The 61,450-nt window shown below is 54.8% G+C and overlaps 3 protein-coding genes and 1 long non-coding RNA gene across 6 annotated transcripts; 2 read left to right on the forward strand and 2 right to left on the reverse strand.

Moving 5' to 3' along the window:
• The first annotated feature begins 19,490 nt into the window (after positions 1-19,490).
• MFAP4 (microfibril associated protein 4) lies at positions 19,491-22,729 on the forward strand. Its single transcript, XM_025864304.2, has 6 exons — positions 19,491-19,562; positions 19,896-19,974; positions 20,242-20,396; positions 20,867-20,963; positions 21,052-21,234; positions 21,635-22,729. The coding sequence occupies exons 1-6, from the start codon at positions 19,557-19,559 to the stop codon at positions 21,880-21,882; spliced, it is 768 nt and encodes a 255-aa protein (XP_025720089.1). The 5' UTR covers positions 19,491-19,556; the 3' UTR covers positions 21,883-22,729.
• Positions 22,730-22,830: 101 nt separating this feature from the next.
• Positions 22,831-28,375, reverse strand: MAPK7 (mitogen-activated protein kinase 7). The gene is made up of 7 exons (XM_025864320.2): positions 27,791-28,375; positions 27,260-27,496; positions 26,423-26,588; positions 24,748-25,826; positions 23,968-24,641; positions 23,443-23,576; positions 22,831-23,310 (listed from the first exon to the last, which is right to left on the reverse strand). The coding sequence occupies exons 2-7, from the start codon at positions 27,489-27,491 to the stop codon at positions 23,157-23,159; spliced, it is 2,439 nt and encodes an 812-aa protein (XP_025720105.2). The 5' UTR covers positions 27,492-27,496; positions 27,791-28,375; the 3' UTR covers positions 22,831-23,156.
• A 15,935-nt stretch (positions 28,376-44,310) lies between these two features.
• Positions 44,311-46,960, reverse strand: LOC141370708 (uncharacterized). Its single transcript, XR_012374976.1, has 3 exons — positions 45,783-46,960; positions 44,786-45,024; positions 44,311-44,446 (listed from the first exon to the last, which is right to left on the reverse strand). It is a non-coding gene; the product is annotated as an uncharacterized lncRNA (long non-coding RNA).
• A 106-nt stretch (positions 46,961-47,066) lies between these two features.
• Positions 47,067-60,667, forward strand: B9D1 (B9 domain containing 1). Of its 3 annotated transcripts, none has more exons than XM_025864336.2 (7): positions 47,067-47,260; positions 48,877-48,945; positions 51,014-51,125; positions 55,043-55,139; positions 56,207-56,269; positions 59,973-60,040; positions 60,352-60,667. In XM_025864336.2, exons 1-7 carry the CDS (start codon positions 47,198-47,200, stop codon positions 60,492-60,494), a joined length of 615 nt encoding a protein of 204 aa, XP_025720121.1. In that variant the 5' UTR covers positions 47,067-47,197; the 3' UTR covers positions 60,495-60,667. The 3 variants fall into 3 exon arrangements, with proteins under 3 accessions (XP_025720121.1, XP_025720122.1, XP_073737895.1); XM_025864337.2 differs by having other exon boundaries at positions 60,281-60,423; XM_073881794.1 differs by lacking the exons at positions 59,973-60,040; positions 60,352-60,667 and adding an exon at positions 59,015-59,961.
• The last annotated feature ends 783 nt before the right edge of the window (positions 60,668-61,450 follow it).

Consider the following 61,450-nt stretch of genomic DNA (forward strand, 5'->3'; position numbering starts at 1 on the left):
AGCAGAGCCCAGGGGCTGGCTGCGGTCCAGACCTCTGCGTATAGACCTCCCTGGCCAGGTGGCCTAAACCTTCCTTCAGCTGGACCACCCCAGCAAGGTTGTAGGGGACGCTGGGTAGCACCCAGGCTTTGGCATCAAACAGGCCTCAGTTCAAATGCGGGTTCCACCCAGCTCCCTAGGCCAAGTCACTCCCCTCACTCAAGCTCAGTTTCCCGGCAGTAAAACTGAAGATACTAACCATTCCTGTGCAGGGTTATTGCAGAGAGCCAAACATGCTATTGGTGCTCAATAAATGCTAGCTGTTAATCGGCCTTGGAAGCAAGCCTGGGGGCTCACCGCGCTGCGTCCACATCTCCCCAGGTGCCATCCTCCCCTGCTTTTGGACAATGAGTCTGCGGGCAAAAGGGCAGGAGTTCTCCGCCCTGATCAGACAACCCAGGCCGCTCCATCCCAACTGATGTCCCCGTGCTAGAGAGGAGGGATGCGGTCAGCTGAGAGGCCTGAGCAGATCTGGGAGTGATCCACAGAGCCCAGGCCACAGGCCACCCACAGTGGCCACTGGGAACAGATGACTGGCTGAGAAGCCCCCTCCCTCCCTGCCTCTCACCAATCCACCCTCCACCCCAGCCAGCCCAGGGTATATAAAGAATGGACATAAAAATTTAGTCCTTCCCAGGACCAGGGAGCCTGCTGGGCTGCTAGAAATGTGCAGGAAGATCAGGAGATATGCTTCTTCCTATTCCTGTGCAAAATACAAGAAACCGTGGACATCAGCGACTGTGAAAGAACAAAAATTCAACTAAGTAGATTGAAATATCTAATTAACTTTATTCAACAATTCCCTCATAACAAACAGAAGGGTAGTCCAAGGAGTTGCACAAACTGGAAGGCTTTTTATAGGTGGTAATGGCTGGGACAGGATGTTATTACAAAAGATTGTTTCAGGCAAGATCACCTTCTCTTAGAGGAAGTCAGGGGGTCTTTTTTTTTTTAATTTTATTTATTTATTTATTTGACAGAGAGAGACACAGCGAGAGAGGGAACACAAGCAGGGGGAGTGGGAGAGGGAGAAGCAGGCTTCCCGCTGAGCAGGAAGCCCGATGCGCGGCTCGATTCCACGACCCTGGGGATCTTGACCTGAGCCGAAGGCAGACGCTTAACGACTGAGCCACCCAGGAGCCCCAGGCGCCCCAGGCAGGGGGTCTTCTCAAGCAGATTACCTCACTAGTGCTGACCAGAAAATTCCAGACGGATTGGTTTAAAATTCTACTCCTGGGAGAGGTGGAAACTGCAATTAGGTTAGGTATTCTTGGTGGGGCTTAACACAGTGACGCCATTTTGGCTCTGTGGTTTCTTTTTAACAATATACAAAAGAGACTCTGAAAGGTAGAGAAAAGAAAACAGACAGGCTGGGAAACTCGGAAACCAAGGAATGACACAGACGTGCATGCCCTGGGTTTTCTTTTTGTCTCATTGTCACAGACTAGGGGGCTGGAGGAGCGGGTGATCTAGAAATGGCAGTGGGTGCAAGTAAAAAAAAAAAAAAGGCCCCCCCAAAACCCTGTTTCTCTAGCCAAAGCCCCAGGAAAGGGACAGCTTGGCAAGACAGGAAACTTCTAAATTCTTTTTTTTTTTTTTAAGATTTTATGTATTTATTTAAGAGAGAGAGAGTGAAAGAGAGCACAACACGGGGGAGGGGCAGAGGGAGAAGCAGACTCCCTGCTCAGCAGGGAGCCCACCACGGGACTCAATCCCGGGATTCTGAGATCAGGACCTGAGCCAAAGGCAGACACTTAACCAACTGAGCCCCCCCAGGCACCTCGAGACAGGAAACTTTTAGACAATAAATACTACAGCCAGACAACACAGAAAAGATGCTGCCCCCAGACCAGCAGTGTCTGGGCGGGGACCCCAGACATCCCACCTCACCTGGTTGGTGTCAGAGAAGGCCAAGTAGGAAGGCTTGATTTTCCTCCCAGCGAGGAACAAGCGCTCCCCCTGACCACGAAGTGTTAGTATAGGCCACGTGGGGAGCCAAACCTCTGACCCACCAAGCAGTCACAGGGAACCCCTGCTGGGGTGTCAACCAGGCAGAAAGAGAAACCTGGACTTCCACCTTCACCTGGCATACTGAGACAGTGCCCCTCTTTCCCTGCCAGAGGGGTGTCAGAGAAAGCTAGCTAAGATAGGTTTAAATAGGACCCAGTGTCTCATAACATCATCAGAAAATTTCCAGGTTTCATTCGAAAATCACTCATCATACTGATGCAGACTGGCTGGGTCTGAGGACCCAGAGGGGGTCTGCAGGACCAGCCAAGAGGGTCCTTAGCTTTGCACAGGCTAGAAAGCGAACATAAGCCAAGAGAAAATAAGAACAGAATCTATTAAAGTTGTAGAGAGAGTGTAGATACAGACAGAGAGTCTGGGAGACTCAGAAAGAAGAGTGAGTCTTTCTATTGAGGATGGTCGTCTGGGGCACGTGTCCTCTCAGTCAGTAATCCAGGAACAAAGATAAGTTTTTAGGTGTTCTCCATAAGCCACCTCTTGATGAGTCATCTGTCTTGGAAAACCTTCATGACAACTTTGCCGGGGAATCCCTTTGATGTTATCTATTGTGCTGTAAGTCTCCAAAGAAATCATTAATTCCTTGACCTTTACAACAAGGACATACATTATCTGTTCTGTAAGGCCTCTATAAGGTGGGGGTGCAGGTCCTAGCGAGAATAGGAGCAGGAAAAGGAGCAAAATTAAAAACAGCTTTTTTTTTTTTTTTATGGGGTCCCTTCAGTTTCTCTGTCTCAATACCAAGAGCCAGGAAGATCTCACGGTGAATGAAAAGACCAATCAATAGAGACCAACAGCAAAATGACAGAGATATTAGAACGACCCAACAAAGATTTTTTTTAAAGATTTTATTTATTCATGAGAGACAGAGAGAGAGACAGAGAGAGAGAGAGAGAGGCAGAGGGAGAAGCAGGCTCTCAAGGAGCAGGTAGCCCGATGCGGGACTCGATCCCAGGACCCTGGGATCACGACCTGAGCCGAAGGCAGACGCTTAACCATCTGAGCTACCCAGGTGCCCCCAACAAAGATTTTAAAGCAGCCATGACAAAATGCTTCAACAAGCAATTACGAACACACTTGAAACAAATGAAAACATAGAAAGCTTCACCAAAATAAGTAAATAAATAAATAAAAGCTATAAAGAAGAATCAGATGGAAATCTTAGAACTGAAAAATACAATAACTGAAATATAAAGCTCAGTGAATGGGCTCCACAGCAGAATGGAGCGGACAGAGAGAACCAGTGAACTGGAAGATAAAACAACAGAAATTACCCAATCTGACAACCCAAAGGAAACAAAAAGATGGGGAAAAAAACGAACAGAATCAGGGACCTGTGTAACTATAACAAAAGGTCTAATGTTTGTGTCACAGGAGTCCTAGGAGAGGAGAAGGAAGGAAGGGCAGTAAAGGTACTCAAAGAAATAATGGCTGAAAACTTCCCAAACTGGACAAAAGACAGAAACCTACAGATTAAAGAAGATGAGCAAACCCCAAACAAGGTAAACCTCCCCCAAAAATTCAAGGCAAGACACTTCATCATTAAACTTCTGAAAACTAAGGAAAAAGAAAAATGTTTAAAGCAGTCAGAGAAAAACAACACACATCTATAGGGAAAAACAATTCAAATGGCAGCAAATTTCTCTTCAAAAGCCATGCAGGCAAGAAGGAAGCAGCATAGTATTTTTCAGGAAGGAAAAGATCTCAAGGCCCATGTGGTTTCCCTAGAGAATTCTACCACAAAAAAAAAAAAAAAAAGAGATAGAGAGAAAGAGAAAGAATTCTACCACACACTTTTAAAGAAGAATTAACATGAATTTTATACATCTCCCAGAAAAATGGAAGGAGGAGGAACCATTTCCCAGTTCATTTATAAAGCTAGTCATGCCTGGAATGCCTGGGTGGCTCAGTCGGTTAAGTGTCTGCCTTCAGCTCGGGTCATGATCCCAGCGTTCTGGGATCGAGTCCCACATCAGGCTCCCTGCTCAGGGAGCCTGTTTCTCCCTCTGCCCACCACTCCCTCTGCTTGTGCTCTCTCTCTCTCTGAAAAATAAATAAAATCTTAAAAATAAAATAAAATAAAGCTAGTAATGTTCTATACCAAAACCAAAAACAGTTCTAAAAAAAATAAGTATCCAGACCAATATGCCTCATGAACAGATGCAAAATCCATTAACAAAATATTAGCAAATACAATTCAGCAATATATAAAAAGAATTAATCACCATAACAAAGTGGAATTTATTCTAGGGATGAAAGATCAGGTCAGTATTGGAAAACCAATCCATATAATCCATCATATGAACAGTCATATAATCATATTAATTGGTGCAGAAAAAAGCATTTGACAAAATTCAACACCCAGTGAAAGTTTGGGTTAAAAAAAAAAAGCTCTCAGAAAAATAGGCATGCAGGGACAATCCCTCCACTTGACAAAGAGTATCTACAAAAAAATCCTGCAGCTAAAACAATACATAGTGGTGAAAGACTGAATGCTTCCCCCCTAAGATCAAAAACTAGGCAAGAATGTCTGCTCTTACTACTCTCACTCAACGTAGTACTGGAAGTTCTAGCCAGTGCAACGAGGCAAGAAAAGGAAACTTAAAGGCATACAGTTAGGAAAAGACAAAATAAACCTGTCCCTATTTGCAGATGATATGATTGTATATGTAGAAAATCCCAAGGGATCCACCAAAAAAAAAAAAAAAAAAAGCCAAAACCTCCTAGAAGGAATAAGTGAGTTCAGCAAGGTCAAAGGATATAAGAAAAACATACAAAAATCAATTCTATTTCTATAGAATTAGCAATGAACACATGAAAATTAAAAATACAATAGTTTTACAGTATTTGAATATTTACAATCACTTAAAAAAGTACTTAAGTGTAAATCTAACAAACCACATGCAGGATTTGTATGCTGAAAACTAAATAACTCCAACAAAAGAAATCAAAGATCTAAATAAATGGAGAGACACACCATGTTCGTGGATTGGAAGACTCAACATAGTAAAGATGTTGATCAGTTCTCCCCAGATTGATATCCAGGTTTAATGCAATTCCTATAAAAATCCCAGCAAGACATTTTTGTACATACAGATAAGATTATTCTAAAATTCATGGAATTTTATATGGAAAGGCAGAGGGATTGCAATAGTGAAAACAATTTTTGAAAAGGAAAAAATAAAGTAAGATAAATTAGTTTACCCAATTTTAAGACTTACTGTATAGCCACAGTAATCAAGACTGTGTTGTATGGGCAGAGGAACAGACATAGACATCAACAGAACAAACTAGAAAGGCCAGAAATAGAATCACACAAACCCAACTGATTTTTCATAAAGGGATAAAAATAATACAATGGAGGAAAGATAGTCTTTTCAATAAATGATGCTGGTGCGACTGGATATCTATAGGCAAAAAAAAAAAAAAAAAAGAACTTTAAGTTAAACATCACACCTGATACAAAAATTAACTCAAAATGTATCATCAGCCTAAATGTAAAATTATAAAACTTCTAGGAAAAAAATAGGAGAAAAATCTTTGGGACCCAGAACTAGGCAAAAGGTTGTGAGACATGACACCAAAAGCATTACCCATAAAGGTAAAATTTGATAAATTCAATTTAATCAAAGTGTAAAGTGTTCATTCTATGAAAGACTGACTCTGTTAAGAGGATGAAAATACCAGTGACTGAGTTGGGAGAAGTTATTTGCAAGTCACATATCTGACAAAGGACTATCATCTAGAATAGATGAGGATTTCTCAAAACTTGGCAGTGAAAAAGCGAACCACCCAATCACAACATGGGCAAAAGACATGAACAAACATTTCACTGGAAAGGACAGACAGATGGCAAAGAAGCACATGAAAAGATCAACATTATTAACCACCAGGGAAATGCAAATTAAAATCCCAATGAGATATGGTTATATATCTATGAGAATGGTTAAAATAAAAGGTAATGGTGATATCAAATGTTGGCAAGGATGTGGAGAACCTGGATCACCCACATGTTTGCTTTGCTGGTAGGAATGTAAAATGATACAGCCGTTCTGGAAACCAGTTTGAGCTTCTTAAAAAACTAAACATGCAACTACCATATGACCCCAGCAACTGTGTTCCTGGGGTTTTATCCCAGAGAAATAAAGAATTATGTTCTGGGTGCCTGGGTAGCTCAGTCGGTTAAGCATCTGACTCTTGATTTCAGCTCAGGTCATGATCTCAGGGTCATAAGCTTGAGGCCTGCGTAGGGCTCTGAGCTCCACCAGGGAGATTCTCTCTCTCCCTCTTCCTCTGCCCCTCCCCCTGCTTGTGCTCTCTCTCTCTCTCTCTCTAAAATAAATAAGTAAATCTTAAAAAAAAAAATCATGTTCACACAAAGACCTGTACACAGATGTTTATAGCAGCTCTACTCATAATAACCCCAAACTGGAAACAACTCAGATGGCCTTCAACAGCCAAATGATTACATGAAGTGGTAGACCCAGGCCACAGAATACTACTTATCCCTAAAAGGGAATGAAATATTGATACATGAAATGACTTAGATGGATGTTACACGTTGAATGAAAAAAGCCAACTCCAACAGGTGATGTGTTGTATGATTCCATTTATATGACATTCTTGAAGTGACAAAATTATAGAAACAAAGAACACTTGGTGGTTGCCAGGGGCTTAAGGAGGCAGTGGGGGAGGAAGGAAGTGGGTGTCACTACAAGAGGCAACAGGAGGGATCCCGCAGTGGTGGAAATGCCCTGCATCTTGAATGCATCCATGTCAATATCCTGTTTGTGATACTGAACTATAATCTGACAAGATGCTATCATTGGGGGAAACTAGGTACAAAAACACATGAGAGCTCTCTGTATTATTTCATACAACTGCCTGTGAATCTACAATTACCTCAAAATAAAAAATCTAACTTAAAAATAAATAAATAAAATAAAATACAAAGTTTAAAAAAAGGTGTCCTGCTTAAAACTTCCCCAACAGCTTTATGTTGCCCTCAGGATAGTCTGAACGTCTTGCTGTCCACGGCTGCCACAGCCCTACGTGGCCTGCCCAAATCACAGTTTTCTCCCTGCCATCCCCTCCTCCACTCCCCTCGCTCACTCCACTCCAGGCACCCATGCCTCCTCCATGCCTCTCAACCACAGCAAGCTCAGTCCAGGCCTCCGAGCGGCTCCCTCAGTCTGGAATGCCACTCCCCTCCTCTGTCTTGGCCACTCTTTCTCATCCTTCAAGTCCCTGCTTAGATTTCCCTCACCTTCCTCAACCTCCAGACGGATCGGGTCCATTTCTCTCCCGGCACGCAGCCCCTTGGGGACCACACGCTAGACTCTATGTTCTCACACCACTTGGTGATGATTCAGAGCCTGCATGTATGGCTGGTCACAGTGCCTGTGTTGGTGGAACACCAGGACAATGTCCCAGAAAGAGCCACTGTATGTTGGGGTGCCTTCATTTGGGGCACCAGACCATGCGCTGAATTAGTCAGTAAGCCAGATTAACCCCAGGCGGACTCTCCCGCAGCACCACTGGGGGTGCGAGCTGGTACAACCACTGTGGAGAGTGTGGTTCCCAAAGCTAAACACCCGCTACCTGTGGTCCAGCCTCCGCACCAGGGCAAATATCCAAGGAGGGCGAGGGCTTGTGTCCACAGGAGACCAAGACACGGAAATTCACAGCAGTGTTATTCGTGATAACCCAAACTGGAAACAACCCAAACGCCCACCAACAGGAGAACGGGTCAATAAATTAGGACATATTCATGCAGTGAAATAGTATAAAGCATCAGGTTCTCCAACATGTTGGTCTCAGGACCCCTTTGCACGTGTAGTAATTATCGAGGACCACAAAGAGCTTTCATTTCTGGGCGTTACAGCCACTGACACTGACCACGTTAGAAATTAAAACTGACAGGGGCGCCTGGGTGGCTCAGTCGTTAAGCATCTGCCTTCAGCTCAGGTCCTGATCTCAGGGTCCTGGGATCGAGCCCCACATCAGGCTCCCTGCTCCGCGGGAAGCCTGCTTCTCCCTCTCCCACTCCCCCTGCTTGTGTTCCCTCTCTCGCAGTCTCTCTCTCTGTCAAAAAATAAATAAAATCTTAAAAAAAAGAAATTAAAACTAACTTTAAAAAAATACATTTTTCAACTAGTTGAAAAATAATAACATATCCGTCATGTATTTACATCAATAACATATTTTTATAAAAAATAACCGTATTTCCCGACACACACACACACACACACACACACACACACATACACACACACACAAAAAAATAATTAGTGATAAGAACGCCGTGGCTGCTTAATCTGCGGATAGATCTGCTTAATTTGCATATCTGCAAATCTCTGTTATCTGCTTAATCAAAAGCACTTCTTCATTCAGTTCACTGAGATACCATACAGATACCATTGTGCAGCCTCTGGAAAACTCTGCCGTACGCTCCTGAGAAAACCAGAGTGAAAGAGCAAATGACATTTTAGATTTATTTATTTATTTGCGAGAGAGAGGGACAGAGCGCGAGAGCCGGGCAGGAGGGTAGGTGGGGAGAGAGAATCCCAAGCAGACTCCGCACTGAGCATGGAGCCCAACATGGGGCTTGATCTCATGACCCTGAGATCATGACCTGAACAGAAACCAAGAGTCAGACGCTTAACCGACGCCACCCGGGCGTCCTGCAAATGACATTTTAGTATTATTGTGAAAATCATTTTGATCTCTGATGCCCTGAACGGGTCTCGGAGACCCCCAGGGGGGCCCCAGATGAAACTTTGAGAACCACTACATATACCCACAACAACAACAGGACTCCCCTGTGTTGAGGTGTCTGGGTGGCTCAGTTGGCTGGGCGCCTGCCTTCAGCTCAAGTCATGATCCCAGGGTCCTGGGATCGAGTCCCGCATTGGGCTCCCTGCTCAGCGGGGAGTCTGCTTCTCCCTCTCCCTTTTCTTCCCCCCCACCACCACTTGTGCTCTCTCTCTTTCAAATAAATAAATAAAGTCTTTTTTAAAAAAAATCTCCTGTGTTGAGCAAAAGAAACCAGACACCGAAGAATATATACTGAATTATTCCATCTACAGTAAGTTCAAGAAGGAGCAAAACTAAGGTAAGTTGAGAGGAGGTAGAATAGAGGCTACCTCTATTCTCAGGTTGGGGTGGGCATGCAGACTTGGAGGGGCAGGGGGGAGCCTCCTGGGGGCTGGAGATATTCTCTCTCTTGACCTAGGGGCGGTGACACAGCTGTTTACCTATGTAAGGATTCATCAAGCTGCACGCTTAAATTGGTGCTTCCTGCCCCCTTTCCTGTAAATTGTTATACGTCAGTAGAAAAGAAAAATGATGACATCAGGCCAATACACCTTGCACTTGGCTTCAGCTGTATTAGAAATGCCAGGATGTGGGGCGCCTGGGTGGCTCAGTTGTTAAACGTCTGCCTTTGGCTCAGGTCCTGATCTCAGGGTCCTGGGATCGAGCCCCACATGGGGCTCCCTGCTCCGCGGGAGGCCTGCTTCTCCCTCTCCCACTCCCCCTGCTTGTGTTCCCTCTCTCGCTGTGTGTCTCTGTCAAATAAATAAATAAAATCAAGAAAGAAAGAAAGAAAGAGAGAGAGAGAGAGAGAGAAAGAAAAAGAAAGAAAGAAAGAAAGAAAGAAAGAAAAAGAAAGAAAGAAAGAAAGAAAGAAAGAAAGAAAGAAAGAAAGAAAGAAAGAAAGAAAGAAAGAAAGAAAGAAAGAGAAAAGAAAGGAAAGGAAGGAAGGAAGGAAGGAAGAAGGAAGGAAGGAAGGAAGGAAGGAAGGAAGGAAGGGAAAGAAAGAAATGAAAGAGAGAAAGAAATGCCCGGATGTGACTGCCCTTCAGCTTGTAAGAGCCAAGATCACCCCTGTCCAGCCAGGGCAGACCTGGGAGGTCTCAAGACACCCAGCTGTCAATGCCACCACTGCATCAGGGAGCCCCAGTCCCTGGGGGGCACACAGGTGGCCTGGAAGACACACACCCCTTCCCCCCCACTCTCAGCCTGGCCCTGGGCAGGGGTGCCTGCTGTGTCTGGAAGGTGGGGGAAGGCATTTGGTTTTTTCTCATCCTGGTGAGTCTCTTGGGACCTAGAGTCTTCCTTCCCTTATACTCCTCACCACCCAGCCAGCTATACAAGCAAGGGGCTCTGGGGCTCTGGGGCTGTACCCCCAGCGGAGGTCTTGTCCCTTGGTATACCCCCATTGCTACAAGAGGGGCATTTTGTCAGGGCTCCGTAGTGTGAACGAAGGAGGATGTGGATGTGCAGGACTGTTCGTTTCGTTTCGGTCTCCCGAAACTCTCAGCATTGTAAGCACCAGGGTGAGGCCTGTACCTTTCGGGGCTGTAACCTGCGGTCCAGCACAGTGACTGCCATGCAACACGTGCTCCGTAAAGACCCGAGCACGGGAGGAATGAAGGGATAAATGCGCAAAAGATCTCCAGGAAGAGGCTCTCGAATGTGTATAGGGCACTTCCCAGTTTACGAAGCAACATCACTTTGGTCCCAGCCCTGCAGCCCTCCTATGGCTATGAGCTGACACCCGGCATCAGCTCGCCTTCTTTCCCACTCCCCTCTGCAAGGCCCCTGGACTCCCCGTCCCTTCCCTGACACCCCCTCCAGGGCTCTGCTTCTTCTTTCTCCTGGAGATCCCAGAACCCAGGCTTCTTTCCTTCGAAAGGTGCTGGCATCTGGACAGAGCGCTGCCCCCACCCCCACCATCAGCACCTCAAGGTGGCTCCCTGGTGTTTGCCAGGTGCCAAGTGCCAGGGGCCAGCAGGGCCAGCTCCTGTCCTGGGGGAGCTGATGGGCAGGCAGGCACAGGAAGCAAGGCCACAGAAGCCAGGACCTGGCTGACCAGCTATCAGGGAGGGACACCACGGGGCAGGCACCACAGAAAATGCCGTGTGTCGTGCCAGCCACCTGGTCCCCTAAGAAGCCTCCCTCACCCTCCATGGGCTATGAGTCCTTGTCCTCCTTCCTACCTGGATCTCCCTCTGTCGCGTGTGGGCCGCTCTGCTCCCGCATGTGTCCTAAGAACCTGATGTTCTGTCCCATGGGGTCACAGGTCCCTTGGAGCTCCCAGGAACATGGGAAAAGAACGAGCTTCAGGTTCTAACCCTGGTCCTGCTATCTCTCTGAGCCTCGGTTTTTTCATTTATAAAAGGGAGAAAATTGTGCCTACAGTAAGAAATTATTTAAAAGATGAAGTGTGTCGGGGCACCTGGGTGGCTCAGATGGTTAAGCGTCTGCCTTCGGCTCAGGTCGTGATCCCAGGGTCCTGGGATCGAGTCCCGCATCGGGCTCCCTGCTAGGCGGGGAGCTTGCTTCTCCCTCTGCCTCTGCCTCTCTTTCTCTCTCTCTCTCTCTGACTCTCATGAATAAATAAATTAAAAAAAAAAACATTTAAAAAAATAAAAGATGAAGTGTGTCAATAATCCAGGAGTTTCAACCGGGTGGGTTTATGTCTCACATGTATTTCCTCTTCTTTCAAAACCCACTGAAAATACAGTAGGGAAATGAAAAGAGTTATAATACTCAAGTAGCCCTGCTCTGCCCATTTCTGTATTTTGTTTGTTTGTTGTGTAAAAACAAAACAAATTATCTCCAACTGGGGCGCCTGGGTGGCTCAGTTGGTTAAGCGTCGGCCTCCGGCTCGGGTCATGATCCCAGGGTCCTGGGATTGAGCCCCACATCGGGCTCCCTGCTCAGCAGGGAGTCTGCTTCTCCCTCTCTTGCTCCCCCTGCTTGTGAGCTCTCTCTCTCTGACAAATAAATAAATAAACTCTTTTAAAAATTAAAAAAAAAATTGATCTCCAACAGGTTGTGCTAGTTGGGTTCTCGGTTCTGTGGAGCAGGACACACTTCTGACCCATTGACCACAGCAAGACCCAGCCCCGCCTGGGTCCACAGAGCTCCTTAACAGGTTCCAGAGCCTTCTCCCAAATTGGAATAAATTGGAATAAACCAGCAGCAGGTGTTTGAAGAAAGCCACAAACTCATGAGACAGTGACCAAATCAAACAAACAAATAGAGAAAATAGAGACAGTGCAGGAAACAGAAGAAAACTTCACAGTTATAATTTGTAGCCTCAGAAGTAAGAGAAGATATGCATTCATAAAACAAAACGAAATGAAAACAAAACCATTTCAGGCTATTAAAAAGGCTATTGACTGGACAATAAGAAAACAAACAACTTGATTTAAAAACAGGCAAAAGATCTGAACAGACGCCTCACCAAAGAAGACATGTAGGTGGCAAATAAGCATATGAGAAGATGCTCCACGTCATATGTCATCGGGGAATTGCAAATTAAAACAACAACACTACACACCTATTAGAGGGCAAAAGTCCAAAACACTGACACCACCAAATGCTGGCAAGGATGTGGAGCAACAGGAACTCTCATTCATGGCTGGTGGGAGTGCAAGGTGGTGCAACCACTTGGGAAGACAGTTCATCAGTTTCTTACATAACTAAGCATACTCTTATCATATGATCCAGCAATCACACTCCTTGGTTTTTGCCCAAATATAGCAGCTTTATTCACAGTTGCCAAAACCTGGATGCAACCGAGATGTCCTTCAGCAGGTAAATGGATAAACTGGGGTACCTCCGGATCACGGGCTATTATTCAGTGCTAAAAAGGAATGAGCTATCAAGCCATAAAAGACATGGAGAAACCTTAAATGCATATCACTAAGTGAAAGAAGCTTCTCTGGGAAGGCTACATACTATATGATTCCAATTATATGATATTATGGAAAAGGGAAAACTATGGAGACAAAAGAAAGATCTGTGGTTGCCGGGGCGGGGGTCAGGGCTACGAATCAGTAGGGCACAGAGGATTCTTAGGGCAGTAAACTATTCTACATGATACTTTAACGGGGGGATGCCGTTATACATCCATCCAAACCCATAGACTGTACAACACCGAATGGGGCACCGGGGTGGCTCAGTCGGTCGGGCAGCCGGCTCTTGGTTTCGGCTGGAGTCATGATCTCGGGGTCCTGGGATCAAGCCTGGTGTCGGTCGGGCTCCGTGCTTGGCAGAGAGTCTGCTTGAGGATTCTCTCTCTCCCTCTTCCTGTGCCCCTCCCTCCACTGATATGCAGTCTCTCTCTCTCAAATAAATAATCCTAAAAAAAAAAAAAAAAAGAATGTACAACACCGAGAGGGAATCCTAATATAAACTATGGACTTTTGGTGATGATGATGTGTCAATGTAGGTCCATCCATTGTCATAAATGTCCCACTCTGCTAGGGGATGTTGATTGCCGGGGAGGGGGTATACGGGAAACCTCTGTACCTTCCTCTCAGTTTGCTGTGAGCTTAAAAGTCCTCCAAAAAAACAAAGACTAGGGCCATCTGGGTGGCTCAGTCAGTTAAGCATCAGGGTCCTGGGATCAAGCCCCACGTCATGATCAGGACCCCTGGGATGGAGCAGGGAGCCTGCTTCTCCCTCTCCCTCTGCCCCTCTCCTTGCTTGTGCTCTCTCTCTCTGTCAAATAAATAAGATCTTTGAAAAAATAAAAATTAAAAAATAATAAAAAATAAAGGCTATTTTTTTTAAAGGCACAATTGTTGAACTGTACACTTACAACGGGCAGATTTTATGATATGTAAATTATACCTCCCAATAAACCCTTAAAACAAGAAGGAACTGGAAAATAAAAGTAATGTGAAAGCTAATTTTTTAGTCAATGGGAATGTTGGACCTGAAGGGTGTGTTCCAGAAATCAGAATTAAAAACACAGAGATGGAAAATGTCGGGCAAAAAATAAGAACAAATAAGGATTGACTTGGGAGATCCAGCATCCAACTAATAAAATTATCAGAAAGAGAACAGAGGGGTGCCTGGCTGACTCAGTCTGTGGAGCATGAGACTTTTGATCTCGGTGTCATAAGTATATGTATAATGTTGCGTGTAGAGACTGGTTAAAAATAAAATCTTTAAAGGTTAAAAAAGAGAGAGAGAGAGAGAACAGAGAAAATGGAGAAGAAAGCAGTTAAAGAAGGGGTAATAGGGCCGCACATTCTCAGAATGAGGACACAGCCTTCAGTGTGGAAGGGCCCCCAAGCGGCCACACAGTGAACCGGAAAAGACCCACCCCCAGAAACACCAGGGTGGGGACTGCTGTTTTGCAATAAAGGACTTTTCAGCGCTCTTTTTTTCCAACTCTGTGCATGCATTCATTTATTTAAAAAAAAGCAAAAAAACAAAAACAACCTTTTATCTGTATGCTTTGCCTGTTTGCCTGGGATGCGGCATGCACATCGCTCACACATTAAAATAAAACCAAGTACCCAAGTTACATAAATCCCAGGTGGTAAACAGGAGACGGAAGATCGAGTCTCAACATACCCTAACGCCAAAGGCCTCAGGGTCAGCTTCAAACTTCAATACCCTCCCCTTCTCCAGCCTGCTGAGCTCCATCCACTGAACTTGCCCCAAACTACCCAAAAAAGTGGGGACAGACACCAAATCCCTCCTCATTTCACCCTTTACAAGGAAGGGAAATATGGGGAGTGAGGGACGTGTCCCCCACCACGAAAGCTCATGCTGGACCGTGGACCCCGAGCCAGCCACCACCCCTTCTCACCATGACCTTCTTCTCGGCCCCCTCCCCCCTTTCTTTGTCACTACTTGTCATCATTTCACTTATTTGTCACTATTTTCCCCTCTCTAGCTCCAGAAGAGCTGAGGATGTGTCTGCTCCCTGCTGCCTATAATGGGGGCTAAAGGGTGCCCGATGTGTCCTAGTAGGTGCTCAAGGGACACATCCTGGTCCGGCTGGTAGCCCCGAGGGCCCCGCCCTCTTCCCAACAGCCCCCCACCTGCCCCCTGCTGCAGCAGCAGCCTGTTTCAGCCAGCATCTCTCCTAGCAAACAGCTTCATCCTTCTGGGAGCCCCCTCACTTGGGTTGGAGGCCACCCGTTCTCCCCTCCTTGAGTTCCCTTTGAAAACTCTCCTCCTCAGCGGTTTCTGGCTCAGCTGAAGGCGGGGTGAGGAGCAGAGGGGCAGTTAGGAAAGGTCAATGGGGGGCGCCTGGGGGGCTCAGATGGTCAAGCATCTGCCTTCGGCTCGGGTCATGATCCCAGGGTCCTGGGATTGAGCCCCACATCTGGCTCCTGGCTCAGCAGGGAGTCTGTTTCTCCCTCTGCCTCTCCCCCTGCTCGCGCTCTCTCTCTCTCTCTCTATCTCTGTGGGGGGATGATGCTGGGCCAGCACCTGCAGAGACAGCGGGGAGGTCTTGTCTTCAGCTGCTGTCTAAGACATTCCACGGGCTGCTGGGCTTTTAGGATGAAACCAAAGTAAGAGCTTGGGGCAATCAGGGTCCTGGCAAGAAACAAAGGCAGACTCGGCTGTTTTGTCTCCTTTGTAAGGAATTTAATGAAGGGACTACTTACTTGGGTGTGGGCATTAAGGAAGCCAGCATGGGATGCTGGAGCACCCTGGGACTAGCAATGGGGGAGGGGGGCTTACCATCCCAGGCTGCAGGGTGAGGGGAGGAAATGGAGGTATAGGGGCCAGTGAAGGGGGTTAGGGCAGCAGCTGTAATTGGAGGCGGACACAGCCATTGCTGAAACTGCAGTCCTGGGAATGACAGGAGCCAGGGAGAAACATCCCACCCTCTCTCTTCAGGCTGGTGCCTCGCATCGGCCAAATCCAGCCAGAAGCCAGGGGCCATGGGAATGCGCATCGCCACAAGAGCAAGACAGAGAAAGATGGGGTAGAGAGGCAAATGCCAAGTGGGCAGGCAAGTGACCCAAGCCAAGGCCAGTGGGACGGGTGCTCCCCACCTCCGGGAACCTGGCTCTCAAGCAAAGACATGGCCTGTCCGGTGAGCAGCATCACCCTGACTGTCCCCACTACGAGACCCCCACGGAGGACCTGCCTCCCAGAGGCTCGGGGCAGCCTCCGCTCCCACCCGCCCCCCAGTCAAGCTAGTTCTCCACAACTCCCAGGCCCTGCAAGCCTCCCAACAGAGTTGGTCAGAGTTGGCGTCTGCTGGCAGTGAAAAGGCCCTAATATAAACATCTTCACCCCTGAGAGGGGGGATCTTTTTCAATCAGATCATGGGCGGAGAAAAGCAATTGCCCAGAGTGCAGATCAAAGCTGAGGGCTTTACAGCCCGAGCCTGAGCCAATATGACTCAGCACTGTGCTTGCAAAGTCACCACCAACCAGCCAGAGAACCTAGAAGCCAGACGCCTCTGGGGTCACCACCACCCCAAGAGTGAGTTCTGCATTCTCCTGCCTCTTATATCAGTTATCTCCCAAAATGAAGCCCAGGGTAATGCATTGGATTGGCTACTCCAAGGTCACGTGTCTTCAACAGACCGGCAAGCAAGCCTGGGAGAGCAAGCACCTGCCTTCCAGTTGGGCGGGGGGAACCCCCAAACACGGGAAGGTTCCCACCACGGGCAGCCAACAAATATGTCCACTGACCAATGCATGTAGTTTTTCAGTATGTCACAGTATTTCCTTCAGACAGCATCTTCAAAGAGGTGTTCCTGACTCTTGGGCTGTGTCACCAAACCTCTTTCTTTCCCTGAAGAGTTAAACCAAATCTCAAGAACACCCAGCGAACAGACTGCTTGTTTTGCCACACCTACATACATTCCTGTGTCGTTAGAGGAAAAAAAAAAAAAAGAAAAGCAACTGATAGGAAGAATCTGATTGATCCCTCGTTGCTTTATTCTCTCTTGTGTTCCTACATTTGTTTATTAGTTGTATTCTACACGTTTTATTATTTGTTCTGATGACGGATTTTTTTTCGTCATTTTCCTATTCGTAGTCGGTGCTAAAATTAGCAGGCATTTGCTGAAAGGAGAGATGTATCAGGATTAGATTCAGCTGTGTGGAACAGGGGACAACCAACAGAGGCTTAAGCTAGATAAAAGTTTCTTTCTCTTCCACGTAAGTGAGGCCTAGGGAAGGGCAGTCCAGAGCTTGGCCTTGGACGCACTCCACGAGGTTCTGAGGGACCCAGCTCCTCCCTGAGCACCCTCCGCCATCTCTTTTTCTTTGAGTAATCTCTACCCCGAACGTGGAGCTCAAACTCACGACCCCGAGATCAAGAGTCAGATGCTCTACCAACTGAGCCAGCCAGGCGCACCCACCTTCTACCATCTCTTGAGGGGGGCCTCTTCCTCACTCTACAAGGTGGCGGCTGGAGCTCCAGCCATCATGCCCAGCAACCGGACAACCCAGCAGGAAGAAGACAGACTAGCTCCCCACCTTTACAAAACTTCTCGTTTGCAGCTTCTTGGCCAAAATTCAGACATGTGGCCCCACCAACGGAGGCTGGACCATCACAGCCGCACCACTTAGGACTGAGGGAAATTGGATATCGCAATGCCGGCAACTACCTCTTCCACAGACAAGGATAAAAATCACATGGAAGACAATCCATTCGTGTAAGGAACCATCGCGAGGTTTCTGAGGATGAGACGGTTCATATTTTTCAGTGACCGATCGTAGGCATAGTTGTGTGTTGTAGGTTATGTAGTCCTTCATCCTCACCCCAGCCCTTTGGGGGAGATACTGTGACTATCCGCATTTTGCAGAGGGGGAAACTGAGGCACGAAGAGGCGCGAGAACTTGTCCGAGGCCCCCCACCTAGCGGGTGGCACAGCCTGGATTTGAGCTCTGGCAACCTGGCTCCAGAATCCCCAGGACGTGCCACAACTATGGAGACAAGACAACTGTTACCGTCAATTAGAGAACCAAGTCACGAAAGCTGCCTGGGCTCACGCGAGGGGCTTACTGACTTAGGGGTGACGTCAGCCAGAGCCACTTTCTTTCTTACTTTGTGCCTCTGGACACTTCGTTTGCTCATCCATTCCACAGAGGGGCTGGCTCAATGTTACATTTGCAACCAAGTGTCTAATGCCTGTGTTTGCGACTCCTCAGGGGCAGAAACTGGATCCCCGGCAGCCAGGACAAAGTAGGCGCTCAAAAGACATTCGATCTGTGAATCAGTGCGCGTGCCAGGCTCCAGGACGTGCGCGAAGTGTGCAGGAATGACGCTGACCCTGCCCATTTGCACTCACAGCCAAGCAGAGATGACCAATAGGTGGGCCCCCCAGGGAACAACTGAGCAGGCAAAGGCGGGGCGGGGGGTTGCTGGGGGGGGGGGGCGCTCCATGGTGAGAAATCTGGTGTGGCTAGATTGTACTTTATGAGTCACAAGCAGTCTGGGATAAGGTCCCTAGGGCGGGCCTAAGCCAGGCTTAAAATTCCTCTCAAGTCCAAGGTGAGAAGCTGAGCCTCAGCCCCGAGGCCGCGGAGAGCCACCCGAGACTTTAAGCAGGTGATGACAGGGCAGCCGTCTAGAAAGATTGTTCCGGCAGCCTGTGCAGAGGATGGATGGAGGGGGAGAGAAGAGAAGCAGGGACATCCACGAAGGGGTTGGGGACAATGAGCACCCTGAGAAGGTTCTAAGGAGGCCTGGAAGCTAAGTGAGGAGAGAAGCAGACGGGCCTCAGAGCAGGTTGGGAGGCCGACAGGAGGGCACCCTGGCTCGGTGGGGGCAGGAGGAAAGAGGTGGGCTTTCAGGGCTGAGAAAATGGGACACTACTTAAGAGGGGTCTAGTGGGGAGTCTGAGGGAGAGGTTGAGAGAAGGAAGGGGGGGTGGGGTGAGGTGAAGAGAAGGGAGAGAGACCCCCCCCCCAGCTCCTGGTATGCGAGCCAGACACATCACCGGGGGAACTCTGCGGGAGGGGAAAGGAGGGGGCCCGAGGGGCCAGAGCAAGGGGGGCTGGAAGGGGGCTGGAGAGGGGCCCTGGCTTGAGCTGGGGCAGACAGCAGTTGGACGCCTGCAGGCTGTGCTCACGGCTCAGAAATGTCCCAGCTCTGCCAGGAGCCTGCCTGGCCCCCGCTGCCCCTATCCCCCTCCAGCCCCAGACAGGCTCCCACATCAGGAGCTCGGAGGCGGCCTCCCCAGCCTTCTGCTCCCCCAGAATGGGCCTCCCCCTCCCCAGAACCCAGGCATATGCACACCCTCCCCACCGCTCCTGAGCCTTCCCCCAAAGGCTGATGAAACACAGGCCAGGGGAGGAGAAAATAAAGACATCGTGGGGGGGGGGCGGGGAGGGAGGAGGGCGTGAGGAAGCAGAGGCTGGGCTGGGGGTGCCAGGGGGTCCACAGGTCCAGGGGGCGGGTGGTAGAGGGGCTCTAGGGAGCCGTGTGACTCAGCAGGGAGTGAACGTCCCCAGTGCTCTGCCCCTGACAGGCCTAATGAGACGCAGGTGGTCCCCTGGCCCGGGCCCCACCTCCCCCTGGCCCCCCTGACTTGTGGAAGCAGATGCCGGTTCAGTGCCGGGGGGGAGGGGAGAGGGGGGCTCTGCAGCGACAGGGGGCGGGGCCAGGGCGGCTGGCCAGGGCCCAGCACATAACTCTGGGCGGGTGCAGTCTGGGGCGCCGTCTGGGGTAGCAGACACCCTGCCGCTGTGAGCTCAACTGGCAGCATGAAGGTACTGGGCCTGGGGCTGGGGGACTCGCGGCACCGGGGCCCTGAGCCCAACTCCACAAAGGGGACCCTTACCGGAGACGGGGTGGGGGGGGCGGGGGGTGCTGTGAACTCCCAAGCTGTGAGGGCCCCGAGCCTGTCCCGGACAGTGGGGTTTCTCAGACGCGGAAAGAGGGTCCAGAGGGCAGAGAAGGGGTGCCCGGCAGGGGTGGTTTGCACGAGGGACAAGTGCAGCGATGTGCAGCGGAACGCAAGGGGGCTCGGGGGCTCTGGGGCTCTGGGGCCGGCCGGGGGGCGGGGTGGGGTGCGGTGAGGTGACCCTGTTGTCCTGTCCCAGGCCCTCCTGGCCCTGCCGCTGCTGCTGCTTCTCTCCACGCCCCCCTGCGCCCCCCAGGTCTCCGGGATCCGGGGAGATGGTAAGCCTGGCCGACAGGCTGGGGGAGGAGAGGTTCCTCTGAGCCCTCGTTTCTGGGAGGCAGGCTTCAGGGCTGAGCCCCCGCAGGATGCCATCCCTGCCTCCTCTCTACCACGGGGCAGGCAGGTGGCAACGACGCTGGAGCAGCCCCCCTGGAGGAAATCTCCTGAGTTCTTGGGACCCCAGGGAGGGAGGCAGACGGCAGGGCGCTGAGGGGGCCGGTCGCGCCTTGGTGCCGCCCCCTCACCGCCCCCGCCCCCGCCCCCAGCTCTGGAGAAGTCTTGCCTTCAGCAGCCCCTGGACTGCGATGACATCTATGCCCAGGGCTACCAGGCCGACGGCGTGTACCTCATCTACCCCTCGGGCCCCAGTGTGCCCGTGCCCGTGTTCTGTGACATGAGCACCGAGGGCGGCAAGTGGACGGTGAGTGGGCGGACGCAACGGAGGCCCGGTTCTGGTCCCCGCTGTGGGACCGAGCTCCACCTCCGGGCACTTCGGTTTCTCCATCTCTAAACCGGGGCTCGCGACACCCACAGCAGAGTTTGGGAGCTGCCACCACGGCTGCGCTCTAGGTGCCCAAGGCAGGTTAGTGCCTGCACCCTCACAGTAACCCTGGGGGACAGGTACGCTTTCCAGCGGACCCGGAACCCGGGGAGGGGAAGTAATTCGCCCAAGGTCACACAGCCCGCCCCAGTACCCTAGCACCGCTGTCCCTCCACCTTTCCCTGGCGCCCAGGAGCTGCTCACTGAGGGGCCTGGGGCCGGCGTGGGCCTTGTTCTAGGCGCCAGCTCAGTCTTTCAACAAAACCCCCTCAGCATCACAGGGTCCACGCCGGGGTGAGGCTCCCGCCCCCTGGACTCTTGACCACCCAGGCCTATTCTCTCTGCTCCAGGTTTTCCAGAAGAGATTCAATGGCTCAGTGAGTTTCTTCCGGGGCTGGAACGACTACAAGCTGGGCTTCGGCCGCGCCGACGGGGAGTACTGGCTGGGTAAGGAGGGGCCGGGGGCGGCCCGAGGCCCGGGGGCTGCCCCAGGCCCCGGGCCCTGCTGACCAGCTGCCCCTCCCCCACCCCCCAGGGCTGCAGAACCTGCACCTCCTGACGCTGAAACAGAAGTACGAGCTGCGAGTGGACCTGGAGGACTTTGAGAACAACACGGCCTCCGCCAAGTACGCTGAATTCTCCATCTCGCCCAACGCGGTCAGTGCAGAGGAGGATGGCTACACCCTCTACGTGGCAGGCTTCGAGGACGGCGGGGCAGGTATCCCCGGCTGCGGGCCTAACGAGGGGCCGTCGGGGGAGAAGGCAGGGCTGGCACTGCCCGCTGGGCCCCCCCCTCCCCCGCCGACCCCCTCCAGGCCCCTCCCTCCCCCTTGCGGCCTGGAGGGGCCGTGCTGGCTCCCACCCAGCTCGGGCCTGGGCCCCCAGAGAAGCTGTGTCCGCTCACTCCGGGCAGCCCTGCGAGGAGCGGCTGCTTCTCTTCATGCACAAGCTCAGCTACCCGACGGCCAGCTCAGGCAGGGCGCCCCATCCCGCCAGGCTGTCACGTGATGTTGCTCACGGCACCACCCCGCCCCCCTGCCTGTCACCCCCCGGTCCCTGCCAGCTCGGGGGCCCGGCTCCCCGCCTCAGCAGCCCCATCCCTCCTCCCCTCTTGCCAGGCGACTCCCTGTCCTACCACAGTGGCCAGAAGTTCTCCACCTTCGACCGGGACCAGGACCTCTTTGTGCAGAACTGCGCGGCCCTCTCGTCGGGGGCCTTCTGGTTCCGCAGCTGCCACTTCGCCAACCTCAACGGCTTCTACCTGGGTGGCTCCCACCTCTCCTACGCGAATGGCATCAACTGGGCCCAGTGGAAGGGCTTCTACTACTCCCTCAAGCGCACCGAGATGAAAATCCGCCGGGCCTGAGGGGCTGGCCCCCATCAGGCCCCAAGCCGGCCCTGGCCGCTCCGGGTCTCCATGAGTGCTCCCTCTGCACCCCGGCCCTACCCGCCCCTGCCCGTTGCTCTCTAAGCACCTGCTTCCCGCAGGGGGCCTTGTGGCTCTAGCCTCAGCAGGTCCCGTCACACCCAGGGTGTCCACCTCAAAGCCAGGCCTCTGTTGCCCTCACCCACGGCTATGCGGCCTGCAGCTTTCCCAGCCTCCCCTGAAAGGCGCAGCTGTCCGGCCCGGCCCTGACTGGGCTCCCCGGGACTGACTCTCCTTGCCTCCGCCCTCCCCGCAAGGCGGAGAGCCGGGAGCCGCTCTCCGAGACTCTGGGCTTGTGTTCCACCTCAGCCGGCTTCCTTGCTGTGGACTCCTCCGTCTGGAGCCCCCCCGCCCCTAGCGTGCTAAACTGGGTTGGCAGAGTCTGACCAATACCCACGGCGTGTGCCAGGCCACAGGCCAGTAACCACCCCCCGCCCCCGCCGCCGCCGCCGCCACGCCCTCAGCCTCCCCCCCCACCGACTCATTCCCTGGTGGTGAGCACAACGGACCCCCAGCCCCACCTCACGGTCCTCCTCCGCTGCCCCCTCCCAGCTGCCCCAGGCCCCCAAAGCTCAATGCCCAAACCGTATTTCGCACAGCTGCATGCTACTCTAAAACAGCCCCAACCGAGGTAGGCATAGCTATGCAGTGCCCCCACCCGCCCCAGGGCTGAGGTCTGACCATGTGGGGGGTGCAGAGGACAACCTCTGTGGGGCTGGAAGGAGGTGGGGAGCGAAGAGCTCAATAAAACCTCAGGATCTGAACAAAGCTGGCTTTGGCTATTGTGTGTGCAAGTGTGTTTGCTTGACCCCCAAATGTGAGGACCCGGCTCCTCCTTGCTCCCCTTATGACAACACCCTGCCCTCAACTCCAAAAAGACAACTAGTGTTAGGCACTAAAGGAAACCTTGTATTTCACAGGCCTCATCTGGATGGCAAAAAGATCGTGTCACAATATTAATATAATAATAATAATAATAATAAAAAATACAATACTGAAAAGGATCGCTCAGGGAGTAGAGATCTCCTGATCCTGCCATGGCTTGGCGGTGGCTCAGGTGACTGCTTAAGGCTGCAGAGTGTGTCTGAGATGAACCTGCAGAATCATCGAAGCTGAGCTTTCCCCTGCTGGGCCCAGGGCTCCAGCCCTTGGAAATGTTCCTGTGAGTCTTGTAGCTGGGTCTGCCCCTGGCAGCAAGGCACAGGCTGTGGGCCTCAGGGCTCCTGGAGGTCCGGCAGGTCAGCCAGCAGCATCGGGGAGTCCATCTGGATCTCACGCTGCAGGGACTCAATGTCGGCAGGGTTCATGCCGTGGCCCTCCAGCCAGTCAGCAAGCAGGGAAGCCGAGAGGGAGGCTGAGTCGGCCTGGCTGCAGGGAGAGTGGAGGGGGAGAGGCACTGTTAGCCTAGGCTGGCTCCTTGCCCATCCCACAGGCAAGCTCCTGCCGCACCTGGAAACCCTACCCACAGGCCCATTCCAGAAGCTTGGTCCAGCAGCTTACCCATCCTGTGGCCCGTCAGCCACGCCCATGTCAAAAGACTGGTTTAGGAACTCCTCCAGGTCGAAGCCAACACCATAGCCGGCCCCACTGCCCTTTGGAGTGCCCGAGAAGACCGGGGGCAGGGGGTCCTCCACCTGCAACGGATGATGGCAGGTTACAAGCCAGGCACTACCAAGAGCGGACAGAGCTCTACAAGTCTATCCCGATGCTACCAGTGACTCTGCTGGAGAGCGTGAGTGACAGCACCAGCCCGGCCAATCACTGGGCGCTGGTCGAGGGCCTGTCCCCAGCCCACGCACTTCCTAGGAAGCATCTTATTTGTCTCCCACCGACCTGGTCGTTGGCACTGTGCTCCTTCTAAGAGCAAGAGAACAAGTTCAGAGATAAAGGCCCACCTGCCACTCCGTTCTCATGGAACAGAGAGACACCACAGCCTCTCCCATCCCCCATCCGTGCCAAAGAGCACAGACTTCCCAAACCCCGTTTTCCCAGGGCCCCGATCCAGGTGTCCTCACAGCCTCTCACCTGTGACTTGGACAGCTGCTGAGTCACCAGGTTCACGTCGGGTGATTCTGAGGTGGAGGGTTGAGGGGCCCCTCCGGGGTCCGGAGGGGGTGGGCCAGAGGGGAAGTAAGGCAGAACACCGACAGCACTGGGGCCAGGCACCCCGGGGAGTGGCACAAGTGACTGGGGGGCCAGGAGGCTAGAGGTGGTGGTCTGGAGTGGAGGAGGGCCAGGGACGGGCCCAGGAGGGCTGGCTGGGTGGGGAGTGGGGCCAGGGGGTGGGCAGGCAGGCTGCGGTGCAGGACCAGGGGTGGAGCCTACAGGTTGTGCTGGGGGGCCAGCAGGAGGACTGCTGGGCTGGGCTGGGCTGGGCGTTGGGACCGGGGCATGGGCTGGGGCTGGGGTTGGGGCTGGCGCTGGGGCTGGCGTGGGAGCCGGGGGCCGGGCCATGCGAGTCCAGCGCTCCAGCAGGCTGCGATCATTGTCACTGAGCACCAGCCCAGCCAGGGGATCGGTGGAAGGGCCCCCAGAGGTCCCGGCCCCCCGCTCCTTGCGCTCTCGCTCCTGCCGCCGCTTCTCCCGCTCCTTGGCTCGCTCCTGCCGCCTCCGCCGCTTCTCCTCCCGCTCCCGCTGGCGCTCCTGGGCGGTCACTGGCTTCCGAGGCTCAGGAGCTTCCAGAGGAGCGCTGGGGCCATCTGCAGAGAAGTTGGCAGGAGGAAGGTAAGAGTCTGTGGTCTGTCCAAGCTGGGAGTACCCCTCTGCAACCCCACTCCCTGGCCAGCCACTGCCTCCGCAAGGGACCTCTGAGCCGGCTCCGCAAGGACTTGAGCAGGGCAGCTTTGAGGGCCGCCTTGGTGTTGTCTGAGATGGCGCCCTCCTTCTTTGGAGGGGCTGGTTCACTGGCTGGCAGGGGCGGCTGCAGGGTCAGGTCAATGGTGTCGGGTGCAGGGCCGGGACACGGTGGTGGAGCTGGCGGAGGTGACTCCATGGCACAGTCCCCACTGGGAGCCCAGGGACTGGGCATCTCAACGTCAGGGCAGCCAGGCTCACTGGCCACGGGCTGCAGGGAAGGCTGGAAGCGGATCTGCTGGCGGATGCCCTCACGCCGTGCGTGGAAGTCTTCAATCTCAGCCACTATGGCCTCTTTAATGCGCTCCCGAGTGAGCGCTTCACGGTCAAAGGCAAAATCAAAAGGCGGGGCACAGTCAGGCTCATCGTCAGGGTCGTGGTACTTGGCCAGGAAGGGGTGGCGAAGGGCAGCAGCTGCGGAGATGCGGGCGCTGGGCTCGAAACGCAACATGCGCCCCAGCAGGGACAGGGCCTGGCGGTCAGCACCTGGGTACACTGTCTCCCAGGGCACAGGCTGACGGGGTGGCAGGCTCTGGATGTAGGCCCGCACCCTCTCCGCCCCCACAGCCTGGATCACAGCCGGCGATGGGGTGCCCAGCACCATCATGATCAGCTGCAGTTGGTGTACATAGTTTTTGCCTGGGAAGAGTTGGCGCCGGGCCAGCATCTCACCGAAGATGCAGCCCACAGACCACAGGTCGATGGCCTGCGTGTACTCATGCAGCGAGAGCATGAGCTCAGGAGCACGGTACCAGCGTGTGGCCACGTACTCAGTCATGAAGTACTGGTGCTCAGCAGGCGAGGTGCACAGGCCACGGGCCATGCCAAAGTCACCAATCTTGAGCTCACAATTCTCATTCACCAACAGGTTGGAGGGCTTGAGGTCGCGATGAATGACCTGAGCCGAGTGCATGTACTTGAGGCCCCGGAGCAGCTGGTACAGGAAGTAGCGCACGTGCTCCAGAGTGAGTGGCTGGGAGGAGTGGATGATCTGGTGCAGGTCGCTCTCCATCAGGTCCAGGACCACATAGCTAGAGGGGACAAGAAAGACAGGCATGGCTACCTCGCCCACACGCCAGTCTCAGTGCACGCTCCCAGCTCAACAGGTAATGGCCTCGTCTTTGCATTCCACACAGGCCAATGGCAGGGTATGAAGATTCTAGATTTTCTCCGTTTCCATGAACTTAAGTGAAGTCACTTTTCTCTCTAGATCTAGTTTCCCCATCAAAGAAAAGATGGGGCTGGACTAAACCAGGGCTGGCCAACAGATTTAGTTTTAGGGCCCCCTCCATTGTTTGGCATGGCTGCCTGAAAGACTCGGAAAACTGTGAAAGCTTGCCCGTTTTTTGTAAGAAAGTGTTCTATGATTGACCAGGGATATCTGCTATGAGAGCAGAAGAGTGCGGTTATTGTATGAACGTCCTCCATGGGCCATCCTACACACGAAGATTCTATAAAGCAGCAGCATCTGCCTCTTCTCAAGCAACCAGTTGTCCCCGGCAAAGCCCTAAGGGACAAGGGTCTGGAATCACAGGAATTTTCCCAGCCTGCCTTACATTAGGTTTCAGCTGCCCTTCACAAACTTCAGGTCCCACCTCTGCCTTCCTTTCCCATCCCTGCTCCTTACACAGATTTGAACTCGCCATAGGGCACAGTGGGCCTCAAGATGTCCTTGATGGCAATGATGTTGTCATGCTTGAAGTGTTTGAGGATCTTCAGCTCCCTGAGGGTCCGCTTGGCATTGGTGACCACATCAAAAGCGTTAGGGATCTTCTTAATGGCCACCTGCTGGCCTGGGGAGCAGGGAAAAGGCAGATACCATGAGGCACCTCAGAGCTGCAGATTGGCAAAAAGCCCCTTTCGACATCTCTCTTCCAGAATGCAGTTACCATACACTGAATAACCACCACCACATGGCAAGGACCTACTACGTGCCAAGCCCTGTACTAAGCACTTTACGGACGTGTTTCAGATTTTCCCTTCACGCCTACCCTGAGGCAGATACCAACCATTCAAAGTTGGGAAATGACAAAACCCGGGCTCAGCAACTTGCTGGAGGCTGCACAGCTAGTTAGTGGTAGAGTGCTGACCCTAAAGCCTGTGCTCATTCTACCTCCCTACCCTCTCTCTCTATCTCAGACCTCGCCCATCCCACCACCCATTCCTTGCACCAGGCTCTGGCTCCAGAACACACTTCTCCTTTAGAAACCAAAGATAGGATCTCCGTTCTGGTCTAACTGGGACTGTCATTTTTCTAAAGAAATAAGCACCACCACCATGGCCATTTCAGAGAACTGTGCCCAACGCAGAGCCTGGCACCCAGACGGCACCTAACCAGTATCTGTTGCCTTGAACCAGATTTTAGATCCCAGCTTTCCTTCCTGGCTGCTTGAGAGGGGGCAGGTTTCTCACTCTCCGGGACCGGCCTCCACATCTGCAAGCGGTGCACGACAGGGAGGCTCACCAGTGAGACGGCGGCGCGCAGAGGACACCACGCCATAGGTCCCGTTGCCTATGGTCTCGATGATCTCGTACTCGTCCCCCACGTCAAAGGTCACGTCGAAGGAGCGGGCTTTGAGCAGGGCCAGGTTCTTGGCCGCTACACAGGCAGCGGTGTTGGTGGGTTCCGCCTTCACCGACCCGGGGGGCTCCGCAGAGCCGTCCTCGCCTTCTTCCTCCTTCAGGGGTTCAGCCATGGCGTCTGTGTGGAGACGCTGGTGAGAAGGGGCCCGCCTCCCCCGCCAAGCCTCAGTTTCCCCTCTGTGAGGCTGGGGAACAGGACCAGGGAATTTCCAAGTTCCCTAAGCCGATGGGGGCCGGATAGGGGGCGAAAGAGAGCGGCTGGTACGTAGCAGTCTTCCCGCACCCGGACCTGGAACCCAGAGCTCAGGTCCAGGGTGGAACGCAGGGTGGGAGGTGTGGGGAGGCGCCGCCAGGCGCGGTCCAGGAAGAAAGGGAGGGGCGGGGCACTTCGCTTTTCTCGGTCAACACTCACCGAATGGCGCCTCACTCCGACGCCTCCTCCGGGCCTTCGGAGGTCGCCGGCGCTCCCCGCCTCCCCGGGCTCCCGTCCCCAGGGGAGGGGCACTCCAAGCGTCGCTCGCTCACTTGTTCAAGGCCGCCGCCACCACCTCAGCGTCGCGCTCTACCCCGCCGGTTCCCCCGCCCCGCCTCCCAAGACCACGCTCCTTCCAGCCTCTGGCCAATCGCTGGGCGGTCTCTGCGGAGGTTCCCACCCCTTCGACTTGCTGCGTCCAATCCGAGACCACCTGCAGAGGAAGCCGCGCCTCCGCGCGCGCGCGCGCTTCCGCGCGCGCGCCGCTTTCCAGCTCGCCCGCGGGAGCCGCCCAAAGGGCGCTCCGAGCTCTGCAGGCTCTCCGCCCCGCGCAGTCTTCTGACGCATGCGCGCTAGCTGTCCCAGGCGCCGCGCGAATGGAAGGCAACGCCCCCGTGCGTGCTTGCGCATCGCCATCCACGGGTTTGACTGCAGCTGGTCCCGGGAGTTTGGAGGGGCTCAGGTGCGTGGATCTGTTACCTTGTCGGCTGGCTCATGAAATCCCCCTCCTTCAGGCCCCTGTTCTCCTGTCAGTCCCCATCGCCCGAGGAATTAATGCACCACCCCCTTATTTTCCCGATCGGTCCCGGGAGCCCGGCTCTGGTAATACGCCACCCCAAGTAGACGGATCCGAGGCGTCCAACCACAGAGACCCTGAACCTCCGCGATTCTAGAGCGTCCGGCCTGAAGCCGCCACTGACTTCCGGTGGCTGGTCCTCCGCACAGCTTCCGGCGTCCCTGGGCCTCTGCTCGGGTTTTCCAGGCCTCCGGCGTGTTCCCTCCACTTGGTGGCTCTGTCCCAGTGCAGAGCCCCGTAGTCCATTCATAGAGCAAATATTTATCGAGCACCATCCCTTAAAAAGCCCAGTGCTGAGGAGGCAGCGGTGACACGGGGAGGCAGTAAGAACCTGGTGGGGAGGAAAGGTTTTCAGCAGGGAGCTCGAGGTCGTGCCGGTAAGGAAGAGCGTTTGCCGTTGGGACTCCAAAGGTGGCAGTTTTCACCAAGTGACAAGAGAAGGAAGGGCTCTGGAGCAGGGGAAACGAGTAGGCAAAGGTACGGAGACCGAGGAGGGGAACGCAGGCTCTGCAAGTTCTTCCTTTGCCCTGGAATAATGACCGGTGGATGGAACCCAGTAGACTCTGAGCGCCAGATCGAGGGTCCGTCTATTCCTTACATCACAAGCTAGGGGCTGAAAAGCGGATCCAGACCAGAAATGAATTTTGGCAAGCCCACACACTTTTTAAAAAATTTTGTTTAAAAAAAATAAAAATTTTGTGTATGTTTTGTTTTGTGTATTTTGTTGTGTTTTGGTTTACTTTTCGCATGCAGAAAGTTAGACCTAAGTGTATATATAGTTCATCAGTTTTCGCAAATTCAACACCAGTTGTACTGAATTCGGATAAATTATCAGCTGCCCAGAAGCTCCTTCTCTGTTCTAATGGTGACAGTTTCTTTTTGGTAACCCTTTCCCATACTTTTTGGGGCGGGCACTGAGTTTTTAGAGGTTTATTGGGATCATACGTTAAAACGGAAACGTAGATACTGCATTTTTAAACACTCAAGGAGAAACATTTATTAGGTCAGCCTCTGGAAAAAAGGCTGTCTAATATTTAGACATACAAAAATCATATGGGTCTCCTCAGTTAAGGCTGAACTATAAATTCGTTTCTGATTTTTTTCCACAGCCGAGCAAAAAGCCAAATAATCTGTTACATGATTTGTATTGAATATTAAACCATATTTGGGGAAAGTGGACATTTTCTTGTCACTGAGGTCTGAAAATATTTCTTTGATGGCCTTTCTTTATGGGATACAGCAGACAATCTTCCCTAATTGACGTACATGCAGTATAAGGCCCAGGGTGACCCTCGGCGCAAGTAGAGGGCCTACAAAAGCAAGACACAAACACATCTTTTCAGGGACCGAGTGCGCAGCTGCGTGATGGTCCTCTATGATCCAGGAAACAAAATCTCACAAAAGACTCTTCAACTCTGTTTACTTTAATTCTCTATAAATAGTTCAGCTAGGCTGGTATACAGGTTATAGGCTATTCAACATTCTCTGACAAAAACTGATTCTCATCTACTTTTCAATCCGCTATGAGCTGCTTGGCTTCTACCCCCACTCAGCCCTGACTCTGTCCTGGAAAAGTCATCAATTATCTAACTATAGTCAAGTCCAGCAGACATTCTTCAGTCCTTGCCTTACTGTGCTCTGTGGCAGCCAACACGACGGACCATTTCTTTAAGAGAAAATCATTTCAGGGGCGCCTGGGTGGCTCGGTCAGTTAAGCAGCTGCCTTCAGCTCAGGTCAGGATCCCAGGGTCCCAGGATCTGACCCTGAGGCAGGCTCCCTGCTTGGCAGGGAGTCTTTCGTTTTCTCCCTCTCCCTTTGCCCCTCCCCTCCCTCTTGTGCTTACTTGCTCCCTCTCTCTCAAATAAATAGAATCTTAGAAAAAAGAAAAAATCATTTCGTTTGGCTCAAAACTCATTATAAGAAGGTTTAAGTGAAAAATCTTGGTCCTAACTCCGGGTGGTTACTTTTATTGTCTCTACACAGTCAACGTGAGCAAATCCAAATAACACATTCTTGTCCAAAGCCTCCTTAATATATACAAGGTAGCAAGTTATATACACTTTTCCTGAAGACCAATAAGTCTCAATAACCAGAGAGATCCCTCATTCTTTTTCTTTTGTAAAAGCTGATCTGAGATAAAATCCATGGACCATAAAACTTCAAAGTCTACAATTTAGTGGTTTTTAGTATGTCCATATGAGTTGTGCAAGCACAGCCTAGTTTTGGAACATTTTCCTCACCCCAAAGAGAGCCTCATTAGTAGTCACTCCTCATTTCCCCTCCCCCAGTCCCTGGCAACCACTAATCTACTTTCTGTCTCTCTGGATTTGCCCATTCTGGACATTCCTTGCAAATGGAATATTACGGTATGTGACCTTTAGTGTCTGATTTCTTTTACTTAGCATGTTTTCAAGGTTCATCCTTTTGCCCATATCAGAACTTCATTCCTTTCTAAGACCAAAACCATTCCATTGTATGGATAGACCACATTTGGTTCATTCTTCAGTGGATGGACATTTGGGTTGTTTCCGCTTTTTGGTGATCGTCAGCAATGATGCTGTGAATGTTCGTGTACAAGTTTTTGGGTGGACATGTTTTCATTTCTCTTGGGTCCATACTTTAGAGCGAGCTTGCTGGGTCATACTTTTATGTTTAATTTTTGGGAGAACTGCCAAACTTCTCCCCAGTGGCTGCATTCATTGAACAGTCTGACCAGCAACATTTGAGGGTTCCAATCAATTTCTCCACATCTTCACCCTCACCAACATTTGTTACTTTCCTTTTTTCTTTTTTTAAAAGATTTTATTACTTAGAGCACAGGAGCAGGGGGAGGGGCAGAGGGAGAAGCAGACCCCCCACCAAGCAGGGAGCCCGACGTGGGCCCGATCCCAGGACCCCGAGATCATGACCTGAGCCAAAGGCAGACGTCCAACCAACTGAGACACCCAGGCACTTTTTTTTTTTTTTAGAGCTATCCTAGTGGGCATGAAGTGGTATGTTATCGTGGTTTTGATTTGCATTTCCCTAATGACAAATGATGTTGAGCAGCTTTTCATGTGCTTATTGGCCGTTTGTCTTTTGGGGGAGAAATGTCTGTTCAAATCCTCTGTTTTTAATTATGTTATTTCCCTTTTTATTGTTGAGTTACAAGAGTTCTTTATATATTCTGGACCTAAGTCCCTTATCAGATATATAATTTACAAATATTCTCATTCTGCGGGTTGTCTTTTCACTTTCTGGATGGTATCATTTGAAGCACAAACGTTTTTAAAATTTGAAAGTTTTTAATGGCGATGAATTCCAATTTACCTATTTTGGTCTTTTGTCACTGGGGCTATTGATGTCATTTTTTTTACAGCTACATAGTATCCCTTTACAAATGTAATCTCTCTCTCTCTTTTTAAAGATGTTATTTATTTATTTGAGAGAGAAACAGCATGAGAGGGGAGAGGGTCAGAGGGAGAAGCAGGCTCCCCACTGAGCCAGGAGCCCGATGCGGGACTCGATCCCAGGACTCTGGGATCATGACCTGAGCTGAAGGCAGTCACTTAACCAGCTGAGCCACCCAGGCGCCCTACAAATGTAATCTCTTTAACTAGCACGCTATAGGTAAATCCATTCTGATCTTTTGCCATCACAAACAATCCTGAAATAAATTATCATGTTGCAAGTATATCTGCTGGGTGAATATCCAGAAGTCCAAGTGCCAAGTTACAGGATATTGCACTTATAATTTTAATCGTTAATGTCAAAACTCTGTCCTTGGAGATTGTACCAATTTAGACTTACCAGCAGTATGGGGGAATGACTCACAGAGAGCTTTTCTAGAGCTTGGAATTATTTACCTATGTTAAAAATAGAGATACCGGGGTGCCTGGGTGGCTCAGCCTTTAAGCATCTGCCTTCGGCTCAGGTCATGATCCCAGGGTCCTGGGATGGAGCCGACATCGGCCTCCCTGTCAGTGGGAAGCCTGCTTCTCCCTCTCCCACTCCCCCTGGTTGTGTTCCCTCTCTCGCTGTCTCTGTCTGTCAAATAAATAAAATATTAAAAAAAATAGGGAGATACCTCATAAAAATCTTGATTTCTGGTTTCTTCCGGAAAACCAGAAGATCTGTCAGCCTCAGACTTGCACTGGCTCATGGCAGTAATGGGTTGTAACTGAGCAGTACCCCACACCACTGGAAGGGCACGGGCTTTCCAGTTCACCACAGTCCCCACCATTCCGTAACGCCCGCCCCAGCACAGTCCGAGGGTCAGATGCTATTTATCATTTGACTGGCACCACTGTTTCCTGCATATATTAAAAGCAGGAAAAGAAAAGAGGCTGAGAGGATGTGGGTCAAAAAAAAGTTGTTCAAACAACCTCCAGGGGCCCCCCATTGTGGCAGTGGGGGTAGTCAGTAGTTCCAGCCAAGGTTTGGGGTGGCCTCTCATTGGGCAGGTGAAGCCCGGGGATGGAGTATAGGCATCCCTCGCTTTATTGTGCCTTGTGGATAGTGCGGGTTTTTGTTTTGTTTTGTCTTGTTTTGTGTACAAATTGGAGGTTCAAGACTTCCCCGGGGGGAGGTAACTGCAGATACGGCGGACACAGCAAGGCAGCCAAGACCTAGAAATGGAGCCTGAACATGGGCCTGAATGGCTGCAATCTCATGATAAAGCGTGAACAGATGAGGAGTTGCTTCCTAGGGACACGCAGAGAAATGGTTTCTTGGATGCAGTCTACTCCCGGAGAAGATTGTTGAGATGACAACAAAGGATTTAGAAGATTCTGCAAACTTAGCTGAGAAGGTGGTGGCGGCAGGGTTTGAGAGGGTCCACTCTAATTTTGAGAGAAGTTCTGTGGCTCTGTTGCTGTCACACAGCGTCTCATGCTACAGAGGACTCATTCGTGAAAGGAAGAGTCAAGCAACGCAGCAAATCTCATTGCTGTCTTATTTTAAGAAACTGTCACGGCCGCCCCGGCCTTTTGCAACCACCACCTTGAACCCTGACCAGTCAGCACCCATCAACGCTGAGGCAAGACCCTCCCCCAGCAAAAAGATTAGGACTCGCTGAAAGCTCAGAGGATGGTTAGCAGTTATCAGCAATAAAGTATATTTTATTAAGGTACGTACATTTCGGGGACATAATGCTATTGCACACTTATTAGACTATAGTGCGAGCGTAACTTTTATGTGCCTGGCGAAACCCCAAAATTCATTTGACTCCCTTTTTTAAAAAACTTTTTTTTTAAGATTTTATTTATTTATTTGAGAGACAGAATGAGATAGAGAGAGAGAGCGTGAGAGGGGGGAGGGTTCCGAGGGAGAAGCAGACTCACTGCTGAGCAGGGAGCCCGATGCGGGACTCGATCCCGGGACTCCAGGATCATGACCTAAGCCGAAGGCAGTCACTTAACCAACTGAGCCACCCAGGCGCCCGACTCCTTTTTTTTAAAAAAGATTTTATTTATTTATTTGAGAGAGAGCACGCACAAGCAGTGGGGAGGGGCAGAGGGAGAGGGAGAAGCAGGCTCCCCGCTGAGCAGGGAGCCCGACGTGGGGCTCGATCCCAGGACCCTGGGATCATGACCTGAGCAGAAGGCAGATGCTTAATGGACTGAGCCACCCAGGCGCCCCCATTTGACTGCTTTTGTCATGATATTTGCTCTATTGCAGCGATCTGATGCGGAACCCACAAATCTCCAAGTTGGGCCTATGTGCTAGTGGCCAGACCGTTGTCCCCCGTCCCTCTCTGGAAGGGGGAGGGGACTCCAGCCCCAGCCAAACGCAGCAGAGAGCCATTTTCCCCCAAAGGAAACCTGTGCTTTCAGGAAGATGGGATGGGCCCTGGGCCAGTAGAAATGGCAGATGTGCCCTGCCCATCTGCACCCCTCTACCAGCAGAGGAAGTGTAGCTGAAGTTAGAGGAACAAGGCTGGGTCTCCATCCGAAGAAACTGGGATACTGTATTACTGCCTCCCCTCCAATCCCACAGTTTGCAGATGTGCTTTGGGATCAGAAACACCCGCGTTTGACCCCTGCTCTGCCACATCACGGCCATGGTATTCTTTATTGTCCATGCGGTGTCCTGGGGTCAATGCCATGAGCATACATTCCCAACGCCCTCACAGGAGAGACCACGTGTCACCCAGCCAACCACTGTCCCCGGTGAGAAGTGCCAAGGTGGGGGATGCTCAGACACCAGGGAGCTCAGAGAGGCCTCTCGCCCAGCTGGGCAAGTCACGGATGGACGTGTGGGCGTGTCAGTGGGGACCCGAAGGCCAAGCACGTGTTGGCCAGCCAAAGCGGCCAGGAGAATGGAGGAGAGGTAGGCAGAGGCTGAACTCTGCAGGACTCAGAGGCCACGGAGGGAGCGGGGCCTGGACAGCTCTGACCTCAAGGTCCTCATCTGTAAAGTGGGGATGTTCAGACCTCTCTGGTTGGGTTGGTTTATGGATTTGAGAAATGACAGCCGGGAAAGCTCCCGGCATCCTCAGAGGTGCTAGACCAGCTGTCGTTACACACACGCACCCTCCCCTAAGCCCGGGGCCTTGTGAGCAGCATTTGCGGTGTGTAAGCATTTCTGCCCTCAACTTCCCCTTCCAGACAGTCACTGTCACAATTTACTGCTGAGAAAATGGGCTCGGCCGGGGAGAGAAAGTGACCCAAGGCCACCAAGCATGGGGCTGAGGGGGTGGAGTAAGCTGCCTCTGCATCCAGGACACCCTGTACCCAGTTCCCGGTCTTCACAGACACACCTCACTGACTAACGAGGCAGCTGTGAGTAACCTGGTTCAGCCACCCAGTGAGCGACTGGGGCATCCAGTGGGGAGAGCCCATGTGGCCAGACCTCAGCTCACACCCATGTTGACAAGGGCCAACGGAGGCTGCTCCCAAGGCCCCACTCTTCTGAGCGGAGGCAATGAGCAGTCTGCTGGGTCCCCTCCACTTTCTCCTTCCCTGCTTTCCTCGGCGAGCCCCCCTGCTCCTCATGCCACCTGTGGGACAGGGTGGCCTGAAGGTATCCCTGACAGGATGCTCCCTCCCAAGAAGGGGGCCAGTTTAGTGGATGAACCTGCAAAGGATGCTGCCCATTCTCAACGGGGGTATATCAGGCACCTGCAAAATAGGTGGGCGAGAGGAGCTGGGAGCAAGAACTCCCTCTATGGGACCCCCAGGTGGCTCAGTGGATTAAGCGCCTGCCTTCTGCTTAGGTCATAATCCCGGGGTCCTGGAATCAAGTCCCTCATGGGTCTCCTTGCCCAGCAGGGAGCCCGCTTCTCCCTCCCCTTGCTCGTGCTCTCTCTCACAAATAAATAAATAAATAAAATCTTAAAACAAACCAACAAAAAAGAACTCCATCTATGAGCCCATGGAACTCACCAGAGGTAAGGACTGAGTTGTAATCCCCTCGGGTGGCTTGAGGCAAGCCTCTCTGAAGCTCAGTCTCCCCTTCTTTGTCATGAGGGTAGCAATCTGTTCTCCCAACACTCAGGCAGGAGTCTTTCCAAGACTGAAAAATGGGGAGTTGGTCTAAATTAGACCTGAGTCCAGGCCTGATTGGAACATGGGTCCTGGTGTTAATGACAGCAGTGGCTGGAGGTGGGAAGGACTCTGAGCAGGGAGGGAGGCGCCCACAGCTGGGGAATGGGGAGGACAAGGTGGCCCATTCTCCCAGCCCTCAACCTAGAATGATCAGTTACAATTGCACCACACCGCAAGTAACAGAAAACCACCAACCCTGGCATAACCCATGACGATGTATTTTTTTTTTCATCATGAGAAATCCAAAGTACTTTGCATTACTTTTGTTAAGGTTTATTTATTTGAGAGATAGCATGTGCACGCGTATGTGCAGGAGCACGAGTTGGGGGAGGGACAGAGGGAGAGAATCTTCCAGCAGACTCCCCGCTGAACACAAAGCCTGACACGGGGCTCAATCCCACGACCATGAGATCACGACCTGAGCCGAAACTGAGTTGGACGCTCCACCGACTGAGCCACCCAGGCACCCCGAAATCCAAAGTACGTTGTCGACCTTGGTTTAGCTTGTCAGGAACTAAGGCTCTATTCACTTTGCCATCATCCTCATGACATTTTCCCTCTCCTAGCTCATGACTGCAAGACAGCTGCTGCAATCCAGCCATCACATTCATGTTCCAGACAGAATAAAGGAGGCAGAAGGACACGGTGCTACATCCGTCCCCCGTCATCACAAGAGCAAACGCCTTCCTGGTAGTCCCCAGCAGACGTGCACTTACATCTTAGAACCGTGTCATAAGCCATCCCCAGCTGCAAGGGAGGCTCAGAAATCCAGTGCGTCCATAGGCACATTGCTGCCCCACGAATCGGGGTTTGTTGGAAAGGAAGAAGTGGAGAACAGATACTGAGTAGGTAGCTCGTAGGTACGAAGGGAAAAGCCAGATCTACTGGTCACAAGGGCAGGTGGGAGGTCTAGTGCCCAAGACCAAGATAGGCCTCTTCCAGGGGCCCCTGAAGGCTGGCAGCCCAGGCGGGGGCCTAGACCCCCCCATTCGGGTTCCATAGTCTCCCCAGTGCAACCACCCTCCTCATCTCTCCAAGCCTTTGGGACTCCCATGCTCTTTCTGAAAGGTAGCAGGTGCCAAGGCCACGCACAGCCCAGAGCCTAGTGTCTCCCTGGGGACAAGCAAGGCTGGGTATGAAGCAGGTGCTGCCTGGCAGCCCAGTCCTGCCCCTCTGATCACCACCCAGCATTGCCAAGCCCCGCAGGTCACGCACGGTCACGGCGTGACACACGTGCACACTAGCAGTCAGTCCCGGTGCCCGCATGTGCGCCCCGTCCATTTAGGTTCACAGACATGCTTGTACCCACACACAGAGGGACTCACAAAACACCGAGACACTGCTACGTACACACACCGCACGGGGTACGGGGACATGCTCTTGCACGCACACTTGCATTCACACGCACAGGGGTCCGCAGAGATGCACGCGTCCACACAGGAGAAATACACACGCAGGGACACGTCTGCATGGATATGCAAGGTGTGGGACACACATGGGGGCTTGCACACGCACACGTGCACACACACACACACACACACACACACACACACACACACACCTTCCTTCCCCCACTGCTTGTACTTGGTCTATTTTGCCTCAGTACCCAGCGGCCAGGACAAACTGCCTCCACCCCATAGGTCATGGGGAAAATAGGAAGGGATGTTTCTTTTCTTTTCTTTTTTTTTAACTCAGTGAATTAACATATAGTGTATTATTGGTTTCAGACGTAGAGTTTAGTGAATAATCAGTTGCATATAACACCCAGGGCTCCTGACATCACATGCCCTCCTTAAGGCCCGTCACCCAGTTACCCCATCCCCCACACCCGCCTCCCCTCCAGCAACCCTCAGTTTGTTTCCTATGATTAAGAGTCTCTTATGGTTTGTCTCGCGCTCTGATTTCATCTTGTTTTATTTTTCCCTCCGGAAGGGACGCTTTCTGCCTGGAAGCGCATTACATGTGGGAGACTGGGGCGGCTGATGTTTAATCCAGAGAGGCAAAGGCCTGCGACGCGGGGCAGGCTTGTCAACTCCCAGACTCGGCGGACCGGGAGCGGGGCAAGGGGGCGGCCGCCAGGGGCCCAGCCCTGGGACACAGGATGTGACAGAGCTGGATCTCAGTGTGGCTGACTGTATTTGCATGCCTGCACCCCCACAGGAGAGGGACTCCCCCCAGGGCCGGCCTGCGAGCTCGTTGAGGAGAGGGCAGGAAGCCTGCCAGGAAGTTGCCATCCCTGGCTTCCAAAGGCCTGGGCAGGTGGGCTGACCTCATGGCCAGATGGCTCCAGCCTGAGGCCCTTTGTGGTTTCTGGGCACCCCTCTCCACCCCTGTTTCCACCACGGGGCTCACCCAGGCTGACCAGGGACCTGGGTGGGGTGGGGGGATATCGTCACAGCTGTCACAGTATCCGGAGTTCCGCCATTGGGGCCGCCAGCCTTTGTGGTCCCCGGGGAAGCCAGTGGCTGGGCCAACTCGCTGAGGCTGACCTTGCCCAGCCCAGAACATTCCTGACGCCTGCCTGTGATTGCCCTGGGTGTGGGATGGAGAAGTGTACCTGCTCCGTCCTCGGAAAGATCCCAGGTCTGCCAGGGAGCCTGAGCAAGGATGAATGTCATCAGGGACATCAACCTCATGGCAACTCGCCTCTCCTGATTTCCTCTCCCCCTGGTCTTCTGCCCTTCTCCAGAAAGTTCGTATCTCGGGCCTTGGCCTGGGCCACTGTCCCCTCCTCACTCTGTTCCTCCCTGAGATCTCTGCACTGACCACTTTCAACCCTGCTCCAGCCTGGCCCTCTCCCCGAGCTCCAGATCCAAAGCCAGTGCTCCCCAGATATCTCCCCACAGACATCCCACAAACCCTCCAATTCCTGTGACGAATACCACGCTCACCAGCTCCCCATCCCAAGGCTCCTCATCTCAGTACATGGCTCCTCTATCCAGGGCAGGCACCTGGAAGACACCTGTGACCCCTCCCTCTCCCTCACCTGCCCCCGATCTACCCCTCCAATCTACCACCTCCTACAGGCCCAAATCTGAAACTCCAGTCACTGACTCCATGATATGGAGCACCTACCACGTGCCAGACACCATTCCCGAATCTGGGGGTTCAGGATGTGAGACAGACATAAATCTCCGCCCTTGAGGAACTCAGATTGTGGGTGGAAGAGAGCAGCAGGATAAATCGACTCAATTACACAATGTCTTAGAAGGTCATAAGCACCATGCGGAAGGATGAAGCAGGGGAGGTAGGAAGTACTGATGGGGGCGGGGCGGGGGTTTAATTTTCAATGGAACGGTCAGGGAAGGCCGGACAGAGGTGGTGATGTTGGAGCAAGGATTTGAAGGAGGAGAGGAAATGAGCCCTGTGGAGACTGGATGGAAGAACAGTTCTGGGCAGAGGAACTGGCAAGTGCAAAGGCCCTGAGGCAGGAGTGTCCCTGGTGTGGTTGAGAAACAGGGAGGGAGCTGGAGCTAAGTGAGTCGGGGCGATGGAGTAGGAGAAGCGCCATCTTTCCTGCTCGCAGCCCAGTCCTACTATCATTGTCTCCCATTGTCCTCTCACCTTCCTCTCCTGCTCCTGTACCCTAGTCCCTCCACAGCAGCCCGAGAGATCTCTGGGAAAACACAGATCAGATCATGTCCCTAGAGGAGCTTCCTCCTCCCAGAGGACAAGCTCATCACCCAGCCCTGCACGCCCCACTCATGGAGAAGGGAAGGGAGGTGGAGGGACCAGCTTCCCCGAGGCCTGGGGCTGAGTCCAGGGGTTGGACGACAGCTCATCTGGCTTCCTGTCAGCTCACCCCCATCACCCATCTGGGATCTGCTCCCGGCCCAGTGTCCTCCATCAGATCTGCTGGGGAAAGCTGGAGGAAACGGCTGCGGGTGTGTGCAAGGCCAGGGTTCCAGGGTCGGCTGGCGTGTGGGCTGGGTCAGGGGGAGGTTGGTGGGGATCCAGGAGGGGCGAATGGCCACAGGCGAGGCTCTCTCCCAGGGACTGGGCAGGGAGCCTTCCAGAAGTGGGTGTGGACTGCCTTCGCCTGCCTGGTACCTCTACGTAGGGCTGCAGCTAAAACACGGGACACCCAGTTACCTCGCACTTTCACGTAAGCAACAATTCGCTGCTTGGTTACGGGTGTCCAAAATACTGCATACATCCCGTACTTGCCTTTGCTAAATCTGGCAGCCCTACCTGGATGGCCACATCTGCCTCCTCCCTGGCCTCCCAGCTTCCCCCTCCACCCCCGCCCAACCCCCACACCCATGGTCTCTTCCCCACATGGTGGCTGGAGACTCTAGTAAAACCCAGGCCACCTCACATCATTCTTCTTTTATTTTTTTGCACCACTTCTGAGGCCGTGGTGAGCTCTCTAAACCCATCTCCTGCCCCCAGTGCTATGCTGGTGAGGTGGCTCTTGGAAAAAAATAGAACGAAAATAAAATATAAAACATCGAAAGCCCTGGGGCGCCTGGGTGGCTCAGTCAGTTAGGTGTCCAACTCTTGATCTCAGTTCAGGTCTTGATCTTAGGGTCGTGAGTTCAAGCTCCATGTTGGGCTCCACGCTGGGTGTGGAGCCTACTTTAAAAAAAATTTTTTTTTTTGTAATCAAAAGCCCTGATTTTAGCATTTGCCGATTTCCGTGGTGTAAATACACCCTCTGTGGCTGATTTCATGCTACCAACATCACATCCCTGAAGGCAGAGTTGTGTACAATTGTCTCTTGTGAGTCGCAGCAAGTCGGCGTGAGCAGGCTCCAGCCTGCCTTTCTGTTCCACCAGCGTATTCCACCTCAGGGCCTTTGCACTGACTCTGCTTTGCCTGGAAGTGCCCACCCCCAGCCCTTTACCCTGCTTTATTTTTCCCTCCTAGCACTTATCCCTGTCTCACACCGTTGGGAACACCTGTTGAGTTGTCTGTCTCCCCTCCCCTCCCCTCCCCCACCGACCAGAAGGTCAATCCACGAGGGCAGGGGTTGCGTCTGTCTTGTTTTCAACTTCATTGTAAGCACCCAGCACAGTGCCTGGGACACAGGAGCTGCTCAGTAAATACCTACTGATTGAGACGTAACTCTCGGCTGTCATGACCTTGGTGTTGAGTTTTTATGCTGGGTGGGAGCAATTCCAACAGCCTACGTAGGAGCCTCGAGCCTCGGGTCGGAGGGGGTCATTGCCCCGAGCCAGCCAGAGGCGGACCCGGATTCTAGCCCAGCCCCCTCCCACCTGGCTGTATGATCTGGTGAGGTCCTATCCATCTCTGAGCCTCGTGGCTTTGTCCCCTGTGAGAGAGCTACTAACTTCAGCCTGCAGGGCTATTGTGGGGGGCCAGGTGGCTGAACGGATGGGAAAGCACTTGGCAGTATCTACAGCCCCTAAAACGCGGCACTGGGAACCCCATGCACCCCACCATTTCTCAAAGAGGAAAACATTGTGTAGCTATGAGCAAGGAATATCCTAGAACGGTCAGAAGTACTTATTATCAGCCTCACAGGATGTAAAAACATAACTCCCGTTCTTTTTTTTTTCTTTTTTTTTTTTTACAGGTTATGATGTGATTTTACATGTTATCAAGTAAAAACCTTGGATTTGGGGTGGGTTTTTTTGCCCCTTTCAATGCATGTAATTTCAATAGTCTGTTAAAAAGAGCCAACAAACAATATCAAATTACATTTTGTTGGGTTTATTCTGTAACCACATTTTTAAAAAAGATTTTATTTTATTTTAAAGATTTTATTCATTTATTTGACAGAGAGAGACACAGCGAGAGAGGGAACACAAGCAGGGGGAGTGGGAGAGGGAGAAGCAGGCTTCCGGCGGAGCAGGGAGCCTGATGCAGGGCTCGATCCCAGGACCCTGGGATCATGACCTGAGCAGACACTTCACTGACTCAGCCACCCAGACGCCCCTAAGAGCATTTTTTTTAAATCACAAATTTTCATCAAGTAGAGGAAGTCTCTGCTTAGATTCCTTTCCAGCATGGCATGGAGACACTTGCGTGACTTTGTCATCTGGGACATTTAAAAAAAAAAATCATCCTTCTGTTGTCCCTTTTCCCAGCCTTGGTGACTTCGGTCCATTTAAGAGTGACGCCATCCTAGATTCTCTTCGTTCTCAGCAGTTTCTCTTGCCAGGGAGCCTCTCCCACCATCTCCTGGCTCTTCTCTCCTTTCCCTTCCCTTCCCCGCCCTGCTCCCTCTGGGCTGGAGCTCCGGGGCGGGGTGGGGATGCAGGGAAGGAGTGGTGCCCAGGCCCACGAAGGGCAACCGGCACCTGCGACCCTCCCACAAGCTAGTCAGGGCACACGTATGCCACAGCAATGCCCAAAGACGAGGCATTAAACGTCACCAGCCTCCAACGGGCTTTCTTTGACCAACATAGTGTCACCTGAAAATTCACCGGACATGACAAAATTTTCCAGGTGTCTTTTTTTTCCCCCCAAGATTTATCTATTTATTTGAGAGAGAGGGAGAAGCAGACTCCTTGCTGAACAGGGAGCCCGACGCGGGGCTCAATCCCAGGACCCCAGGATCATGACCTGAGCCGAAGGCAGATGCTTAACTGACTGAGCCACCCAGGCGCCCCTTCGGCTGTCTTTAAAGCAGCAGGATTTCAGGCAACTGTGGATCCAAACGCCTATAACCGGGGCTGCTATCCTGGGGGCACGAAGCTGTCCGGCCCATCAGCAGGTGTCCAGGCAGGTTGGTTGGGCGTGTTTCGATCAATTGGGCATCTGATGGCATGGGTTCGCGCCCTCCTACAGGAGTTATTCTGTATTCTACACACCACCCCCAACCCCAACAATTGCCTGAGGCGAAGCAGTCCAAGCGCACAGCTACTGAGGGGCCCGAGCCTGGGTTAGAGCCCGGGGCTGTCTGACTCACTTCTCTACAGCTCCCCCTACTGGCTAACTCCTGAAGAAGCCACTCGAGCCGCTTCCTCCCTTCAATTTCAGCGGTTACGAGAGCATGCATGCCCCGTCCCTAGGCCAGGTTTGGAGACGCCAGGGATTCCTCCAGCCTTTCAACGGCCTCAACAGGAGAATGAGATAGTCCAGGCATTGCCCTTCTCTTACCAGTGCAGATACTGAGGCCCAGAGTAGGGCAATGACTTACCCATGGTCACACCGAAAACGGGAGACAGGCTGGAGATGGAAACTGAGGGCCCTACGCTCTATGCTGGGCTCTGCCTGAGACCCAGACTTGATTATTCTGCCGTGCTGCTGGAGGCTGGGGTCCCTGAGTCTTCCCCACACCCCCGCCCCCGCCCACTTGAATCTACACCCTCTCTCTGGCTGGAATCTGAGGGCTCAGTCCTGGCCCTTAAGGCTCCAGCCCTGCCCCCTAAAGTGTCCCCCAAAGACCTCCACTCATTCACTCGCTCATTCGACAAGGGCTCCAGTGTGCCCCCCCTCCATGGGCGCTCACGGAGTTGTCGGTGGGGTCCGGGCCAAGTCAAACCACAGCCTCTTTGTGGTGGGGCTGGGACTGAGGGGCTGAGGGGTCCAGAGAAAGCCCCTGGACCAACATGGGGTGGGGCACAGAAAAAAGGCATTTATCTGGACCTTGAGGTTGTTCAGTAAGAAGCTTTCAGGCAGCAAAGATGGAAGGGATATTCCAGGCATGAAGGAACAGCATGTGGAAAGACACCAGGGTGCGCTGAATTGTAACTTAAAAATAGTTACTTTAGGGGCACCTGGGTGGCTCAGTCAGCTGAGCGTCTGCCTTCGGCTCAGGTCGTGATCCCGGGGTCCTGGGATGGAGCCCCGCGTCGGGCTCCCTGCTCGGCGGGGAGCCTGCTTCTCCCTCTCCCGCTCCCCCTGCTTGTGCTGTTCTCTCTCGTGCTGTCTGACAAATAAATAAATAAAATCTTAAAAAACAAAACAAAACAAAAAAACCCAGACTTGGGGTTGAGTAGTGGGAACTTGGGTGCATGACAGAGATGGTGACAGGTAGTGTGTGTGTGGGGGGGGGGAGCGTCTAGCCTGCAGGGAGGAGCTCCATGTGGATGGGGCCTGACCTCTGAAGATCCTGAGTGTGGGACCAGATGGATGGGGTGGGGCACCTAAATCAGATCCAGCTGCCTTCGTCATGAGTGAGCTCCCTGTGTTGAGAGAAAAGCAAGCACAGCTGGATACCCCACCGACAACCAGGTGAGGCAATCTTCCCGGGAGGAAGATGGGGAGGGGCTGGGGAGAGGAGTTCAGAGAAGACTCCACAGAGGTGGGCTTTGAAGGCTGAATAGGAGTTCTCTGGGTGGGCAGGGAGGAGCGGATGTGCTGGACAGAGGGAAGAGCATGAAAAGGCATGAGTATTCCAAGAACTGCTTTTAATAAGAAGACTTAAAAATGTATCAAGCTGCAGACTAAATATCTGACCTACATTATCACGTCTAATCCCGATGACGACACCCTGGGTGTAACCGGGAAACAGGCTCTGAGACGTTGAGTAGCTTTCTCCAAGTCACACAGGATTACATTGCAGGCAGTCTGACTTCAAGCTGTAGGGGTGAGAGGTAGGAGCTGGGGCTGCAGAGCTTAGCAGGGTCCTGCATGAACAGTGAGGCGCCACTGTTCATAGGAAAGAGAGGAAGGCTACACGTCGGGGACCCCAGAGCGGAGCTGTGAGGCTTGTTCTCCTGAGGTGTGGGACCCAGCAAGAAGGGCCCAGCCCCGTGGCCTTGGCAGGCAAGCGTCTTCCTAGATACCTGGCACTAGTGCGAGGGGGTCCTCATCTCCCGAGAGTGGGTGTTCACGGGCACCAGCTGCTTTGGCAGGTGGGTGCGGGGGCCCGGGAGGGTGGCGGAGAGGGGCTCCAGCAGGGAGGCCCCCAGACTCACCACCCGCTGCCCTCTATAACTGGCCGCCGTCACTTCAAGGTGACCCTGGGCTCAGACCGACTGGTGCCGGACACTTGCGAGAGCATGTCCCGTGTGGCGGAGCCGCTCCCGGCCCCAACGCTTCCTCCCGCGGCAGCTCTGCTGAGCCCAAGGGTTTGACGCTGATTTCAGTAGGATGAGAGCAGAGGCCCGGGACGCGTGTGGGCAGCAGGGGGCGCTGGCCCAGGCGAGGCGGGCACCTGCGGAAGCAGTAATCCCCACAGACCCTGAGCCCCAGGGAACAGCCTGGCTCTGGTCCCCTCCCCTGGCACTCTCCTGGTCTCCTCCCCAGGCTTAAAGCTTCCCTGGGAGGGCTGTGAGGATGCAGGGCAGGATGGAGCCCTAGTAGAGGGGTGTGGGGAGGGGGTGGGGAGGGGGGGTGTCGGGGACGGCGTCCTCCCACCCTACCCGGGGCCTCCTATTCCATATCACCCAGCCACAGACATCTAATGTGCACACTTGGTTAGTGGGTCGGGCTGGGTGCAGAGGGAGAGGGAGAAGCAGACTCCCCTCTGAGCGGGAAGCCCGATGCGGGGCTCGATCCCAGGACCCCAAGATCATGACCTGAGCAGAAGGCAGATGCTTACCCGACTGAGCCACCCAGGCGCCCCTGACATAGCCAGGTTTTAAACTACTGGAAGCCCCTGGTTATTTGATAATCACAAGCATTTTGTTGACACCTGACTTTTGGGTACTACTGAGTCTCAAAAGCCACAAGGAGGAAAGAGTATGGTAAAATTTGTGGGAGAAAGCATTTTAACTGGTAAGAGGGTGTGAGGGGTGGAGGCAGGGAGTATGACCAAGTCCCTGGAGGGGCAGACAACTCCCACCCGAGCTCTGAGCTCTGTGTGTTGTCGAACTGGGGCCCCCACCCATCTGGCCTCCAGATGTGTGAACCAGAGGCCTGAACCCTGGCTGCCCACAGCCCCCCCTCCCCTATCCAGTTGTCTCTGCTCACCTTTCCGGGAGTGGTCAGTGGGTCCGGGCTGCCTTTGACTCCTCCTTCCGTCTCCTGCACAGGTGTCTGAAGGGAGCCCCCTCGTCAGCTTCCAAGCTAGCAGCTAGCTGCTGCAGGGCGTCATGACCTGGGGTCCCCGTTGGGGGCCTGGCCTCTGGGAAGTCTACACACCTGTGCATCCCTTCATTTCCTGGATCAGAGAGAAGGTCTCTAATGCCACTTTCGGAGGCCCTGCCAAGAAGCGCCCTTGGGCCTGGCCCGGGACCAGAGAGAGGAGGCACTGGGGCTCTTTAGCCTGTGAGGTCCTGGGTGTGAACCCTGATTCAGCTACTTACCTGCTGCTATGACCGTAGCCCACCCACCTCCCCTCTCTGAATCGGCTTCTTCTTTGAGTAATGGCGAGGTATTCAATTATTCATTCATCCAACACTGTTACCAGGGCTTCCAGTGTGCCAGGCAACCAGAACACAAGGTCAGCGTGGGGCCCCTGGGCTCATGGAACAGGCCGGCTGTCTAGGGGAGGGGAGGCAAGCATCAGCCCGAGACATGACAGTAATAAATGTGCAAATGCAACCCATGGTGAGTGCAAAGAGGAACAGGATCGCCGTGTTAACAGAAGCTACGACCTACTCACTCGGGGCGGCCGGGGAGTAACTTCTTTGAACATTATCCCGGCAGAGCTGTGGATTCTGGCTCACTCTTCTTCCGACGGCTTGTGGGCCTGTTGCCCCCCCCCTTCACATTAAAAAGCCGTGGCTTGGACTAAAGGTTTTTTGAGGTCCCTCCCAAATTTGTTTAATAAACTTTGGGGGGGGGGCATCCCCCTGACCCGACGCAGGCAGCTGCTGGGCCCCAGCTGGGGACTCTCCAGAACCCGGGCGGCCTGACTCGAGGCCTTCGCGCGCGAACCCCCGAAGGGCGGTGGTGGATCCACCTGCGCCCCGCGGGCCCCCCCTCCGCGCGCCCCCGCCGCCGTCCTCCGGGTAGCGCCACAGCGCCATCTCGTGGCGGAGGGCGCCTGCATCACTTGGCTTCCGGCCGGCCTGAGTCAGGGAGCGCCTCCGCGCTTCGGGGCGGGCGGGGCCGAGGCCGAGTGGACACACACTCCCCGCGGGTGTGACCGGACCGGGGCGGCGCGGCTAGATTCCACACAACAGGCCCACGCTCCGGCGTCCGGGCTCTCCGGAGAGGGTCAGGGCTGCGGAGCCCCGCCCTCCAAAGCCCCGCCCCCAGCCGCCGCCGCCGCCGCCGCCGGCTGCGCCTGCGCACTGCCGCACACACGCACTTGCCTTAGCGAAGGTCCCGTCCCAAGAAACGTGTCCCACGCGCCACGCCGTCGGTTTCCAGGGAAACCCGGCGCCTCTTAGCAAACCCGCGCGGAGCCTGGGTCGTTTCCTGGCGCCCCCAGCCTAGCCATGGCGGCCGCGAGTCCCAGCGTCTTCCTACTCATGGTCAACGGGCAGGTGGAGAGCGCCCAGGTGAGCGGCCGTGGACCTCGCCCGCCCTGCCCTCAGTCTCCCCGGGGACCCCTCCCGCGACCTCCGGGGCCGCTGCGTGGCCCCGGAGAGGCGCGTGGTTCCTCCGAGCCTCTTGTCTCCCTCGGTTAGGCGGGGGGAGGGGAACCAGCAGTTGAGAGGCTTGCCTGCGAATCCTCAGCCCCAGTATGCGCGGGTGGAAACGGGCCTCGAGAGGTTGAGCTCGTGCCGAGGACACGCTCGGCCAAGCCTGTGAGCCCGGGTTCGGATTGTGTCCAGTGGGTTGAGTCACGGGCAGGAGCCTAACGCGGGTGTAAGGGGAGGAGCCGAGACTCGACCGGGACGGGGGGCCTCGGTCCTCAAGTGCCCGCCCTCTGAACCCTCCGATTCCTGAATTTGGGCCAGAACGGAGGTGAGCTGGTGAATCGGATCCAACGATGGTGGTGGTGGTGGAAGGATCCAGGGAGGGTCTGTCCAGTCTGACAGAAGCGGACGCTACTCTCCATCTCCTACACTTCATAAGAACCGTTTGTCATATTTAGATATATACATAGATATGTTCACCATGAATTCGCTCTGTGCCAGACTTGGCGCCCAGCACTGATCATTCAACCCTCCCAGCAGCCCTGTGAAGTGGGCATTACTAGCATCCCCATTTTACAGATGGGAACACTTGCCCAAAGGGAGTTGGCAAAGCTGAGATCGGAACCCGGGTCTGCCTGCCGCCAAAACTTTGCTGCATTACCCTTCCAGGCTGTTGGAAGATGGTGTTTATTATATTATTGTGCGGATTCAGTGAGATGGTTTGGGTAAAGCTCTGGGTCTCTCTTGCCTTCCTGTTTCATCGGGATTACATCCCCATACTCCCACCCTGTCCACCTGCCCCTTGGCCTAGTGTCGACTGCCTTCCCCTCTCCTGGGCCATTTAGGGCCCTTGGCTGGGCTGGATCACGTCTCTCTGCACTGTCAGCACCCATGGCAGCCCCGCTGTGCCTCCCACTGGGTTCTGAAACCAGAACCTCCCTCTCTCCAGGCCTTGAGCTCCAGCCCTGTGTAGGCTTTATGTCCCGACAGCATCCTTTCACTTTGGCACCATTCCCTTAGAACCTCCTCTGTGCCCGCCCTTGTGCCAGGCACTGGGGACCCCAAAGCGTCATCACACTTGTCCCCTGCACACAGTCAAATGGGGTCGACAGAAATGAACAAGCCATCCAAGCTCTGATGGAGGGAAGGACCAGCGGCTGACAGAGCCAGGATGGGGGTTGCCGGCGGCGGGGGGTGCTTAAGGCATCCTGGAAGTTAGGGCGGGCTCCCCGGAAGGTAAGTTTTGAAGGACAAATAGGAGTTTGGCAGATGGAGGAATGGGAAGGGCATGCCAGACAGAAGCCAGAGCCCGGGCAAAGGCTCAAGGGTGGTAGCAGCCTGGGACTCTCCCTTGGACTCCCACATCTCGGGCCCAGCCCCTCCGCTGCACCCCATGTCCTCATTCCTGGCTGTTTCTTAGACCCCGTCCCAGGTGCCTGGTGTTCAGAATTTCTGTCGGTTGCCCTTACCTAGCCAGCGCGTCGGCCTCACCATGGGTCTCCGTGAACAGCAGCTGTGTGTGCTTCTTCCCACAGTTTCCAGAGTATGATGATCTCTACTGCAAGTACTGCTTTGTGTATGGCCAGGACTGGGCCCCCACGGCGGTAAGCTGGGCTCTCGGGCCTCCCTTACTCACAGCCTCCATGGCTGATGGGGGTTCCGAAGGTGTCCACCGTGCCCCTTCCCCTCCCAGTTCAGAACCCATGGAGAGGTAGACACTGAGCTCAGGGGGTTCCAAGCATGACTTTGTTCCTGGTAAAGCTGGAGTGGGGAATGCAGCCCCGATCAAAGCCGTGCTCGCTCACGTTCCCTGTCCTGGGAACTTGCACATGGCAGCAAAGAGGAGTGCGTGGGCAGCCCGGAAGTAGCCGGGCCCTGTGTCCCTCCCCTAGCCCGTGGGGAGGACTCTGGAGAGTCAGAAGGCAGAATAGAAGCTCTCCTTGCAAGGCTTGCCTCAGAGCGGTCTGACTCCACCAGACAGCCGGGCGAGAGTCCCAGTCTTCGTGCAGTGCACATCCCTGTGGGGCGAGACAGACCATAAGTACTAATGTTCCAGTGTGTTCTAGTAAAACGTGCCGAGGAGAAAGGAGAGTCAGGAAGGGAGGTGTGGAGGATAGAGAGAAACTGGAATCTAGGTACGGGGGCCAGGGAAGGCCTCCCTGAGAAGGTAACTTTGGGTCCAGAGCTGAAGGAAGTGAGGGAAAGAGCCGAGTGGAAGTCTGTGGAACGGGCTCTGCAGGCAGAAGGAGGAGAGGTGCACGGGCCCTGAGGCGGGAGTGTGCCTGGCGCGCTTGAGGAGCAGGGAGGAGGCTGGTGTGGCCAGTGAAGAGCGTGAGCAGGGAGGAGCGTGGCTGCGGCTGAAGCTGGGGGGGGGGGGGGGGGCAGTGTGGTGAAGATGAGGCAGGCCGTGGACGACACAGGCACAGTAAGGACCCCAGCCTCACACAGGGTGACATGGGACCCCTCCGAGGGTCTGGAACAGAGACGGTGACCCACCTTGTATTTTCCATCGCTCCCTCTGGCTGCTGTGTCCAGAGTGGATGGGGGAGCAGGGGCCAGATAGGGAGACCGCAGACTGTTACCAGAAACGGAGGAGCAGAGACAGCACGGAGACAAGGCGCAGCACTGGGGCGCTGCAATTTCCAATATATTTTGAAGGCGGAGGCAACACGGTTTCCTCTTGGACAGATGTGGAGCATGAGAGAGAGGAGTTAAGAATAACACCAGGCTTCTGAGCCCAGGCACTTGGGAGCAGAGCTGCCATTCGATGAGAAGACTGGGTAGAGCAGATCTGGGAGAACTTTCCAGAGCCCCGCCTGGCGTGGGTTGAGGTTGAGGTTCCTGCTCGATACCCGGGCGGAGGTGCAGGGTCGCCAGCGGAGGCGGGGCCCCTGTCCTCTGGAGGTCAGAGGTGAGGACCAGGCTGGGGACGGGGGACACGGGTTTGGGAATCAGCCACACGCAGACCACGTGGGCAGCCCCGAGATGCTCCCACACAAAGGGGAGAGCAACACTGGGAGCCCCCTGTGAGGAGGAAAGACCCAAAGACATGGTGTCCCAGAAACCAGGCAGGGGGAGTGTGTCCAGTGCTGCTGCTGAGTCAGGTAAACTGAGGACAGAGAAATGTCCACAGATCCAGCAACGCTGGAGTCACTGGTGCTACTCGCCAAAAACACTTCAGTAGAGTGGGAGCCTGTAGTCGGACTGAAGTGGGTTCTCGAAAGGAAAGCAGAGAAGGAATGGGAGCCAGTGAGTATGGACAGCTTGTTCCCGGGGTTTTGTTCGGCAGGGGAGCTACGAATGGGTTGGTGGGCGGAGTACGACAGAGAGTCAGCGCTGTTCCCTGGTACAGAAGGTGGCATGCACGCGTGCACGGCTTCAGCACGTCCGGGGGAATCAGTGACCAGTGGGAAACGCCCTGCGGAGCCTCTTCCTCGGGCGAGGGGATGAGAACCCATGCCCGGGCCGCCTCTCGAGGCCGGCCAGCTCTAATGAGACGAGGCCTGGAGAGACCTAGGAGCTGCTCCAGCCCCTCAGGGTTCCAGTTGTGCGAAGCTGGTGTGTTGGCAGAAGGTGGTGAGGAAAACAGCCCCCCAACCTGCGCGCCCAGATCAGGGGAGGGCCGTGCCTTCGGAGCATGGGCACCAGCTGTCTCGGTCCCTGTCCTCACAGGGTCTGGAGGAGGGCATCTCACAGATCACATCCAAGAGCCAGGATGTGCGGCGAGCACTGGTGTGGAACTTCCCCATCGACGTCACCTTTAAGAGCACCAACCCCTATGGCTGTGAGTCTGCAGGGGCCCCCAGGGACACGGGGGGGGGGGGGGGGTGGGGGGGTGGCGCCCTCCGCTCCCAGGTCCTCTCTGCCCGTCCCCTGGGCCCTTGTGCCAGCCCCGTCCTGTGCTCTCTTCCCACCTGGCCGTTTCCCTCTACTTTCCCCCGCCACCCTACCCATCCTCCCAGTTCGTGGACAGGCGGTAGAGTTGACCTTTAGGAAGCTCAGAGTGTATCAGGTGGAGCCCCAGCCTGCGGCCTTGGCTGGCTCCATGAATACTCGCCCCGGGTGGGCTTGGACTAGCTTCCTAATCCTATGTGGTGGAGAGATTGCGCTGCGTTTCTTTTCTCACATTAGGAAACTGATGCCAAAAAGTAACATCATTTGCCTTCAGCTTTATATCTAGCAGCTGAGTGTGGATTGGATTTCAGGTCCATCTGATTTCATAGTCTGGGCCTTTCTGCTGCATGTGGCTTGGGGCCTCGGCTTGCCGGGTGCAGGGGTTCTGGAGCAGGGGCTGCCTGGTGGTCCTCCTTGTCATTATCCATGAGTAAGAATGCTTCCGTAGGCTTCCTGGACCAGGGCACTAGATTATGGACCAGTCTCCTGCTGCTGAGGAGGGCTAGCAGAGGCAAATACAGTATTAAAAAGCGAAAACAAAACACAACTATTCAAAGGCATCAGAGAGCTAGCAAAGTATTGGAGATTTGCCAGGCCAAGATCCAGGAGAAAACAGACCTCTAGAGATGTGATCCCACTCACATCGCCCCTGGGAGTATTTGCTCACTCCACCAGACATGATCGAGAGGCTGATCGAGGGTTTTGACAGCTGCCCTGGGCTCGGGGTGCAAGAATCAGGAAAATCCCTGCAACCTGGACGGAGAGCTTGAAGTGCTTGCTGCACCCTGGGACGAAGGGGGAACTGGGAGCAGCCCAGCTCTGGATTGTTCCAGACCTTGAACACCGTTGCAAAAACTCCCAAATAAAATATTCATAAGCCAAGTCTAGTAGGATGTAAAAGGGATAATACTTCATGAACAAGTATGGTTTATTCCAGAAATACAAAGCTTATATAATATCTGAAATCAACCAACGTGATTCAGTGCTTTAAAAAGAAGGAGAGTCACGATCATCCCCATAAATGTAGAAACCATGATAAAAGTCAACATCCATTCATGATAAACACTTAGCAAACTAGGAATAAAAGGAAACTTTCCTTTTTTTTTTTTTTTTAAACTAGGCTCCATGCCCTGTGTGGAGCCCGATGCGGGGCCAGAACTCACGACCCCTGAGCTGAGATCAAGACCTGGGCTGAGATCAAGAGTTGGAACCCCAACTGACTGAGCCACCCAGGCGCTCCTAGAAGGAAACTTTCTTAATTTGATAAGGGCTATCTACAAAAAATTTAGAGCAGACATCACCTTTTCTAAGTGAAATGGTGAAAGATTTCCTTGTGGCCACCACCACAAACGAAAGGCATAAGAATTAGGAAGAATATGTCCTTTAAAAAAAAAAAAAAAGATTTTATTTATTCGAGAGAGAGAGCACGAGCAGGGGAGAGGGAGAAGCAGGCTCCCTGCCGAGCAGGGAGTAGGCAGCCCATGTGGGGATCGGTCCCAGGACCCCGGGATCGTGACCTGAGCTGAAGGCAGACGCTTAACCACCTGAGCCACCCAGGCGCCCGAAAACTGTTGTTTCACAGGTGACATTATGTATGTAGAATTTGCAAAATAACCTACAGATAAGTTACGAGAAATAATAAATTGGCATGAATGCCAGATAGGAGATAGACAAAACCCAGTGGCTTTTCGTATAAGAATAAATAGAATATGTATTCTCTTGTGCACAAAAAGTGATTCAAAAATGATATTTTAAAAAGAAATTCTTTACAATCCTATCAAAATATAACACAGCTCAAAAGACAGGCCACGGAATTCACACACATACACACTGCACGTCAATGAGGAAAAGACTCATCTCGTAGAAATGCGGGCGAGAGACTGAGCAGGTACTTCACGAAGGAGGACGTCCGAGTGATGGAGAAACAGAGCAAGGGCTTTGTTTTAGTGAGAAAGATTGCAGTGAAGGCAGGCTACGGGAAGCTGCCACCGGAATAGCTCCAGTCGGGGAGACCGAGGACCCCCAGCACTGTGAGGATGTGGCGGGAGTGGGGTGATCCGACCCCTTTGGAAGAGCGCTCCGCGTTACCTTTGCAGACCGAGCGTCCGCATACCCTGTGCGGCTCCTCCTGGGACGTGTGCACGTGTGGGCAAGAGCTTGAATGAGAGTGGCAGCGAGCTCATAGCCTCAGCACCCGGGGGGCCCCCCAGGGAGAGACTACCCACATGTCCGTCGGCACTGGAGCGAACCAGGTCCTTGCGGTTGGTCCAGAGCTAGAATGTTTACTCCAGTGTTAATAAATTTAAAAAAGGGGGCGGGGAGGGGAACGCCTGGGTGGCTCAGTAGGTTAAGCATCTGCCTCCGGCTCAGGTCATGATCCCAGAGTCATGGGATCGAGTCCCATATTGGGCTCCCTGCTCAGCGGGGAGCGTGCCTCTCCCTCCGCATGCCGCTCCCACTGCTTGTGCCCTCGCTCGCTCTCTGACCAAAAAAAAAAGAAAAAAAAAAAGGTTCTCTAGCATTGAGAACGAGCGACAATCCCCTACATGACACAGTTCGAACAAATCTCACAAACATGATGTTGAATTAAAGAAGCTGGATACCAATACACTATATGATTCCATTTGTATAAATTAAAAAAAAAAATAGGTAAAACCAGGGCATTGGGGTGGCTCAGGCGGTTAAGTGTCTGACTCTTAGTTTCGGCTCAGCATGGAGTCCGCTTGGGATTCTCTCCTTCTCCCTCTGCCCCTCCCCTTGCTCGCTCGCTCACTCACTCTTGTTCTTGCTCTCTCTCAAAATTAAGTAAATAAATAAAATCTTTAAAAAAAAATGGGTAGGGATGCCTGGGTGGCTCAGTCGTTAAGCCTCTGCCTTCGGCTCAGGTCATGATCCCAGGGTCCTGGGATCGAGCCCCGCATCGGGCTCCCAGCTCGGCGGGAAGCCTGCTTCTCCCTCTCCCGCTCCCCCTGCTTGTGTTCCCTCTCTCGCTGTGTCTCTGTCAAATAAGTACGTCTTTAAAAAAAAAAAATTAAAATTAAAAAAAATGGGTAAAACCAAAGTACCATGTTTGGGATGCATTCTTTGGTGGGGAAGCTTTAGAAGACATGCTTTCATCAAGTCAGAATAGGGGCTACCCCTGGGGGAGGGGGAGTGATGGGAAGGGCCCAAACCGTCCCTAACACTCACGGAGCACTTGCCCTGCATCAGGCGCTACTCTCCGTCAGAGGTGAGGGACCCGAGGGGCTGGGAGGTGAGGTGGTTGATGGCCTGAGGCCCGTCCCACAAGCCACAGGTCAGCCTGGAAGCTCGCCTGCCGCCTATCAGCGCCTCCCCGGTGGGACCGGTGGTCATTTAAAGGAAAGTGCACGGAAGGTCTTTCCCTCTGACCTCCCCCGCAGCACCCCAAAGCCAGCCCCTGTGGCCCGTGAGCCCGTGCGGTATGCGCTTGAATCTGACCACCTGTATCAGAAAGGAAGCTCCCGAGAAGCGGCCCCTTTACTCACTTCCCAGCTGGGTCCCTGTGCCTCAAGCAGAGGAGAAAAGTGCCTTCAGGGGCCCTCCCTGTATCGTCAAGGTACAGGATCTGCGGGGCACCCCGGCCCTGTGACTCCGGGCTGAGCAGGGGGCCTTGCCGGCCGGTGGCAGACCATGCTCCCCACTGCTGTCCCTGCCCTCCTCCTCAGATTCTGTGTCGGCAGAAGCCCTTAGCGGAGAAGGGGGGATCCCATGTCCGCTTCCGTTCTCTGCCCTGCACCTTCCCCTGAGTTACCCCGCCCGCTGACACCTTGTCTTGTTCTTCCCAAGGGCCACAGATCGTGCTCAGTGTGTACGGACCAGACGTGTTCGGGAACGATGTGGTCCGAGGCTACGGGGCCGTGCACGTGCCTTTCTCGCCCGGCAGGTGGGTTCTGGCTGTGCCCGGCTCCCTGGGCCACAGTCCATCCCTTGCTGGGCCATGCTGGGTTTGGACCGGGGCCCCCCCCCCCCCCCCCCGCGCAGGGCTTTTCCTGGGACAGACTTCACCCCTAGGCTAGCAGTGTGCTGGGGTCCCCACGGGCCTGGGCAGCAGGGCTTGGGGGCGGGGGGCGAGGGGGGCTGGAGCCCATATCTGGGAAGAGGCCCACGTGGGTGAGGCCAGGACTGCCACCCGAACAGCAGGTGGGTGCAGGGAGTGTTGGAGGCCCCGCGAGGGGCGGGGTCCAGTGACAGATGGGGTTACAGTTCAGACGCTCAGTCCCCTCCTGTTTCTGCCCCCGCTCTGTCCCACGAGCGCTCACTGATGCCCCCGTGTGCCCAGCTCCCGCTGGTGTCGTATGTGACCACGTGGGGCCTTCCTCAGGAGCCCCCCGAGGAGTAGACACAGATGGAGAGACGCAGCTGTCTTTTGTTAAGCACAGTGGCAGGTATAGACAGGGTATTCTGGGGCGCCGAGGACACGAGTTTGCCTGGAGAAGGTGGAGGAAGATGGAGGAACAGCCAAATGCTGTGCGCATTGTTGCTGAGACAGAGTGCAAGATGTGGGGAGGAGGCAGGGGCTGGGGCGGTGAGGGGCAGGACCCCAGGCTCGGAGGGCAGGCCTGGGGCAGGGGGCCGCAGCGGGCATAAGGTTCCGGGCATCGCCAGGGGCTTGCTGGAGGAAGGGCACCCAAACGGGGCCTTGGAGGTGGTGGAGGATTCGGACACGTGGGGGACAGGGCTTCTGAGGGCCCCAGTGGGAGCCGGGACCCCAGCTGTGATGGTTGTACCCCAGCACCCTCCTGAGCCTTTACAAGAAACAAGACTCGCAGGGACTCTGGGCCGTTTTCTGCACCTCACTCCCAGCGCCACACAGCGGGTGCGGGCAGCCGGCCCGCCTGGCCTTGGCTTGGACTTGGCATTGCCTGATCCACCGCTCCGGCTCGCCGGAGGCTCAGAAAGTCCCACTTTTCTGTTAGTCAGCACATCTGTGCGGGAAAACGTTTGTTTCAGGCACAAAAGGACCATCCCCATGTTTGTCCCCGAATCCACGTCTAAACTGCAGAAGTTTACAAGGTGAGTTTTCTACATGTCTCCCCCAGCGCCTGCTTCTGACCTACGTGGTCAGAGTGGAGGGAGGGAGGGGTGTCGCTGGCCCTCCCTCATCGGGTCTCCCAACTGCTCTGTCTTTGGGGCCCATGGAAGCGGGGACTGTGGGATGTCCAAGGGTCGCTGGGCTCCCTTCAGCCGCTGTTCCAACTGCATGAGGCCGTGCACCTTTATGCTCTTGTGGTCTTTGTGTCAGAGCACAGCAAAAGCTCTCGTCGGATGGGGAAATGCTCATGACATAATAGGGCATTAAAAAGGTAGGACACGGGAGGATACAGCAGTAGGAGCCGAACAGAATCCTGCCGGGCAATTTCTATCAGTTTGGAAATGCCTCACATGTGGGGGCCTCTTGGTGGAGGTGATGTCTGAGCAGAAACGAGAGTGGAGGTAAGGGCCAGTGTGGGCGATCTGGGGAGGGAACATTCCAGGCATAGGAAACAGTGCAAGGTCCACGGGCTTCCTGTGTGCGGACCCAACAAGGACGGGCTGTCGCTGGTGGGTGGTGAGCAAGGGGAGTGTGGGGGAGGCACCAGGCAGGGAGCCTCTTGCCCCTTACCACTTCCGCATCTAAGCTTAGAGGGCCGGCTGACTGCCTCGAGGCTGGGGATAGAAGCTTCTGTCCGCTTAGCTCGGCTGCAAGCCACCACTGCTCCCCGCTGGGTCAGCCGGGGAATGGGCCCTCTGTTCACAGCCGGGATGGGGGCGGGGGTGGGGGGGGAATGGAGGACCACCTGGGTGCCCAGGTGGCAGCTGACGAGCAGCCCCTTGCAGGCCGGGCCAGTTTTGGGGTGGGCCTTGGCCGGAGCCCTGTGGGGCAGAGGGCCAGCGTTGGGCCTGCGCCGAGGAAGCCTCACTGAGTTCTGAGGCCTGGAGGGGAGAATCTGGCAGCCCGCCGCCCCTCGAAGGCCCCCTGGGAGGCCGCCGCGGTGGGAAGGTGCCCTGGGCCAGCGTCAGCTAGAGGGGACCACACCCAGCCGAGGACTGTGGGGAAAATGGGGGCTGTGCCCGTCAGCGGGTAGAGGGAGGTTAAGGGCTTTGAGCCCACGCCGATGTCCTGCCGGGGCGTCCACGCCGCTCTAAGCCCCGCGGCTCCCAGGGAAGCTCGGGTCTCGGGGCCACAGCCCTCTGAGGAAAGGGTCTCAGTGCTGGAGAAGTTTCTGGGTGCTTCTGCCGGTGCCTGGGGCTAGCAGCCCGGGGCCGGGGCGGTCTCCCCCGGGCGAGGCGTGTGCTTGCCGTTGGGACGCTGGGGAAAGGTCTGATGAGCGAAGGCAGCTGGATCCCAGTCTTCCCAGAGCCCGTCGGTGGAGGCCGGCCCTCGCCCAGCCCACCCGGCCTGCCCTCCTCCACTCAGCCCTGTGTTAGTTCCCGGGGCCGCTGTAAGCAGTGACCGCAAACTCGACGGCGTCAACGACAGAAATTTATTGTCTGCCAGGCCAGAGTCAGCGTCAGTGGGCTGAGATCGAGGCGCCGGCAGGGCTGCCCCCCCCCCCCCGACCCCTCCTCCCAGGCTCTTGGGGAGAATCTGCCCCTGGCCTCTTCCGGCTTCTGGTGCCTGCGGCCTTCCTTGGCTTGGGGCCCATCACTCCAGTCTCTGCCTCTGTGGGCACGTGTGTGACCTCACGTGTCACCCCTCCCCTGTCTGTGTCACCTCTCCCTCCACCTCTCTTAGAGGGACACTTGGGGCATTTAGGGCCCAACCAGATAATCCAGGACAACCCCCCCCCGCCATGTTTAAGATCCTTATTTTAGTCACATGTGCAAAGATCCTTTTCCCAAATACAGTCACATTTGCAAGTTCAAGGGACTAGGACCTGATATCTGGGGCCGTTGCCCAGCTCCTGACAGCGCCCCCCGCCTAGCCTTCACAGAGCGTCAAAAATGCTTTTCCTAAACGCGCAACCTTAGAAACACATCAAGCATTAACTTCAGCTAGGGTGCGGCGAGACCCTGCGTTCTCCTGCCCCCTGACTTCGGGCCCTCCCCGCTGCCTGCGTGCCCCCGGACTCGCTTCCTCCAGCCCGCTGGGTCCTTCCCGGCCTCAGCCCTTGCCTGGACGCTCACCCCTACCCCGAACGGCCCGTGCTTGTGGACCTCAGGAGAGAGCAGTGCAGTGGCTGCAGGAGCTCTGAGTACGAGGAGGTGGGGCTGTGCCAGGCTCTGTGGCTGCTTCCCCTGCCTACGAGGTGGAGAGCGCCCCCCTCCTCGTATCGAGAAACTGAGGCACAGAGCAGCAGTGGCCTGCCATCCAGGCCTGGCTGGAACCCCAGCTTCCCAATCCTCCACACCCCCCCTCCCGAGGCTGGGAGCCCGTGAGCCCCTCCCTCCACTGGCTGTCCCCACGGCCTGCAGACAGCAGGGGGCAGCCACTGCTTTGTCCAGCGGAAGCCCGGACGGAGCCCCGCCCCCGGGCGGCACCCAGTGGCACCCGTGCCCTCGCCAGAGAGTGCACCCGGGGGCCGGGGGGCTGACCGAGTCGGGGTGGACTGAGCCAACAGGGGACTCCGGCGCGGAGCTGGAGGGCCTGCTGGTGGGGGGAGGGTGGGGGCACCAGGGCAGAGCGCAGGCCCGCTGGCCCTCCCAGGCCAGCCACTTTGGTGGAAGGCAGGGCGGAGCCTGCCCTGGGGATGCGGGAACCTCGGCCGACAGACCGAGGGGCCTCCTTCCTGTGGGGCGCCCGCTGCCCACAGCTGCATCACTGGCCTCCCCCAGCAGGACCCCCAAAGCGCAGGCTGGAGGCGCTCCTGGACAGCTCGACGCCCGCGTCTGCCCACCCGGCGGGGAACGTGCACCCAGATTGCCGGAGGCACGGCTGCTGCTGGGGAAGGAGCTGCCCTGGCTCAGGCCGCGGGGCCTGGAGCGGAGGCCTGGGACAGCACCCCTGCACGCAGCCCGCACCGTCCTGCACCGCCCTCCTGGGGCCTGGGGCACGCCACCGTGCTGCTCTCAGCCTGGGGGGGTGGGCACAGAGCGGGGCTGCTGGGAGGGGCAGGTGCACACCTGCGATGGTGGGGTGAGAGGATCGTGTCGGGGACCCCAGAGCAAGCCCGTCCTAGGGGCACGTGAACCTCGAAACGAGAACCATAATCGGACGAATGTCTCACCTGGTAGGACAGAGTGCCTTCACCTCGAGCCCTGTGAGCTAGCTACCATTAGGTACAGCTGAGAGGAACTGGGGTTCAGGGCTTCAGAGACGGGAAGTGACTTGTCCTGGATCCCACACTATTGAGAGGAAAGTGGAGAGCCCAGACCTGGCCCCTCTGCCCACCCCAAGGAGGCCAATGCCGAACTCCGGAAGGATGGAGCGGGTCACACTGCCCTTTCTGGGATCTCCACTTGGGCTCCCACTGTGCCCCCAGCCCCACATCTCCCTCAAAGCCACGGGTGACCGTGATGGGAAAGCTCGGCGTGCCGCTGAGGAGGGGTGGGGCACAGAGCACCCCGGGCCTGGGGGCAGCCTGCCGGGCCTCCGTGGATGCCACCCGTGGCACCCAGCCGCACCTTTCCCCGGCAGAGGGAGGGGGCGTGGGAAGGTTCTGCCCAGGGCCTGGTCCCCAGGGCAGGGCTTGGAGGAGGGCTGCTGGTTTCTGCGGGCAGGAGAGAGCCCACGTCTCGGCTCTGAGGCATAGCCGGGCCGAGGATCCTCTCACCCGGTGTTCTCCTGTCTTCCCAGCTGGTTCATGGGACGGCGGCCCGAGTACACAGACCCCAAGGTGGTGGCTCAGGGTGAAGGCCGGGAAGGTAAAGCCTGATCCCCCCAACCCCACCCCCCACAGGCAAGCCGGAGCCCGGGAGGGACTAGGCGGACCCCCAGCAAACACGGTGGAAGCCAGGCACCTGCCAGGCACACAGATGGACGGCGGGGGCAGCCCCAGGCCTCTCCCCCGAGCGCCGCTCCCACCCGGGCCTGGTGGGAGGATCTGCCATGGCCGTCTGTCCCTGGTGCCGCCCCCGGACCTCCCAGTTGTTCCCACTTTACAGGAGAGACTGCCGGGGCAGAGACATTATTCCCAGAGCAGCCAGCCTGCCTGACGCTGCCCTTCTCTTCCCAGTGACCCGAGTCCGCTCGCAGGGCTTTGTCACTCTCCTCTTCAACGTGGTGACCAAGGACATGAGGAAGCTGGGCTACGACACTGGGCCTCCCGACATGCAGGGCGCCTCAGGGCCCACCCCGCCGCAGGGCCTCCCCCAGTGAGGGCCCCCGCCCGGCCCCGGCCACGGCCACGGACTCCGGCCACGCCGCCGCGCAGGCCAGGCGGCCCTCAGAGAACGCAGGGCTGTCCTTCCGGAGAGTTGGCCACAGATCCACCTGCTTGTGCAGCCGTGGGGGGGGGGGGAGATTTTTATATAATAAAGCATCACCTTTTCACCGAACCCAGGCCTGGAGCTACTTCCTCTCCCCTTGGCACTGCCCCCCACTCCCTGGGAGCAGGTCACTGGGGCCCGCCTGCCACCCTCCCCGCACTGCTTAGGGGAGAGGCACCCCGACGGCCACCTGGCATGTGAGGTCTGGTGCAACCCCGCTCATGGCTGTGTGGCCTTGCCTTCGCCTCCACACTCCGCTCCCTAACACGGGAGGGAGACCAAGAGGCTTTCGGGGCTCAGTGCTAGGAGGAGAGAATGGGATTGGCGGGAGCCGCAGGGAGAGGCCCCCAGCTCTCCGGTCTCACGGCAGCCCAGCACCCTCAACACAGGTCCCCACGGCACGGCTGGGGCAGTCCCCCTCGCGGCCTGCCCCCCCACCTGGGGGTGGGACACGCAGCCCGCCGGGGCTGCTCTCCACCCGGCACCGCCCTCAGCCCGATTCAAGGGGAGCCACAGAGCCCCGGGCACCCGGCCCCCAGACCACCGGCTTCCCCGCCGCCCCCTCCCCGCCGCCCCCGCTGCCCTGGCTGTCCGTGGAGCCTGCCCCACGACACCCCTGCGCTGGCCCCACTCTGCCCCTCCTCTTACTTAGCTGTCTGCGCCCCGGAAGTCTGTGCTGCTCAGGGGCCCCCCCCGGCCCCCCGTGTGCTCCGCAACTCGTGGTCTGGCGTCAGCAACATTCCTGTGATTCTGACCCTCTGTTCCCGGTGGAAAGTTCCCTCCACTTCGGTCCTGTGCTGAAGCCCACGCTGGCCCTCTGCAGCCCTGTTCTGCTGCCCCCCCCCC

The sequence above is a fragment of the Callorhinus ursinus genome, unplaced genomic scaffold (assembly GCF_003265705.2).
Source record: "Callorhinus ursinus isolate GAN/ISIS: 27379988/994484 unplaced genomic scaffold, GSC_fseal_2.0 scaffold43, whole genome shotgun sequence".
In the NCBI taxonomy this organism is placed as follows: Eukaryota; Metazoa; Chordata; class Mammalia; order Carnivora; family Otariidae; genus Callorhinus; species Callorhinus ursinus.

Excerpts from the sequence above, each read along its gene's own strand:
- MFAP4 (XM_025864304.2), top strand. Across the intron at positions 20,964-21,051 it reads CGACGGGGAGTACTGGCTGG|GGCTGCAGAACCTGCACCTC; the intron begins GTAAGGAGGGGC and ends CCCACCCCCCAG. Across the intron at positions 21,235-21,634 it reads CTTCGAGGACGGCGGGGCAG|GCGACTCCCTGTCCTACCAC; the intron begins GTATCCCCGGCT and ends CCCTCTTGCCAG.
- MAPK7 (XM_025864320.2), bottom strand. The coding sequence starts at position 27,491 with ATGGCTGAACCCCTGAAGGAGGAAGAAGGCGAGGACGGCTCTGCGGAG. Across the intron at positions 23,577-23,967 it reads AGCAGCTGTCCAAGTCACAG|GTGGAGGACCCCCTGCCCCC; the intron begins GTGAGAGGCTGT and ends CATCCGTTGCAG. Across the intron at positions 23,311-23,442 it reads GCTGACGGGCCACAGGATGG|CCAGGCCGACTCAGCCTCCC; the intron begins GTAAGCTGCTGG and ends CTCTCCCTGCAG.
- B9D1 (XM_073881794.1), top strand. The coding sequence starts at position 47,198 with ATGGCGGCCGCGAGTCCCAGCGTCTTCCTACTCATGGTCAACGGGCAG. Across the intron at positions 48,946-51,013 it reads AGGACTGGGCCCCCACGGCG|GGTCTGGAGGAGGGCATCTC; the intron begins GTAAGCTGGGCT and ends CTGTCCTCACAG. Across the intron at positions 55,140-56,206 it reads GTGCCTTTCTCGCCCGGCAG|GCACAAAAGGACCATCCCCA; the intron begins GTGGGTTCTGGC and ends CGTTTGTTTCAG.